Genomic DNA, 58,548 nt, shown 5'->3' with positions numbered 1-58,548 from the left:
TACGAAGGTTCGTTAATCCAAAAATGAAATAAGGTTCCTAATTATTGTATGTGGTATGGGAAGACACACCCACACATGCAGCCAGCGCTAATCGATTATGCATTGTTTGATGCATACCGATTCGCGCCATTACTATAATATATTGAGCGCGCACTGCTAAATTTCGTTTGTCCGAAAATTGAAAAAAAAATTAAAAAAATAAAAAGGTGCGGATACTAACGAACCTTCAGAATTACTAATCTTATTTCTTATTGGGATTAACGATTAGCGATTAGCGGAACAACATACACCTTAATTCATTTTCTGATTTACGAACCTTCGAAATAACGAACCTTCGGAAAAGGGGACTGCAACACTCGCCTGATAAAGGCATATCTATAAAAGATAGTGATCCACACTACAGAGCAGGGGATGTGTTCCCTCTGCCTTTTGATTTTCATAACTTGCTAATTCTTATTTTTCTATTTTAAAGCATTTTGATAGATCCTGGATCTGCGAACCTGTTCAAAAGCCATAATAATGATGATGATGATATTAAGTGGCTATAGCGCACACAGGTCCACCTTTCAGTGCTCATTGCGCTTCAAAAATGTAAAGATATAAAATGCATGCATAATACACATGTTCGAACATGACATAAGAGAAGAAAATGGCAAAACAAACAAACATTATTATATACCAATTGTTCCGAACATAATGACAGCAATTATAGTCCTCAGTGTGAGAGGAACAGATACGTTTTAAGTTTGGATGTGAATGTTTCTGCAGATGACAGTTGCCTTAACTGAATAGGTAACTGAGACCACGATTTTTGTCAATTATGATGGAAATTAATTGTCTTTGTAAATGCGGGAGTGGGAGGTGAAAATTCACACTTTCTTTTGTTTTTGTTTTTTGAACAATATTGGTGACGATAACTTTATACGTTATAGTACATGAACGCCAAGCAGCCATTTTACAGTAGCCCATTTATACATGAGAATCCACGCAGCTATTCCATCATGCATTCTCTTCATTGAAAATCAACAGATATATCGTGTAAAGCACATGCCTGTAAAAATCTATAGGTATAATAGAACCTATGTATTCCCATAGTCACCTTCCGGATATGAAAAAATGATACGCAAAATTCAAGCCCATCTTCTATTCATTAAGGGGAAAGCTAGTAAATCTTCAAGAAAACCTTAATTGTCATTAACAACGCGTATAGTTACTTATAAGACGGAGCATTTGATTACTTGACAGATCTCCAAACAATGAAGTTTAATTCAATGTACCGCACTATATTAAACTTCATGATTTGAGTGGTATTAATCGTGTGATATTTAGATTATATTCGTGAAATCTTGTTCATTTATAGAATTTTCGTTTTTATTTCAGCACTTTATTCTTTATGATTTTTATCATTTCAGTATAATGTTCGACGTATGATGATATTATACTAAAGTTCGGTTTATTTCGAATTAATGCAATTATTTTGAACAATATAGTTTCATAATTGTTATTACAGTAGTTGTATAAGCATTTTTTTTTTTTTGTAATAGATGTACGGTTTGTTTTCATTCAATTTGTGCAACTATAAACATGTGTTAATTGGAAATAAAATTTCATTTGAAATGAAAAATTGAATTGAATTAATGATAATTAATCAAAATGATTCAATTATATCATACTTAATCTTCAAGCGCGAGGAACAATAATTCGCCTTCGGTGATTTCGCCCCTTCCACCCCCCCCCCCCCCCCCCCCGACCAAATCGGTTACAGCTCGTTATTCCGAAGGGTCGTTATTCCGAAGGCTCTTTATTCCTAAGATTCGTTATTCCGAAGGTTCATTGTTCCGAATTTCATTTTCGGATTAACCAATCTTCGGAATAACGAACCTTCGGAATAACGCCACATATTTTCGGATTAACGAACCCTTTTTCATTTTCGGATTAACGAACCTGTAGGTATGGGGAATTTGCGTGTTTCGGATTAACGACCCTTCGGAATAACGAACCTTCGGAATAGCGAACCTTCAGAATAACGAACAGCACCCGACCAGGTTACTGCCACTTAGAGCCTATACTGGACTGCGTGTATTGAATGGAATGGACCATCCCGAAAACCCCAATAATAACCATAATACGCAAAGAAGGTCTAGCCTGTCAAATGAGCTAGTATTCGTCATAATGAATATCGGAACTTGAAAACATATCGTGATGTGCTAATAGCTGTCAAGGGCCTATGTTAATATAGAAGCTTGATCGGGCCCTGGAAATCTTCTGAACCTCGTGTACTTTAGTAACTTACGGCGGATTATCAAATTTGTCTCAAACCTTGATGATTCAGTTAACATGTTTTGTTTTGTTCCTGCATTCAGTGAAGCTACAACTAACTAGTAGCCCCCCCCCCCCCCCCCTCCCATGTAAATTATATATTTGGGAAACTTCAAGAAAGTCCAATCGTCTTTTGCCGCCCTAGTGAGCAAATTAAAACCGAAACTAATAATGTTTAATGCCTACAAGGAAAGTCAAAAAACATTTTTACTAAACCTAGGCCTATGTAAAAGTAGGGCCTAAATGACAAAATGAGATCTAAAGCACTGCTCCTTGTTTTCAAACTTGTAACAACCATTGCAACGTCATGCAATACACTAGAATGTAACATCTTTGTCGGGCGAAAGTCATTACCGTGAGAAGGCCCTAGAATCATATTGTCATTATCATCACGAGGCCTACTTAAAATAATGATAGAGCGCTCATTTACCTTTTTAAAAAGATAGGCCTACATGTACCGGTACATCATCATCATTGTCAGTATTTTAATGATGGTTAGTAGAGGTCTTGTCTCAGTTTTGTTTATCCGTGTAGTTTGTCTTCCAGGAAATGTAAGCCATGGACAAGCAATTTTTAGATGCCAGCCCAAGAGATTTTTCTCCTCCCACTCCTCCTGGCCTCATAATGCACCAGCACTTATTATGAGCCCCCCCCCCCCCCCCCCCACCCTCCCCTTCCACCACCGCGTTTACCACCACCACAGAATTCTACACAAAAGTTCTGTGGTTACCACCACCACTCACACGTACACGTTACACTGATGCTAACCCGCGCCAATTGCAAAATATTCCCGCCACAACAGTCAAGACGTTCGAGACCGAGGAAGGTAAACGACACCACATCAAAGCACTATCAATTCATAAGTAGAAAATAGATTTGCAGGCAATATGCATATATCAGTAAAATGAATGAATCATTTTTTTTTTTTTTTTTAGTTCTACAAACCAGCATTCATTAAGCAGGCTAAATCGATAGCAAGGTGTCCAAGAATCCTTGATACTCTTCTTATAGACTAGTCCCATATATGCTAAATTTTGTTGGCGGAAGTGACAGTGCAGTGGACGTCATTCAGTAGGCGCAATCTAAATTTACATTACTCATTAGGATTACCGGGACCGTGATAATATATATCACAGTAATTTGTTGTGTTGTCACTCTTCTCATTGGCGAATTACGATTGTATTTTCAGTTGTTAGCGATCTCTTGTCGTATTGATTGCTAGGTGCGTACTTGACCGAAAGATCGGTCTGTATCTGTCCGTCGGGGAATGTTCCGCGGAGACTGCGTCTGGCTTCACGGATCCCCTCCGTATACAGACCGAAGTCAATGATGCCAGCTCCTGTGTGGCAGTAGCGCACAGATCAAACGTTACGATAAACCAAATTTCAGGCAGCTTTTTTACATTCAAATAAGTTTGACATGACATGACACATTATGCAGCAACATTTGGGGTTAATTTCTCACATTTTGCAATCGAAATACTCACAGTAACTCGGTTATAACGCAGAAATTTTATCCATATCGCAACATCGCCGTCCGCTAGCCGTAAGTCGCCATTTTGAATCTGTAAGCCAATCACATGTGAGGTACGTGTTTCAGTAAAAAAAACACGTAGAAACTACCTCGCATGTGATTGGCTAATAGATTCGTACTGTATGTTGCTGCAGTTTGAACGTGACGACGCGACGGGCTGGTTGACGTGTGTTTTACGTTGAAAATTCGACCAAAATGTTGGATTATTCATTCATCTGGTGAGTGCAATATACTCTTGAATAGTTGATTCCACTATACAAGCTTAAATTTGCCGACCTAGGGCCGTGAATTAGACGCAATCGAGAAGGGTGAGGTACCTCACCCAATTTTCCATAGAGACAGTGGTTAAGAACATCCACACAGCAATGGGTACTGCAACCTTCCGTCTGTCTACGGAGGACAGCGTTAATGGCAAAATATAAAAGAGTCCTCCGGACAGACGGATCTTTCTGTCTAGGTGCGTACTAGCCTGACCAGACCGCTGTGGCGCTGTCGCGAAGCGACAGCGGCTGCGTACCGTGCGTACTTACATGCGTGTGACCCGCACCTCGTGTGGTCCTCGTCATCTAAAAATAAAATACTGCTACTAACGTTAGACTAACAGTAGGGTGCCTAGATTTAATACTCTTATTTTTCTCTAATAGTTAATGTTTAATACGCATGTGCATGTCATCACCCCACGTCACTGAAATTCTATGAAATACCATGTACATAAAGGAAAAATGCCGGAGATTCCAATGCCAATGGAACTGCAAGTTCGATGATCGATACTGGAAATTTGCAGCTATCATCGTCAAACGCCAATGGAACTGCAAATGCCAATGGAACTGCAAGTTCAATGATCGATACTGGAAATTTGCAGCTATCTATCATCGTCAAACGCCAATGGAACTGCAAATGCCAATGGAACTGCAAGTGCAAGTTCAATGATCGATACTGGAAATTTGCAGCTATCATCGTCAAACGCGAACAATGCAAAATAGATGTGCGCTAAGGAAGGGGCCCGCACCTCACCACCCCGTACTCGCATAGACAAAGGTCAAAGCACGTAAAAGACGTGTGTGGGTGACGATAATGATACTTGATAACACTTAATTATCCCTCATACTTCATACAAATTTAAGATTTTCAAGAAAAACTGTTCCGTTTTTCACCTCAGTCTGCTTGGTTGTGGTACTACTACTGGTAACCCTGCAAAGTTTCAAGTGTACTGAACACAATCCCAGGGGTACATTTTTGTTCAGTGCACTTGTAGCAATTTTACGCAGGGTGACGATATTAGGGCCCCTGACAAAGTGCGGGCACCTCACTATACATGGTGTAGAGCACTATTCATCAGGGACACAGCACAGACATGTAATCACTAATGACATTGTTTGTTTTGAAGTTAGCTGCGACCAGCCCGAACGTGAAGTGTTTGGTTCTGGTTCTGGTTCTGGTTGTATACTGCACACAACGCCCTGGTGGGCTATCACGGTACAGTGTTCGAGGTCATTTGCAGCAGCAACAATTAAATCTTAAGTGTGCTTTTGGGGTTATACTAAACACATATATTTAATAGATCTGCTATGGGGTAGTATTGCCCTTAAAAACTTAAAGACTAAAAATTGCATCAATTTGAATACATACAAATGTAGTCCAATTGTTGACAACAGGAGACATGCAACTTTTGTGTTTCACTTAAACCCTTTCACTCACCGCTACACAGCAAAAGGGCCTTGTCCATAGATTAAAAACATTGCAACACTCCTGCATATTCATATCACCAATGCACAATATGCCACACACAGGTTGTTTTTTAAAAATGAAAGAAGAAATCGTAGAAAAACATGTTTTCAAGACCATGGGATCAATCTGGAAATAGCAAGTGAACAGCGGGTATGAATTATTGTACAGAACGTATGTGTAAAGTATGTAAAATGGGACACTTATAAAGATGCTAAAATTAAAATATGATGCTAAGAGATACAAATGAAACGAATCATCACTTGTTGATTTCCAGGCCACTTCACAGAAACATTGCTGTCATGGTTGAGAGCAAAAGTAAGCATAATTGATGCTGCAGGTGTTTAAAGCATCTTGAGAACTATGAGCAGCAAATGATTGCATGAAGGTAAGCTTAGTGAGAAGACAGTTCACTGCCATGCAAACATTCATGTCATGATGTCATTATGTCTGTACATTTTGATCAGAGGTTTTGTTTTATGTTTCTTTTACTTTGTGTAGAATGGATTCAAATAAACGAAAACCAAGTGGCACCCCAAGGGGGAGTGGTTCTCAGTCAAAGCGAGCTCGCTTGCCTGACTTTGATGATCATGATCCATCAGTCTTTGAAGAAGAACTTGCTCTGATGGAGCAGATTGAGGCAGAGTATGAGTCACAAGAGACCAATGGATCAGCAACTGAGCTAACTCCACCCTCCAGCCAAGGTGATTATATGCATGATCAATGTATTCAGTATCTTGGGTTTCCTTTTTTCTTCAGCACAAGATAACTTTCAGCATAAAAGTACAATACAGTGTAGGAGTGTGATTACAAAAATTAAGATTGTTACTGTAAAAAGAGTTTTTTTTTTCTTTGACTGAACAAAACTTTTCCCTTCCTTCACAGAGGTCCATTTGGAAATAAAAGAAAGAGAAATCCATTTTATATCAAATGAATGCAGCTTTCATCACAAATCTTAATGGTTTACACAAGCCTGAAGACATGTATAACTAAAGTTATTTTGATTTGCCATATATTACAAGTCCACAAAATATATTTAGTGCAGCAATATCACTTGAATCTCAATGTCTTGTACAATGTGTAGGAAGTGAGTTTAAACTGTTATGCAGACAATTGGAGTATAAGTCAGAATTACCAATCTGTAGGCCTAGTCATTATTGAGCACATTTTCCCCCCTTTTTTGTTTCTATGGCATTATGTGATAAATCATAATTTGGTTTATCAACTTGTTGATAATTAAATGTATTCTCTTCATCAGTTCACTTGCTAAGAACTTAGCAAGAAGTGTTAATTTAATGTGATTGTATTTGACCATCTGAACTATGATGTACATACCATAATATTTCCCATGATTTACTGTCTTTCCACCATTTTTCAAAACTTCAGGTTCCTCTCAGAGCAAGCACCCAAAATGGCCCCGCCCACCTCTGCCACCCATAAACCCCAACAAAGATTCAGTCATATTCCAGCAGATTGACCTTGAGCATTACATCGGTGAGCAATTTACATGTATTTCAGTAGGTAGAAATTTTTGCAGATCAAATTTAGTCCCTGTCCTGGTAGTTCTCTCCTTGGTCTTTTAACCAAGGTGTGGTATCCACAACCCTCTCTCTATACCCAATGTGCACGTAGGGACACTATCACAAGATGAACTGTAGTATGGCTTGATGTAGTAAGTGGTCACCCTACAATAGCAGCCTTGTTTCAATGATCTTCAGGAAGTGGAGCACAGTAAGTGAAATACTGGCTTGACCTAAGAATAAGTGACCTGGATAACCAGACCTTTCGAAGCAATTTTAGCCAATCCCCGTGGTTCCAAGCAAACTTATTGTTCACTCAAAGTGGTTTTCTGGTACTAGGGTATACAAGTTTGCTGACTCTTGTTACTGGATTCATGTGCGTCAGTGATTAGGAATGTAGATGAGCGATCTGCATGTATGAGAAGTTTAGTAAATATTTGAGAGACAACCACTTATGCTACAAGGATCGCAGTACCAGATCAAATTCTAGAATGTGTGTCTACCACCTAACAATGTGTTACTTTTAACCCGAACCTGGTTCATTATTGAACATGACCATGTACACATGGAACATAGGTTAGATGTGAGTGGAGGGGGGGGGGGGGAGAAAACTTGCACGTATTAGTGATCAAAGTTGCATATACGGGAAGGCAAATATCCTCTTTATTTTTTTACAATAAAATGGAGATGCTGCTCTTGTAACTTTTTGGAGACATTACAAATGATAATTGATTGATACTGTTTAGTAGTTTCTTAGGCTGTTGATTGCAATATAACCCCATTGAAATGATGTGAGTGATTAAACAATTTTCAAACTTTTCTATTCGAAGTGTAAACCATAATGTGAAGAAAAAAAAAATAGGGAATGCAAAATCATGAAGTGAATTTTCCTATACTAATTCATACATTGTATATCACAACCATCCAGGCTCTCACATCAATGGAATGCCTGGCGCAACCTCAGGTCCAGTTCCCATTGTTCGCATGTTTGGTGTGACAGAAGCAGGAAACAGCGTCATGTGCCACATTCATGGATTCTCGCCGTACTTCTACGTTCCAGCCCCACCCAACTTCAACCCAGAGCACTGCTCAAACTTTCGACGCGGTCTCAATGATGCCATTTTGGCAGACATGCGCTCAAACAAAGACAACATCACTCAGGCTGTGCTTGCCATCGACATGACACAGAAAGAGAGTATGTCCTCTGATTCTGTGGCTCTAATGTCTGCATAGAGAAATATACTAGTAATATCTGTGAAGTATTTGAGAGAACACTAAGATCTGAAACACGATGTATATTTGTAGAATTTCTGAGACTCAATGTGACAAATATAATGAGTCTAGCACATTTGTATCTTTATTTGGTATTGCTGAATTCAGTAACTAACACAACAATTCATCATGAGAAGCATGGAAGAATTGAGATTTGTGCTCAATTAGCATTGTCAGATTGGCAACAAATCATACAGCTGTGCCTTGTAGTATAATCCATTCCTCTTTTAAACTTAATATCAAAACTATCATATGACATGATGCTGTAATCTGTGTTCTTGTCAAAGATATCTATGGTTACCATGGAAACAAAATGATGCCGTTCTTGAAGATTACAGTGGCATACCCCAAACTGATTGCTCCAGCGAGAAGACTCTTAGAGGGCGGTATATCTCTGGCAGGATATGGAAACCGAGGATACCAGACTTTTGAAAGCAACATTGACTTTGAAATCAGGTAAAACATTCAAGGTAGCATTCCTTTCAGTATCTTCCTTGGATTCACTAGATACAGCTTCCGTTATGTTTTTGAAACCACCTAGAATTTCATTGATATAATGACATCACCCCATTATCCCATAATAAAGAGGTATTGACTTCAGTGCGAGTAAATTGCCATAAAAACTATAAATCTCAGTGGTATTAGTGGATGATAATCAATTTCCTTGCAATACTGCAATGCTTTTACTCAATTTAATGTGATGATAAGGTGTGCACAAATTCTTCTTGAACCCAACTTTGTAGAGGTAGACCAAAGATTTGCCTTTATTTTGTCCATACTTGTCTATAGATTTATGGTAGATACTGATGTCGTTGGTTGCAACTGGATAGAAGTGCCTGCGGGGACCTACAAGTTACGGTCCTCCTCCACGAGCCCTGGGTCGGTATCTTCAGCTCAGATTGAGATTGATGTAGCTTGGGACCGTTTCATCAGCCACCCACCAGAGGGATGCTGGGAGAAGGTTGCACCATTCCGCATTCTCAGCTTCGACATTGAGTGTGCAGGTCGCAAAGGTAAGACCACGTCTAATGCATTATTCTGCAAAAGTGTAAAAAATTGCATCTGTTTGAAAAAGAAAGTCATTAAAAATTTTTGTTTTGTAAGTTACAGGAACAGAAATAGAGTAGTTCCATTAACATGAGGGGGTCTCATATTTTCTTATATTTTCATGTAATGGTTACTTGGTTGAATTTTCAGCAATGTGTGCAACAAACTTTCTTCTCCAACTCACCATATTGAAAGATTTTTTCTTTTCTGTCATAAATGATTACTTGTATACCTCTATTGCATATGTCTCTGCTTGAAATGAAAAAGCCATTATGTTGGCATAAGAACATGCTATTCTGTTAATCAAACATACCTCCAAAATGTGAAAATGACAATATATGTAGGTGGAAAAAGTATTGGTTTGTACTCATTTTACCATGATGGTTATGTCATCATGTTCAGGGATATTTCCTGAGCCAGAGAGAGATCCAGTCATCCAGATCGCCAACATGGTGATCAGACAGGGAGAAAAGGACCCGTTTGTAAGGAACATCTTCACCCTCAACACCTGTGCCCCCATCATTGGCTCCCAGGTTCTCTCCTTCAAGACCGAGCATGAGATGTTGCAGGTACTGTTACCATGGATACATATTCTGCAGCATCATATAATTGTAGCCACTGAGTATTCAACCCTCCTCTCAGTAAAAATCAATTGTATTGAGTAGTTACACTGCACACATTAAAAAAGAATACAAGTTTTACAAATCCAAGAATATATTGCACCATTTTTTTATTGCCTTGGGGTCTTGCGAGTGATTTAGAGAAAATCTGCAAAATAGTACATCTGATTCTGCAATTTTGCTTTTGGTTAGGAGATCAACTCCTTTTTTATTGTGTGGATTGAAAAGTCATGACTCACTACAAATGTATATTGTGTCAAAGATTTTTTAGAATTTATATCCGAAATAACTTGAAATGAGTACAATTGTGCAATTTGGAATTTACACTTATTCCTTGTGTGTAAATGAGTGGGAAAAAGCTCCACATGTTTGTTTTGTTTTTGTTTGTATGTGTGTGTGTGTATATGTAATCATTTTCATTGAATTTTTATGTGTATATGCCAGGTTTGTTGTATGCAAGGCATTTTTAAACTTCAATTCCCCTCTTTGATGTAGCCTATAAACCTGGACAACAATCTGACAAGGAACCAATTTTTGAGAGATGGAATGCTTTGATAGGTGGTTTATGCCTGATATCATATGGAGATATTTATCTAAGTCTATCCATCTATCTATCTATCTATCCATTCATCTACCCTGGTATCTACCTGTCTATCTTTCTTTCTATCAATCTATCTATCTATCCATCTATCTATCTATCTATCTATCTATCTATCTATCTATCTATCTATCTATATCTATCTATCTATCTATATATTTATCTTTCTTTCTTTCTATCTCTTTGTCTATGTGTATCTTCAACCACCAGGCCTGGGCAGACTTTGTCAATGAGGTAGACCCCGACATCCTCACTGGTTACAACATCCAAAACTTTGACATGCCATACCTCATCAACCGGGCAGCTGCCTTGCGCATCTCACGATTCCCATTCCTTGGACGCCTGAGGGCAGCAAAGAGCGTCATTAAGGATGCTACATTCCAATCGAAGCAACTTGGCAAGCGAGAGAATAAAGTCGTCAACACAGAAGGTCGAATCCAGTTTGATCTCCTCCAGGTATTTATAAATCGTTATCATTCTGCCCCATAAACAAGGCACAGTACCAGTGCTCTTTTCACTTCCTCTGTGACTAACATTGACTGACTTCATTAAATCAGGGATGAACAATGAACAATGAACAGGTCAAAATTTGTCTTTCGTGATCACTTTTTTTTTTCAGGAGAAACTGCTGGCACTGTACTAAGGTTGCTGATGTCACTGTTACATAATGGCTTTAGGCATTTTTGAGGGTGTGCAAGTGAAGGTGATAAACTAGAGAATATCATAGTAGGAAGTACATTATAAATTCTTCATTTTTTTTTCACTAATGTTATTTATTCATCTCTTCTCCATCAGTGATGTAATGTTTAAATGGAAAAGGTATATCTTTTGTTGATGGTGATTATATATGTGACTTCTCAATGTTGATTGGAATAATAAAAACTCATGAAAGTATTTTGTTTGATATAATGTCACCAAACACTGATGTTGTGTAAAACCATCTTTTGACTGGTGTATGCTCTCATCTTAGGTGCTGATCAGAGATTACAAGCTGCGCTCCTATCGCCTAAATGCTGTCAGCTACCACTTCCTACAGGAACAGAAAGAAGATGTCCAGCATTCAATCATCACAGACCTTCAGGTGAGAGAAAGGACAAGAAGAATGGGACTTTGATTAGCTTCATAAAAAGAATAAAGTTTTTATTCATACTAGACACGACAACAGGAATCATGGGCATCTCCCTGATGCCATAAAATCTAATGTAACAAGTGCATTCATGCTACAATGCACTCCCTTCATAATGAACACGGTTATAATGAAATTCGTGTTACAATAGACTATTAAAGTAAAAATTCAGGTCCAAAAATTATCATCTCTATCTCTTTACATACTTTGCTGTTCAGCTACAACAAAATATCGATTCAAATGGGGGGGGGGGGGGGGGGGGGGGGGAACCTGCCAGTCCGGAGGACTTCATTATGATGGGAGTCACCTGTATAGGGTGTGTCTCCATCTTGTAAGAAAGAAACATTTATAATCCTAGACATATTTGCTGATTGGACTCCAGATGCAGAGTCATGTCTGATCTACAGCTAAGCATCACAATGACTGCATGCAGTAGAGCTGGGTATGCTTAACCTTTGCTGACCCCAGAGTTAGTGTCTGACAGGCTGCAGACAGTCAGTCAGTAGGATAGGTTTCACAAATTCAAGATTTATCTTGAAATGATATGTCATTGTAGACCAAAACTATCTTCATTGCCATCTTTAGATTTTGTCTCAAATGCCACTTTGGATATTTTCACATTAGTGCAATCCGATAAAAAATAAAAAATGATTGCAAGTATAGACCTACTTGGGATGATCTGAACGGGATGATATATTCAATCAGCACACCCCCATTCAATCTGTATTTTCATCCTTAAAACATATCTTGGCTCTCAAGCATTAAACTTTCCAGGTTTTAACAATATTGGTTTCGCTTTCTTTCTCCTGTCCAGAATGGCAATGAGCAGACTCGCAGGAGACTAGCGGTCTACTGTCTGAAGGATGCAATGCTCCCCCTACGTCTCCTGGATAAACTCATGTCTATCATCAACTACATGGAGATGGCCAGAGTGACGGGTGTACCACTCACATATCTCCTCTCCAGAGGGCAGCAGATCAAAGTTGTTTCCCAGCTCTTACGCAAGGTATGTACGATGAATTCAAAATATGTTTATAAGCAGTTGACCGCTGCACTGGATCAGTGCTCTGCTCTTTGCGATGAATGAATAACATTTGATCTTTTACCTGCATGACTCCCCATGCAAAGAGCTTCCATTTATTGTCCTATTCGAGAGACAAAGGCTGTGTTTATCTAAACTTCAGAGAGAGAGAGAGAATCACTTTTCGAAACGTGTTTTTAATGGCGTCTATGAACATGGTGTGAAATGCGATTCTGGGGCCCTGTGATTCTGGGGTCCTGCGTTTATCTAAACATATAATCGCAACTCGAGTGTCGTCACTGCAGAGCTCCTTTTCACCATTAGACCTGGGAAGTAGAGGTCAACTGAGGCCCGCGCTTTTTTGTAACCAGTGGCGTGTACTTAAAGTTAACCTTGGCAGGTAGGAGATGTAAACGCATTTTAAGACATCATTGCACTTATCTACTTGCAGAAATGCGATAGTGGTCTCAAACACATTTTAAATCCACATTTTAATGCCTTTTCAAATTCCCATTTCTAAATGCAGCGGAAAACACAGATGCATTTATCTATCACCCGAAGGTGCCTAAACGTGTCCAGGATTGTTATTCTACCTCAGAAAATTTTTAGATAAACGCACCCAGTGTTTTAAGAAAACAGGCCAATGATGCAGACCCCTTGTGGTTTGCCCAAGGTGACTAGCAATAGTCACAAACAGTATCAGCCAGGCACATTGTGCCATATTAATAAGCAGCTTGATGCATCATCGTTGATATTTTACAGCTGAAGAGATTTTCAGGGGCTGTCCGACAAAGACTTACATTCTTATGATAGAAGACATCCATCTTACACAGATAAGTGTGATTGAGCAAGGCACTATAATTACATGAATATGAAGCAGTACTGTTTATTAGGTGCAAATGTTGGACACACAGTTCATGGCCGGATGGTGTGATGTATACCTAGTCAGTTGGAGCCTATTCCCGTTATACCAATTACACTAATTTATCCCATGTATTTGTATTTTTGTATCAGGAGGGAATGATATTTTATTCGCCCTATGTGATCATACATATCTATGTGAATTTGTCTTTCAGGCCAAAGAGCAAGACCTTGTGATGCCAGCACACAAAGTAGAGACTGGGGATGACTACATTGGTGGATATGTACTGGATCCCATTCGAGGGTAAACATATACCAGGCAGAATATAGAATAAAATCATGAGAATAAATTAAGTATGACTGTTGATTTAGTACCTTTATTGATCTATAACATGGTTTTCTTCATTGATATCTTTTTTTTTTTTTTTTTGGTCACATTTAAGATTTTATTTTTTCTTCTCAGATGGTTCATTTTTCTCTGTTTCCTCAAATTGTTAAGTTTATATGTGTCTGTCTATTTTTGTTTTTGTTGTTCTGTTACCTCAAAAGTGTCTGTCCAGTTTCCATCCTACCTGCTATGAGACCATCAAACCTTTGACTTTGGGGTAAAATTCAACAAAGCCTGTGATTAGAAGCAAGATTATTGTGTAACTATGTACCCAGTATCTCACAAAATCATTTAAGTATTAACCCGTTGAAGATGGACTGATTTTACTGCAACACATATTTCCCATAGACACTTGCCCGAGTATACTTGGGACTCATCCTCAATGGGTTAATAACTACCTTTTCAAACTAGATATGATATAAGACTGAAGTAGGATATGTAGACCAATTTTTCTTGGAGAATTATATGATTATATATTTGATCTACCCTACAGGTACTATGACTGTCCCATTGCCACTCTGGATTTCTCCTCCCTGTACCCTTCTATCATGCAAGCACACAATCTGTGCTACACCTCACTTCTTTCCCCATCCATGAAAGAAAAGTAAGTGAAACTCTGTCTATCCAGACTAGAACTGACAATGAAAACTTCAAAGTTCCCACTGTAGGGGCCAACCCTTGGCAATGTCTCTCTGCATAACTCCATTCAAAGAGAACAACAGACACAAAAGAATGAGTTTGTTACCAATCAAAGATGTTATTAGTATACAGAGAAGGCCATGTTAGTTCTGGAATAACATCATGAGACTAGGTGAGTGACCATCACAAAGACACAGTTCACTTTAAAGTTTAATGTGTATTTCTGAATCCTACTCAGCAAGCAATAGTCTTGAGATAAAACCCATGCAGTCTTTGTTTCTCTTTCTCATGTAACTGAGCTTCAAGTAAACATGGTATGATGTAGATTTTGAGTTTTCATTGCCATACTAGGACTGTTTCAATTATTTCATTCTTACATAAGAACAAAAACAAAGGGAAGCTTTGCATATTGTTAATGGTTTGATTCTTTAATATTAAAATAAAAATAAAAATCTGAATGAGCAAACTGTTTTTAAAAAAAAATCAAATTGTTCTATTTTTGATGTGTGTTTATTCAAAGAAGTTTAGATGTAGATGTGAGGGAATGCTGTAATGCAGGTCTTGGTCTAAGTACATGATATTTTAGTACCTAGTAAGGTAGCTTAGAATGTAGCTAATGTGTCATTGATTACTGTAACAGAAGAAAAGATTTGTATCTCATGTGCCGTGCAAGTATTGCATGGAATGCACTGTAAGGTAAGAGGGGACTGATAACTTAGTTGAGATTATTTTACTCAGGGTAATACAAAAATGGATTCAAAGTTGCTAAACAGGCACTGGTATCTCTTCAAATTGTATGATGACTTTGTAATTTGTCATGGAAAGTTCATTCTGACAAATGTGTAAATCATTTTGCATCCCTCTACCACACTCTACAGCATGTCACCAGACCAGTACATCAAGACACCATCAGGAAACTACTTTGTCAAGAAGTCTGTTAGGAGAGGCATTCTCCCAGAGATTCTGGAGGACCTTCTATCAGCCAGGAAAAGGTTTGTATATGTCTGGTCACCACTTTCTCTCTCACTGTGAACACTTGTGGCAGGGAGTGATAGGAAACCTGTGTTGTTTATCAGTTCAAAACCCATCAAGATCCTTTGTTAAAGTATGTAGACTGTTATCTCTTCTGTATAACAAATGTAATTGTCTGTATTTGAAAAACAAGAAACACTAACTTTATCTGGATTACTTAATTTCCAATATGGTTTTCAAATGTCTATGGTATTTTCTGTATTAGTATGGGACCAAAATTGGTGATAAAATGAATCTGGATAAAACTCTGCATAATGCATACACTTGGACTCCCAGCTTTTTCATTGAATGTTGGCATGAGAAACCAGATTGTAAAAATTGTAATGAAAAGTAGGTGTGTGTGTGTGTGTGTTTCTTGCTCTAAACTTTGGTTGCACCCATATTGTATGATATTCTTTTTCATATCACATATCAGAAAAGAATGAAAACACTTGACACATTTATAATTCTTCCCAAAACCTTACGATTATTCCAAACCCATTTTATAGGTTGAGAATTATGAACTTGTAAGTAATATCTGTGGGACTCATATGAGTCACTGTCCTCATTCATCTTCAGCATAAAATCCGTAGATGAAGATTCTCATCTTTTTTTTTTACACACTTGAGGACAACAAACCACGGCCACCCAGCGAGGGAAATGTTTAAAGTTTTATGTTTTGGACCATGATGTCTTACGGTGAAAAGGCATGATGAAATTTCTCTCAAGATAATGATCAAAAAAGTTTTCTCACACTATAGCTCCTCTGCATGCATCCTCTGTGTTGTTAACATAACAAATATGGAACTTCCTGCTTCCCCTAGGGCTAAGGCAGACCTGAAGAAGGAGGCAGACCCCCTGCGTAGGAAGGTTCTAGATGGTCGTCAGCTGGCTCTAAAGGTCAGTGCCAACTCGGTCTATGGCTTCACCGGGGCACAGGTCGGCAAGCTGCCCTGTCTAGAGATCTCACAGAGTGTGACAACATTCGGTCGCATGATGATTGACAAAACACGGCAGCTGGTTGAAACCAAGTACACTGTGGAGAATGGCTACAAGACCACAGCCAAGGTGAGAGCTTCACGACCTTTGACCTTGCTGTTTTCCCTCCTTTCAGTTTCCCTTTTCTGCTCCTTTTCACATTTGTACATGAAAGCAATGCCAAGGATATATAATAAGTACTCCTGTGATCTCTCTGATCTCTGTCTGGTTAGGTCATCTATGGTGATACTGACTCCGTGATGGTAAAGTTCGGTGTTTCCACAGTAGCAGAGAGCATGGAGCTGGGAAAGGAAGCTGCAAAATGGATCTCAGATGAATTCCCACACCCCATCAAGCTGGAGTTTGAAAAGGTGAACATATCATTTTATAGCTTGTTGGGAGCTCATTTCTAGTAATATCCTAATTGTAGTCATGATAACCTTGATGAGTTTAGTAAAATAGCTATCAAATATTTCATATTATGTAAGATGGTTGTACAAATCTATTGCAAGGAGAAGAGAGACGAAATTGTAATAAAGATGAATATTCTGCACAGTTTCACGGTGAAAAAAATAGATTTTAGCAGGATTTTGATAAACTTCAGTGATGACTGAATATGTCAGGGAGGTATATTTTGTAAGGTAGGCCACTGATGAAAACCCATCCCTGACAATGATGTATGAGTGTGTTTTGGATTAGACCCAAGTACAAGTGAGTTTGGATAGAGGGTCTTGGATTTCACTTAGACTCAGTAGACAGTAGATATAGGAGCTGAATGGTTTCTGATTCTTAGAACAGGAAGATTAATTCTTAATCAGATGCCTGTGATAATGGTAGGCTAATTGAGAGGGGGAAGGATCTGTTCTGTTGAATTTGTGCTCTGAATGTGTGTGAGAGGGCACAGGTGGGAAAAATCTGATTATCTAATGGACTGTGATGATGGTGATGATAATGATAATGATGATAATGAGGACAATGATGTTGATAATAGAAATGATGATAATGAAGCTTTGATGCGAGATTGGGATGGGAGTGATCGTTGTACTAACATCGTCCTCTAATGTACCCACACACTAACCTTATGCTTTGAATGAGTGTGAGAGGGCAGGAGAGGATGATTCTAATTCACCGTATAATCATATCTATTATAGGTGTACTTCCCGTACCTGTTGATCAATAAGAAGCGATACGCAGGCCTGTACTTTACAAGACCAGACACCTACGACAAGATGGACTGTAAAGGAATCGAGACAGTTCGGCGGGACAACTGCCCTCTAGTGGCCAACCTCATGAATGCTGTGCTGCAGAAGATTCTCATAAGCAGGTTTGATAACTCCTTCCTTATATCCCATCCTTTTTGATCTGTTACCTTTTCATTGATGCTTTTCTCAATAATTACTTTAATTTACATTATTCTCTTTGATTTTGCAGTTATCCATTTGTCAATATTATCTGTCTCTATCTCTCTTTTCTGTCTATCTATCTATTTATCTATCTTTATGTCTTGTTCAGTAAATGTAAATACAGTGCACGCCCCTTATTACAAACATAGTTATAACAAAATTGTTGTTACAACAAAGAAAAAATTCAGACCCCTAAATTATCATGTTTATATCTCTATATACTTTTCTGTTCAGTATAATGAAATTTTGATAAAACAAAAGAAAGCCGCTCGTCCCAGGGACATTGTTATAAGAGGAGTCCAGTGTAGTTACAAGTTTGTGCATTGTTCAATTAGTGATAAAGGCCTAGATGATGGTTTTTAGCTCACCTGAGCCAAAGGCTCAAGTGAGCTATTGCGATCGCCCTTCGTCCGGCGTCCGGCGTCCGTCGTGCGTCGTGCGTAAACTTTTTACATTTTCATCTTCTTCTTGAAAACCCCACGACCGATTTTCATCAAACAGGTAGCATCCCTAGGGGATTAGGAACTCAAATTTTTAAATGGGCACCATGCCCCACCCAGGGGGCCCCCAGGGGGCCCAATCCCCTAAAATTAAGGAATCTTTAAAAATCTTCTTCTCTAGAACCAGAAGTGATGGAGCTAAGTTAATACTATGAGTTAGTACATTGATGACTGTAGTTTCAAGTTTGTTCATGGCAGAATCAGGGGTGCCCCCCTTGGGACCCAGGGGAGGGGGGTGAGGAGGGGTCCTAATGGGGCCTAAGTTGTACATTTTTATCTTCTTCTTTAGAACCCCATGACCCATTTTCACCAAACTTGGCAGGTAGCATCCCTAAGGGGTTAGGATCTCAATTTGTTAAAATGGGCACCATGCCCCACCCAGGGGGCCCCCAGGGGGGCCCAAACCCCCCAAATGAAGGAATCTTTAAAAATTTTCTCTAGAATCAGAAGTTATAGAGTAAGATAATACTATGAGTGAGTACAGTAATGACTGTAGTTTCGAGTTTGTTCATAGGAGATCCAGGGGTGCCCCTCTTGGGGGCAGGGGTGGGGGGGTGGGGGTGGTTGGGAAGGTCCAAATGGGGGCCTGAATTGTACATTGTCATCTTTTATTGTACATTTTCATCTTCTACTTGAGAATGCTGGTCAAATTTTGGTAGAGCTGTGAATAATTTAGATTAGTGACTGCGTGAAAGGTGAACTTGCGATACTCAGGTGAGCGCTAGACCCGCAGGTCTCTTGTTATGACTGGTTTCTACTTTCTGTGTGGATGTATTTACAGGGATCCCCAGGGAGCACTAGAGCATGCCAAGCAGACCATCTCAGACCTGCTGTGTAATCGCATCGATATCTCCCAGCTGGTCATCACCAAGGAGCTGACTAAGACTGGTGAGGAGTACGCTGGCAAGCAGGCACACGTGGAGCTGGCTGCAAGGTGAGAGGTCACAAGGTGAAAGGTCACAAGACTTTGATCAGTGGTTTGATCAGGGAGCACTGCACATTAATGAACAGATACAGAGTAACACAAAAACAGAAACTAACAAATACCTTATCTCTTGCTCTGTCTCTAATGGTAACAATGTGTGTTCTGTCTCTCACAAAGTATTGTGTTGACAGTGAGTACAAGCGTTCTTTTTTTAATTGTATTCTGTCAAAGTGAAGTCTTTCAGATCACAAACTGTGTTTAAACCAGGATGTTGCCAGACTTTTGAGAGAAAATATCTGAATAGATTGCATGTCTTGTAAATTTGCAAATTCCAGAGTACCAAATATTTGAGAGAATTACTGAAAGTAGAAAGTTTATTCTGAAAGCTTTCAAATGAGAATATCTTATTGATAACTACACAGCAGTAACACGTTACTGGACAGTAAAAAATAAATGAATTAATTAAAAATAAGAAAAATACTTTGTGACTGCCTGATTTGCAAGGGGCCAAACTCGACTAGCATTCATGCTATTTCTGGTTCCTATCGCTTTTTCTGTGTGTGCATATCTGTAAACTTTTACTATGGTGGTTATTGCATTGGATAATGAATTCATTCATTCATATCTTGAATAATCCTTCATGACACAGTTTTGTCAGTCAGTACAGTGTCAAAATATTGTTGCAGACAATTTTCTTGTCCATTCCTTCCTCATGCATTGGTTAGCTGATGCCACCAACATAAGAAATGAGAGAGGAAAAAAATAAGTATAATTGTAATATTTCCTGATGATTTTCTGTAAGTTTTCTAATGAATTCTAGTTAAGAGATCTCTTTCATTGACAATTTTCTAGGATGAGGAAGAGAGACCCAGGGAGTGCACCAGCTTTAGGTGACCGAGTGCCATACGTCATCATCGCTAAGGGCAAGGGAGCAGCAGCCTATGAGAAGTCAGAGGTGGGGTGTGCCAGGCACTTTACAATGTGCGAGATAGTGACAGTCATCATGACAAATATGATGTATGATGATGGAAGATGATGGGGATGATGGTGAAGATGGTGATGATGATGACAATGATGAAGATGATAATGACAGTGATGATGATAACGATAATGATGACGGTGATGATAGAAAAGATAGTAATGAAACTTTGATGTGAGAGTGGGAGTGTCCACACGCTAAGTTATAACTTGCTGTTGGAGCTACAGGGTTTTGTCATTATTTAGAGACTGAGCCTTCTGAGCTGTTGCACAATTTTGGGGGAATCAGTTGCCTGTTCATATCTGTTCTTTGCAAACAATCATTTATTTCAAAGCTAACCTGAAAAATAGTCCTTTTACACAAAAGCATACAGTACATAGCTGACATGATTGTCTGTAGCATATTGTATTTCTTCTTCTCTTCTAGCTTCACGTTGTGCCTCTGAATAGTTTTACTACATAGATGGCTCAATACGAATGTGCTGTATTATCATTATTATTATTATGATCTAGGATAACCCAGACCTACAATCTGAATTGGAAAAAGAGATTCCTCATTTTGTTTTGATTCCGTTTTCTTTCATGAAGAAAATCACTGCACTTCAGTGCATAATGTTGTATTATGCAAATTTTCAACAAAGTGTCTACTGAGTTCTAACCATATGGGTTTAAGCTGTTATAACCTAGTGGGATATCAAAAATGTGATAATCTGCCACGATACCTGTGAGAACTTCTACTTCAAAATGCAGTTTTTGTGTGTGTGTTTGTGCTTTCTCTGTGGCACTGATGTTACAATGTAGCCTGTCGAGTACAAAATTGGATGTCATTCCATGTCTTGTCTTTCAGGATCCCATCTATGTTTTGGAGAACAACATTCCCATTGACACAACCTACTACCTGGAGAACCAGCTGAAAGGACCACTGCTCAGAATCTTTGAACCTGTGGTAGGAGAGAACAAAGTGGAGTCTGTTCTACTCAGTAAGTGATACCACTGCTTCACTCAAGTGATCACTGATGATAGTCAACGTGCAGTGAGGATGAGGATTATGTCAGTCATAACTTCAGTGATGACATTATTTTTTCAGGGATAAATCTTACATAGATCATATCTGTGACAGTGATACTAACAATGATAATGAATATGATGGTATTGAAGTTTACTTGGAGGAACAAGTGAAGAATTTGATGGCAATGATAATTGTGATGCGCACAGTAATTAATTGTAACCATGGTGATGATAGTGATGGCATGATGCTGGTGTTGGTAGTGGTTGTGTTTGTGCTGATAATGATTATTATAATACATTTGATAATGATTGCAACAGGAGCATTGATGATAAGATTTCGGGGGTCATGAACCAAGGTATGTTAACTTCTAAAGAGTTATAATGAAGGCCAAATATATGCTAGCAGGATGTCATAAACAACAGCAGCACTGAAAAAGTTTCTTGATTGTTAGGGTACCTGTAGAGGAAAATAAATGTTTCTCTATTTTGCCATTGGCTAATATAGCAATTCTGACTCTTGTCTGCTGTGATTTAAAATATTGATTTAGCTTATGTGAATGCAGATTTATGACACTAAATCAATTTGAATTGAACCATTGAATTGTTTGGATTTTGCAAATGTTACATTTTACATTGCATTTAAGACAGGCTGAGCACTGATATGAACAGGGCATCTCTTGCTAGTTTTTGAATGGCAAGTGCTGTAACACTCATGAGGTGCATTTGCTGCAAATTCTCTTTGAGTGCTGTCAGAGGGAACAGAGTTTTAGATAACTTGACTCGCTTCATATGAATTTAATTTGCAGAGGGAGAACACACAATGACAGTGACAAAGGTCACATCAAAGGTCGGAGGTCTGATGGCATTCACCAAGAAGCGCAGCAAATGTCTAGGATGTAAGATGGGAATGGACAAGGAGGGTGTGGCTGTCTGCAAGTTCTGCAAGCCAAATGAGTCAGCCATCTACCAGAAGGAGGTATGTCTCCTGATTACAGAATTTTAACACAGAGAAAAATCATATATCATCATAGGAAAGCATTTTTCCTACCTCCTCACTCAAAAAAAAAAAAAAAATTCAAGGTCTTTCCCGAACTTTCAGTCACATGAGTCTTAGCTTGCTGATCCACTGGCATGGGTTATCCCTATCTTTGAAGCTATTCTTCTGTTTTTATGATAGTTCAATGTAAATTCTATCTTCCTGCAAGAATAGTTTACCAGATATCATCAAATCTACATTTTTTTTTCATAATAAATTTCATTCTCCAATACTGATTAAAAAACCCAATTCATCTTGTTTCTTAGATTCTTAGATTCCACTCTATTTTCCAATTTTCAATAAAATTTATTCTTGAGATTACATGTCAAATCTCACCTCAAAGCTTCTTGAGTTTTGATGTAATGTATGATGTAATATTTGTTAATGTAAATATATTTTCTTTGAATAATAACAGCATCTACTTATTATTATGAAAGTAGTTTTAATCTTTAGGTACATGCTTACGTTTGATGAAAGATGGGATGTATGTGAGGTCACTTGTTGTCTTGTGTTGTAAGCCTCATTTCAAGACTCCAAACCATCATTTTGGAAAATAAAGAGCAACTGCTTTTTATGCCTCCGCCAACGAAGTGGCAGGAGGCATTATGTTTTCGGGTCGTCCGTCCGTCCGTACGTCCGTCCGTACGTCCGTCCGTACGTCCGTCTGTACGTCCGTCCGTCTGTACGTCCGTCCGTCCCGTTTTGTTTTTGTCGATATCTCAAGAACCATGTGGTGGTTTTACATCAAACTTGGTATGAGGGTATAACCTTGGGGGATGATACTTTGTTTAGATTTTAGGGTCACGGGGTCAAAGGTCAAAGGTCACAGGTTATTTTGTGAAAAAAGTTTGAAATTTCATGTTTTTCTCCATATCTCGCAAATGGTTCAAGGTATCTTCATGGAACTTAGTGTGTATGCCACCGATGGGCAGTGATTATCTAGGGAAGTTGGGGGTCATGGGTCAAAGGTCAGGGGTCAAAGATCAAGGTCAACTCCTCAAAATATCACTACTTTCCTTATATTTATGCAATGCCGAAGTATTTTTTTTTTAACTTGATGTATGCATGTATAACCCAATATATATTCTGTGGGAAGTTTCTTGCCAAAAGGTCAAAGGTCAAGTGAAAGTGCTAAATTGCACTTCTTCCTCCATATCTCAAAAGTAACTCAAGGTATTATCATGAAACTTACATATTTATGCATGTTCTACCCAACAGTGATTCTCTTTGGAACTGTGAGATCAAAGGTCAAAGGCCAGGTTTAGATAATACTATTTTACCATTTGATACTGAAATTATACTTTTTCTCAATACCTTGAAAATTACTCAATGCATAAACTTATAAAAGGGTCAAAAGTCAAGTAAAAATCATCAGTTCCCCCAAATACCTGCACTCTGACGTTTTAATCATTCATCCAATTGAACCTAGTTCTAGGAAAGTGAACATTCAGCACATTTGTGGGAAACCTGTCATTTTAATATTTTGCCAATTGTGTGAAACTGTCATCACACATTGTCAAGACATTGTACTATAGACCTATTAGGAGAACCATGCATTATTGTGGAGGCATACACCAGTCGCCGTAGCGACATTTCTAGTTCTATGATAATTCTTTTCTGTTATACATATCTGACGTACATGTATATATGCCTAATTATTTTATATGTAATGTTATGAATTGCTTCCTTTTTCAACAATAATAATTTAGATCATCCAGCTTGCTGCTTTGGAGGAGAAATTTGGTCGTCTCTGGACACAGTGTCAGCGTTGCCAAGGGAGTTTGCATGAGGACATTCTTTGCACCAGGTGAGAACCAACTTGTATTTTATTCCATCCATCATAGCCCAAATTCTCTGCTGGTGAATTTGGAAAGACCAAGCATTGAGAAGATTTTTGCTATGCATTTCTAGCTATCAAAACATTATATTTGGATCTCTTCAATTGAAAGCAGTTTTCATATCCCTTTTTGGAGAAATTACAATCCTCAAATTATAGTCTTCATGGCATTGACAAGTCTATTTTTCTTCTAATTTTCTCTTTTTATATGTCTCCTTCTCAGTCTTTTTCTTCACTTTATCTTTCTCTCTTTTTACAAATTCAAAGTTTGACATGTTTGTTCATTAACATCAATAAACAAGAGGCATCAATATGGCATTTCAGTTATATGGGCTAGATTTTCAAGGCAAAATTTCAATTCCTAAAACTTTTTCATGGTTGCCGTGCACATGTAGAGAATAAATAATATGCAGTTATCATAATTATTACATTTCTTTTACCTCTGTCAATCGAAGGCAATAGTTCTGATAATGTCTTCGATTTTTTGTGCAGCTTTCATCATGAAAAAGGAGTATCAAATGTCAATTCAATCATAAATGTTACTGTACAAAACATGCACTGAGTCATTTCTTCTCAAATTTTGTTTGCTCTGAATTAAAAATACCTATGATCTGTTCTTTGATTCAACAGCTCCTGGAACTTATTTTCTATAGCTTTGATATTTCATGCAGCATAGCTCACACTGAGGAATATGCTGTGCATACACCCAGAACACAGAGACTAATACTAACCATATCTGTTTTCTTCCATATTGTTTATAATTTGTCTCACTGCTCAGTCGAGACTGCCCAATCTTTTACATGCGCAAGAAAGTCCAGAAGGATCTCGCAGACCAAGACAACCTCATAAAGCGATTCGGCAATCCCTGCTGGTGAAGGGTATCGAGATACCCGTAACTCAAGAGGTCAAGAGTTCATAAATGGACAATGTACTTCTGAATCAAGGGTGAACTGAGGCTAGGATGGTCAGACTGGTGCCAACCCAATTTGCATAAATGCTGGATATGGAGAGAAAGACTTTCCAAGTGGACTTTCTTTTCGCCACCACTTTCTAGAATCTTTGAGGAGTTTAACCCTCTCCTGGATTTTGAACTGGGTGGCTCAAGGTCAGATGTCAAGTTTACTCTGTCCTTCATTTCTGTGGAGAAAGATTCATTCACAAATTGCCTTTGTTGCAGTGTATAAAGGGAGTGGAATTTACACTCCTGATGTGATAGAATGTGTGTATATCCCATTGTCTCCATTGATAAGGCTGTTCATTGTTAAATGTAATATGTAATTTGCAAATGGTCTTATCAAAACCTTGGACAGTAGACAAAAATAGACTGAAGAATAAGTGCCTTCCTGAGTCAGTTTGTATAGACAACATAGTACTTTAAATGATTTATGGTTTACACACCTATGTGAAGCGAAGGAAACTATGGATGCAAAATATCTCAGAGATGTGCAAAAGAAAAGAAGTATGCCTATTTGAGGAGAGTATATTTTCTGTTTATTCATATTTCACACAATATCTGTTTATCACTGTTTTGTCCTTCAGTTCAGTTATGGATGAACTTAAAAGTACATGTTATGAAATTGATTTTGTGTCACCTCAGATTAGCAAGGTACAAAGAGTGAATTGAGATGTATGCTCATTGCCAAAATACAGTATATCACCTATCAGACCAAAGTATATTTAAGAATGAACATTCAAGTTTGTTGGAAGTAGACTCAAAAAGCAAGAAAGCATTGCATTTTGAACATTTGCCACTAACTGTAAGACAAAATCCACTGTGACTAACTGATGGACCGTACATGGCAGACAACCTTCATTCTTTCCTTGTGAACATGACTGTAGTACTATCTGTAAAGTCAATGAAATGTTTGCAAAAGGTGCAGATTATGGTGTGCACGTGAGTCTTGAGGGATTTACAAACCTTGATGACCAAATTGGTTTCAGGGTTATTTCATCACAATCTTTTAATTTGTAGACATTTATTGTCCACCACTGTGCATTTCCAGCTTGTGGATGACAAGCCATGGCTTTGGATTCCAAGCCCTTGGCCAAAAATAATCACCAGTGTGAAGTGGAATGATTGGAACAAACAGACTATGCCACCAAAAAAAAAAAAAAAAAAAAAAAAAAAAATGTGAAGTATATCAAGCATGTGAAGATGCATTGCTGGCAGCAGTGTCGTGAAGGTTTAACCTGTGACAATTACCTCCGCCAAGGAGGTAATTTTTTGCTGGTGTCAGTTTATTTGTCTGTGTGTCTCTCTGCTTTCAAAATTACTCAAAAAAGGATTTGAATGAAATTTGCAGGAAATACTGAAAGTGGCACAAGGAACAGATAATTTAATTTTTGTACATGTAATGATGTAGATTACCATCTTGATTACCATCTGCATCCAGGAATTTCTTTTTAATTTTTTTGAAGGATTCTTTATCAGAGGCAAAAAGGGCCAACAGAAGAGAGAATTCAAGCTGTGCATATTTGATGTGCACAATCAAAGCGCATCAGAATTTAAGGTAGAGACACTAGAAAGGATTCTCTGTTATTTGGAAATGGGGCCATTTTAAACATATTATGTGTATATGAGTTAAAATGAGCTGCCTATCTGAGGTCTTCACTCTCAGAGTACTTTTGTGGTTAAGACCTTGTGCATAACACACTGACACTGGTCCAATGGTCCAGATCAGTAAAAATCAGTGTCAGACCAGTAACTATTCAGGAATGTACCAGTACAAAAATGGAAAAACTGGGTAGAAACTAGAAAAAAAAAATGGGTTAGTTTGCAGTCCTGTGTGATGAACTGTAATGCATATGAACTGTAAAACTCAGGGTATGGAGTTGTTTAGAACAGTTTCTCCATTCTCATGTAGTCAGTCAGTAAAATCTTTTGAGTGATTTGTATTTTTAGGTATAAGGAGGCAGTTAGCACACTGAACCTTCCTTTAAATTGTGTATTCATATGCACAGTCACTCTAGCTGATAATTCAATCTTGTATTTTGTATTTTCATGCTTTTGACAATGTCATTAATTTTATCACAAAAAATTCAGAGTAACACCCAAGATCCATCTATAAGCAGTGTATATTTGTGCTCATACTTCTACTTTTCAGGATTTGGTCGGCAACAATGGCAACAGCTAGAAAACAATAAATAAGCTGTGAGCATTGTGGAATTTACTTTGACATTTGTAACAATTAAAGCCGAGAAAACTGCAAACTCTTCAAACGTCTGTGTTGTGCATGTGAAATTGCTGAGTTGTAGATTCCAAGTATGGTTTGGAGAACCTTTATGGCAATACAGTGCACTCCCGTTACAACGAACACGGTTAAATCAAAATTCATTATAATGAAGTAAAACTTCTGGTCCCAAAATTATCGGCATTAAGGTCTATGATACAAAATTTGCTTATAACGAACACGGTCATAGCGAAATTTCGTTATAACGGAGTCTTCTCAGAGCACCACTGACAAAGAAAAACAAAAGAAATGTGCTCTGTTATAACAAAATGCGGATCGCTTCCGAAAATACGTAGCGGAACAAGCATTATAGCGTCTCTGCATGGGCGAACGCTTTACATCATTGAGTGTTCGCTCCATGTGTCAAGCACAGTTTCTGAGGGGAACTTGCGTTATTGTAATACAATAATCTGAAATTAAATAAGGTTCGCTTTATTGTTCCAAAGGTTCTTTTTTACAAAACACACAGATTCTAATTGACTTAAATGTCTGTTAGTTCGGAAATGAAATAGGGTTCGTTATCAATAAGGTTTGTTAATCCGACAGAGAAATATGGTTCTTATTACGATGGTTCATTAGTCCGAAAATGATAGGAATTTCAAACATTCATTAATCGCAACATTAAAAAAACGTTTTGTTAATCCAAAAGTGAAAAAGGTAAGTCCACTAACAAAACTGAGGAATTGCAAACCTTATAATCATCTTAAGTTAACTGAACCTTCTAAATAACTAACCTTTCTCATTTTCTTTTTTATTATCACACCTTCGGAGTAACAACGAACCTTAAGAATAGTGATCCTTTCTCATTTCTTGATTTACTAACCTTCAGAATGACGAACCTCATTTCATTGTCTGATCAACGAATCTTCGGAAAACGAATAACATTATATTTATATCTAAATTATGAACTTTCGGAATAACGATCGAATCTTTGAAAGAGTGAAGCTTCAAATGAACAAACCTTCGGAATCCCGGGAATGGCGAAACTGCGGAATAAGGAGCCTTCGGAGTAACGAACTTTAGTAAGAAATGAACCTTTGGAATTATAGCAAACTGTAACTGAATCCTAAACCGTCATTTTCTATACATGTGTGACAATACAAACAACTTTATGCTTTCTTGTAAATGTAACATTCAAACAGAATTAAAATGGTGCCATCCCATTTCACATAGCTTTCGAGTGTATGATGAGTATTCAACAAACAAAATATGATATATGCGTGTTTGTTTTTTTGGTGTTTTTTTTTTTGTTATATGTAGTATTTATTTGATTATAACAAAATTTCGTTATAATGAAAGAAAACTGCCGGTCCCAAGCATTTCGTTATAACGGGAGTGCACTGTAACAAACAAAATGTTAATGTGAATTCCTCATTCTACAAAGAAGGACAGGAAATCTTGATGAGCACGTAATAAGACCAACAATCACATGTAGGCCAAATTTTATGATATTGCGTGGACATTAGCTTTTTTCTAACTAATATCCTTGTGGGTATTTCAGGATTTATAACCTGCAGTACAATTTACATTTTGTAAACTTGCTGTACCGTTTCTTCATGCCCATTAAAGCTATTGTGCCTGTTAAATTCCATTGATAAAGGATGTCATTTAGAACAATTTTCTAAACTTCTGATTCTTTTGAATCTTCCACAACCTCGATATATCCAGCATGATTTCAGAACTGCTGACATAAAGATTGCGCAAATCAATGTATTTTGTAAAGGTGAGAAATTAAAACTAAGTTGTGCTTCTTTTATTTAGTGCAATTCTTGTTTTTTCCTCCAACCTTCATAGAATATGATATGATGACATGAGGTTCAAAATTTGTATATACCCATCTCTTCCATTTCTGCAAGTGCTTGTGACTCATTTCATGTAAATACACAGTGTATTTGCCCATCTGCACATATCCTGTACATATATCTATGAAAATAGACTGCTGATTACTGGTGATTACAAGTAATGCCACTTAAGCTTATGGAGAAAATGGCTGATTAAAATGGTGAACAGTGTGCCACAACAAACACTGAATTGATAGCCTTGGACTGAGGCAGAGATAACATTACATTATGATGCCCATGGTCTTGTTTGTCAGACAAAATGGTATTGCAAGTCTAAATTAAAAGAGTGCAGTGTGAATGATTGTACAATTGTATTGGTAAAATTGTATGAGTATGCAGTATGTGATTTGTATGAATGCAGAAATATCAATAGAACATATCTGTGAAGTCTGAGGAAATTCGGACAATCTGTGCAAAAGTTTCTAAGTCATCGGCACCCCCATTGTTGGATATTAAGAAGACTACAAAATTGTACAATTAGCGATGTCACAGTTGTATGAGAAGGAAAATTTTGTTTTTTATGAGAATCACACATTCTTTACAATATTGTTACTGGGGGAAAAAAATTTAAGGGTAATATCCCCCCCCCCCCCCCTTTTTTTTTTTTTTTTTTTTTTTGGAAGAGGTAAGCCAAGGGGGCCATCATCTTGTCAGGAAAGTGAAAATATGATGAACTCTCAGTAATACATGTACAGTACTCTCCGCATAATCGGGTAGGCTCGGGCAGAGCGTTTCTTACCCCATTAAGCGGAGTACCCGATTAACAGAAGAACATGTCTCATTCACATTTGACACACACAATGTGTATGTACATGAATTGTACACTGCACCGAACACCTACACTGTATGCTTAACACGCGTGCTTGCACGGCACATTGTACATACCTTACACTTGCTCAGTCAGGAGCATTAATTTACACTCTTTTTATGGACAAATATGCCTTCATAAAACTTTGTGGTTTGACTAAGACTCCTCGCTAACGTGGAAAATTTGACATTCATTATTTCTTAAAGTGTTATATCTGTGATAAAATGCGGGTAGAAAGTAGATTAGAAGAAAATTATTTACCCATTTATGCGGAGAGGCAACCCGATTATCAGGTGATTTTAATGTGCATTGGAACTGATTTTGACTTTTCTACCCAATTAAACGGAGTACCCGTATAAGCGATACCCGATTACGCGGAGAGTACTGTATTTGGTTTTGTAGAACAGATGACAAGCTAGAATGAGGGCTGGGATGACAAGATCAGAGATGGGGGAGAGTTTTAAGAAATGGTGACAGATGATGACATACTGAAGTTAAGTGATCTGTGGGGTGAGGAAATAAGATGCAGTGAGAGATAGTGAAATGTGAGCAGAAATTATGAGAGGTAGTAGACAATTAGAGACAAGAAATTATTGTGAATTAAAAGAAATAATGGTCAGCGATGATTTGTGATATTAAGACATTTTGGGAAAGTATATAGAGATTGCTAGGCAGTGAAAGATGATGAGAAATTGTAAGTGATGATATAAGAGATAAAAAGAAATGGGAGAGATATAAGATTTTAAGAGATACATGTATAAGATGTTGAGAGATTATGAGAGAGAAATGATGTTATGGGATGGGGAGAGATGAGGAGATATAAGAGATATTGAGAGATGAGTAGAGATACAAAGATGTTGAAAGATGGGGAGGGAGATGGTGAGAGAGATATCAAGGTATGTTGAGAGATGGGAGAGACATTAAAAGATGTTGAGAGATATAAGAGATGTTGAGATATAAGAGATCTTGAGATGGGGAGCGATACAAAGATGTTAAGATGGGGAGAGATGGTGAGATATACAGTTTAACATGGGGAGAGATGGTGAGATATAATTATAAGAGATGTTGAAAGATATCAAGGGATATCGAGAGATGAGGAGAAATACATTGTACTTTGTATTTAGATGTAGGGAGAGTAATAAGAGATATTGAGATGTGGAGAGATGGTGAGATATATAAGAAATGTTGAGAGATATCAAGGGATGTTAAGAGATGAGGAGAAATATTAAGACGTAGGGAAAGATTTGAGAGATGTTAAGAGATGGGAGATTATTAAAAGATGTCAAGAGATGGGAGAGGTATTAAAAGATGTTGAAAGACAGGAGAGATATGAGATGGGGAGAGATAAAAGAGATGTTGAGAGATGTGAGAGATATTAGATGGGGAGAGATGGGTAAGAGATTGTAATGTGATGGTGAGAGATGACGATGTTGATCGAGGTAAAGATGGAAATTAATTCTTGAAGTTGAGTGAGCCTGTATGGAATGGTACGAGATAGTGACATGTAGTTATAGACCATGGGGGTGATACTGGCTATAGATAATGATTGAGGGCTGGGGCAATCGAGGTGAATAATCAGTGGTTTAGACAGACATTTAGAGATAGAGAGGGGTGGTAAGTGCGGAATATAGCTCTAAATGATTCTCTATAAGCTTAGTTTTTAATCAGTTTTTGATAGAAAATAATATTGATTCTAAGTGTAGATATATGATAAAAATACAGTGTCAATTTCGATGCATTTTATACTTTAGTACAGCAACAAAATGAGAACCAGAACCATGTGTGTAAGATTACAAGAGTGTGCAAAAGTTCTCCTTTCTCGCTTAGCAACAGCAATAAATGAGATCACGTTCAAGAAATAAAAGAGAAAGATAAGAAGGTAAAATGAGAATGGCAAGCAGAATTTTAATCACAGGTAAAATCAGCATAACCTTAAAATCAGCATAACCTCAGGGGAAAAAAAGAAGAAGAAGAAAGTAGACATTTTTTTTTTCGAGGTTATACTTTTCATAGAAGATTTTAATGAAAATCAGTGAATCATATACCATATTGAAGGTTATTTAATTGGCTATCTACCTTAGGTCAATTTTAAGGGAAACTTTACGCATGAGTGAACACATTCGTTTTTATTTTTCAAGTCATAAAAGTAAAAATTGCAAAAATTTACATGTTGACGTTCCTTTGCCAATGCTCTTCAAGATAACAGTGATAACAAAAGACCAATTTAACACAATGAGAGACTTGAATGAAATAGCAAAATAATTGTTCGTTCTCTTTATCTCTTTCTAACCTTAAACAAAAGCAAAGTGGGAAACTAAAGGGGAAAATAAGAATTTTCTGTCAACTCAATCTTCTAATGACATAGGGAGTAAGGCACAGAGACTTTATATGAAAAAAAAAAATTCTTAATTGCATTCTTTTAATTTAGTAATCTAAGAATTCATGAGACATATTCAAGAACCAAAAATTACTTACAATTTTCCTGATTTGAAAAATCAATAGAGGTCAAAAGAGTTTAGATCCGATCAGTGGGCTGGTGCAAGTTGACGCACACTACGCATCACTGATATTACATGTATGTACAATAAGTGTTTTGACACCGGAAACTCTTGACGTCAGGGTGGATTCGCTGAACCTGAACTGCGACACGTCTAATTACACGTTGGAACCTGAGTCTCGTTGCGTTGTAATTGTTCAGAGAATCAAGCCATCGTAGCATAGAAGTGTTCAAAGGTAAGTTTTTACAGTTTATTCACTCTCATCTGAATTTGCTACAGTTTAACAGCAAACAGGTTAAAGACAGAGTCATAAAGCAGCTGGTCATCTTGTCATGAGAAGTATACCAATACTAATAGCTCGTCTTCCGCAAAGTTAGTCCCATTCGTAATCGAATATGTCGGAGATAGCAAGAGACTACGAATGCAAGTGAAAAGAGTGGTTAAACCTAGATGTATTAAAGAAAAATCTGGAGCTGCCTACCTAACGTGAACCCTACATTGCCCATCATATGTATAATGTGAGGCTCTCTTTAGGAAGCTTATATTAGGCAGACTGTTACAATACATCATTCATCAACTAGAAATTTTTATGTTCTCAAAAACTGGTTAGGAATATCTAGTTCACGATTGATTTAAATATGAAGGTCATTAGACCTAGATATAATTCCTCAGAACTAGAAGTCTAACGTTAGGTAAGTGGGTTTTGACTGATGAAAAGCTATATTTCATTGTATAAACAGTGCTCACCCGTTGGGGAACTGCTTTAGCGGGAACCCTGCTTCAACAAAAACTTGGTGTAACAAATTAGTCACATGTTTTTTCCACTGCTTAATCGGAACCACAAACTGCTTTTAGGACAAATCTGGCTGAAACACTTCCATTGTCTTTGTATTAATGTCTAAAAATGTACTGTAAGTAAATCCATAGAAAAAAAAAATTGCAGGGATTTCATTTCCTTACCAGATTACCCCAGAAGGATTATTTTCTAATCAGTTCCCGATAAATTATGCTGACTGCAGTCTAAACATTCATGACATTTGCCGTTAGACAGTGAGACATAGCGCAAAGAAGGTCTTATCGAGTGTCACCTTATCGTGTGTTGTCAGCTTCTAATCATGCACTGCACTTACACTGTACCACCCCTTCAGTGCGATACAGAGAGTCATCTTCCTCGCGTGCGGCCCATTTAATCTTCCTGTTCATGCATTAATTGTGTGTGTTTGTCAGTTCGGGAAACCCACTCAAAAGGGGGGCCCCTCCTTATAAGTAACCTGTCCCCCTTATAAGTAACCCCGTCCCCTTTATAAGTAACCCCCGGGGCACCCCTTATAAGGAGTATCCACGCTTTTTTGCAATGCAACGCGAAAATGAAAGGACTGCGGCAATTCGCTTGATTATTTCCATAAAGCTTCACAAGTTTCCTAGTTACTCACGAAATTTGAGCAAAATCGGTTTGAGGCATCATATCTAAAATCATGGATTTAAATGCGATGTCAAACGACCCATGCGAATGCTGAAATGCGAGCGATTACTGGCGTGAGTGTCGCCAGGCGCGGCGGGCCGGCAATGCTTGAGTGCAGACGTGGCGACTGAGTACGGAGACTTTCGTACTCAGTCGCCACGTCTGCACTCAAGCATTGCCGCGCCGCCGCGCCTGGCGACACTCACGCCAGTAATCGCTCGCATTTCAGCATTCGCATGGGTCGTTTGACATCGCATTTAAATCCATGATTTTAGATATGATGCCTCAAACCGATTTTGCTCAAATTTCGTGAGTAACTAGGAAACTTGTGAAGCTTTATGGACATAATCAAGCGAATTGCAGCAGTCCTTTCATTTTCGCGTTGCATTGCAAAAAAGCGTGGAGACTCCTTATAAGGGGTGCCCCGGGGGTTACTTATAAGGGGGACGGGGTTACTTATAAGGGGACGGGTTACTTATAAGGAGGGGCCCCCCTTGTGAGTGGGTTTCCCGAACTGTTGTGTGTGACAGCAGAACATGAACGGGGCAGGGGCCATGGATATGAGACAAATGTGTTTGTACAATTGTCACAATCAGTGTCATCGTAATATGTTGCATGTTAAACAGGGTGTCGAAGTTTATAGCATAGCTGCCTCTTTCTCTGCATCAAAGCCTTACAATCGTGGCGAGTGGTTTGTGCGGCACGGAGACGAACGCAACACGCTGCCTCCCCCATTCTGTACCAAATGCAGTGACGCCGAATGAGAATAGCGCTGGCTGGCTTAATGGGTCAGCGAACAACACTTTAGACTACAAATCTCCTGACCCAAAATGACTGCCCGAGCCACGAGAGCTTCTGAATGGACGCACACTCACAGTGTGCATGCGCATGAAGAGAGGCCAAAAGAGCCACGCGTCTTCTGGCCTCTCTCCTCCAATCACCACAGCTCGCGGTCACAATGTTTGTGTATGATGCGTACACACATGCACACACACACACACGTGTCTCAGTGGCAGCATTGTCCTACACATTTATGGATATAGCACCGAGTCTGGCATTGCGCAATTGCATGCACAAACTTCGGTTGTTCGGGAGATTACGAAATAACGCACCATTAGGGGTGACGATCGTCCGACTTTAATAGGGTGTGCATCTTGACTTGTTTGGTAACCTTTGAACTCCAAAAGAGGGTTATTATGTGGATCAAATGAATGAAGGTTTGTTCCGATGATGCATTTACCAAAATTATGAGACTGCTGTGTCTTTTCTTATCGCCATTTGGTGTCTGTGTGTTATAGCGTACGTGCATTTGTTGCTGTGGTTATCAGCGGATTTGATAACTGCATGGTTTAGTGAACGTAATGCCCACATACTGGGCTTCATGTTGTGTAGTTTGCACGGGCCAATACCAGCCACCGCCTAAGCAGGAGCACCACTTAAACGAGAGAAAAGCATGTCTCCCGACCCTTCCCGAGCAGTGAGCACTGTATCAGCAAAACAAGGGGCAAGGGTTTAGGGGCAGGGGTCATGCTTAGTGTTGACCTCTAAACATGGTGCTACATCAACCGAAAGATCGGTCAGTATCTGGTCGTCGGGGATATGTTCTGCAGAGACTGCGTCTGGCTTCAGAATCCCCTACTATACAGCTATACAAAGAAGAGACGATAAAGTCAAAAAATGATGAAAGACTCCTCCGGACAGACAGATTTTTCTGTCTAGGTACTATGTTCATACAATACCTCTTCAATGTTGACCACTTGCCCAGGCCCAGCAGTCAGGCAAGCAGATTTTCAAATTGTTGCAGAACACTTGCCCAAACGTCAACTTTACTTGCCCATAAGGAAGTCCAAAAATATAAGAAACTGATAGGGTTCTAGGAAATCACGTATACAGTACGTCAAGGGCTCAATAAAACACAATCATTTGAATAAACATGCACATCGATTTGCACGCTTGAATACATTGGAGTAACAAACTTGGTTTGATCAAGTTTTGACATTGCATTGCAATGGGGTTCTTCTTGTAAGTGTTGGAAAGTTGCTGAAATGAAACTAAAGTGTGTTGCATTGACATTAAACAGTCATTATGTTTGGGCCTTTGTATGGTTGATTTTGTGGGTTTTTACATGTACATTTGTATGGGGGAAAAATGAAAGAAAGGTGGCTAACGTGTGGCTTCAGAACTTTTTTTCTTATTGCTCCAAAGCACTTGCCCAGCTTTGATTTTTCACTTGCCCCGGGCAATCAGGCAATTGCTTAAAGATAATAAAAAGTTTTGGTACCTCAAAAGTTTCCCTGAATTTCCTTGTCTTGGTTTGTGTTTCACGTTAAAGTACGTTGTCTGTAAGAATTACTTGCCCCAAAGTGCTCTCATGTCTTAGTAATCATGCAATAATGGTTTCGTACCAGAGCCGTCACCGTACAGCGTCGATAAATATTATACGAAACCACTGACTGCGACTAGCAGCGTGCAGCCCATTGTACGCATAGCTAACTGAGACCAGCAGCCCCATACGCATACATTGTAGCGTAATGGGGCTTCGCATTGTAGCATTCAGGATCATGACAGAATTAGTATCGCGGGTAAATGGCAACTTAAAATCCAAAAATTTCTTCGATTTGAAGACTTACCGTACCAATTAAGTTGAAGTATTGAAAACAGGCTTCGAACAACGTTTGGTTCTGCCAATAGTCCCTTTCTTTTCGAATTGATGACTGAATGTGACTCGGTCGAGAGGACCTTGGGAGAGCTACATACACTGACTACTACGGTCAACGCATGCGCACACAAACATCTTATCCGTTGATGGCTTTGAAATTTGTGCGCATGTGATGTGTTCGCATGCACTGGCTGTAGTATTCAGTGTATGTAGCTCTCCCAAGGTCCTCTCGGCCAAGTCACATTCAGTCATCAATTCAATCAGAAAGGGACTATAGGCAGAACCAAACGTTGCCCGAAGCCTGTTTTCAATACTGCACCTTAATTGGCAAGTCTTCAAATTGAAGAATTTTTGGGATTTTAAGTTAACATGTATCCTGCGATACTACAAATCTGTCATGATCCTGAATGATACAATGCGAAGCCCGATTACGCTACGCGTATGGGACTGCTGGTCGCTATGCGTATGGGGCTGCTGGTCGCAGTTAATTGCATGATTACTATTAAAGACATGAGAGCACTTTGGGGCGAGTAAGTCTCACAGTGTTAGTTATATGAAAGGTAATTTAACCTGAAACACAAACTAAGACAAGGAAATTCAAGGAAACTTTTGAGGTACCAAAACTTTTTATTATCTTTGAATGTAGCACCTTGCCTCAAAACAATATTAATTTAGGTGATATTTTAGATTACAGAATTGTATTCTCACATGTTTCACCTTCTCTACAATGTCATTGCAATGCAACATTGTCTTTGGCCATAAATAATGCAATCATTGCAATTCATTTTTTTCGAAATGCATGTAGAAAGTAGTATTATTATGTATACGTATGTATGCCTGGCTTACACTGTACATACATGTTTTGTTGAAGCTAGCCAGCAAGTGTGATGAATTGTCTGGGTATTGTACCATGGTGGCTCTTGTAACACTCCTCATGCCTCATGGTACATCTATACTTCTTTATGAGGGTATCGATTTGACCCCCCAAATGGTATTTTTGTGGGGCTGTATTACAGTGAGTTCTTTGTTTTGGAACTATCTGGTATCTAAGCTTGTTTTGGAACTTTCTTCAAAACTGGAATGAGAAAGAAAAATATATATAGAAAACAATATTACCTAGATTTGGATCTTGGAAACAGAAAGCAGGTAAACTTAAAGCATTGGGTTTATTTTCTCGTGAAATTGCCTGATAATCATTGTAAAATTTGATATTCTGGTAACTGTTTTACTATGACAATTTTGCATGTTTTTAATTCCATTTACACATAAAATCATTACCACATACTTATTTAGTGTAATAACCTGTGTACTTTATAGCATACTTGTACGTAATACCATAAGTTAGTGTTGATAAAGCTGAGGACCGGTAAACAATATTTGCATTTTTTTATTTTAGTACTGGTATCACAGAGCATTGATACCGTACATGAAACTTTTTACTCAGATAATTAACACTTCACACTTTAGTATTAAAACCTTGTAGTGGTCGACTTCCCAGAAGCTTTTGCAGATAAACTTTATTTGTTACTGGTTGGGATGCATGTACCACCTGTCATAACCCATAGGGTATAATGTTTTTTATTGTAAAATTTTTCTGCACTGAAGGAAGAACTATGGCTACATCACAGTTGAAGCTGGCATTACTGCTACTGGTCATTGTCCAGCTGGCCCACCTGGCACCTCTTGACCCCAAACCTGCAGAGGAGAAGCAGGAGGAGCCTAAAGTTGAGGGGGTAGCTGGAGAGGGTGACAACAAAGAGGCAGAGGTATGTTATCCTTGAGCTGGCTGGTAAGGTTGGTAGATGAACCGGAAGCATCATGCCCTTCTGTCTTGAACTGTTTAATCTCTTTCAGCATGAGATTTCTGCGGATTTTGAAATTGTGGGGGAGTAATACACCATCTGGAAAAATTTCCACAATTTTTCTTCTTTCCCCCCCCCCCCTTTTTCCCCCCTTATTTTGCAGCCACCATATCCCGCCGTACTACTTGAATATTACTTGTACTACAGAAATTGATGGATGCTGTGTGTGTGATGCCTGATACACTGGTCGTTCTGCTCCCTCGCAGAATCGCTCCTCTCATGTCTGTTCTTTTGGCTCTATAGAGATGAGATGCTAAATTCTAAAATGGCACTTCTTGAGAAGAACATGGGATTACTCCCTTATATGAGGTGTGGGGGCAAGTACCTTAAGGGTGTAAAGTTTTCTTTCCAATTTGATGAATACTTTGGCTGATGACTGATATCATCTAATTACATGTGGAGCGTATACCATGTGTAGATGTCTACAGGTAGTTTTGAATGAAGGAGTGTATAACATGCAGACTGTGCAATCACTGTCTCTGTACAATTTCTGATATACATGAAACTTTTGTTTCTACATTTCTCCCATCCTTTGATGTGATCACTGTAAAAAAAGAACAACAACCTGAAAATAGAAACTTTGTAAATCACATACGTATGTAAAAAGTCACTCTGTAATGATTTTAATTTTCTGACATAAGAAAGTCACTAAGCTGTCTAATGCAAATTACATTTTATGGCCAGTGGTGAAAGTGTATAGTTTGAACTATGACCTGTACCCTTTTGTTTGTGACGTTAGCCCCTGGGCCTAGAGTATGAGCGCTATTTACGAGAGGTCATCCAGGTGTTGGAGGCTGACCCAGAGATGAAGGCTAAGATGGATGAGATGGACACTGATGACCTCCTTGTGAGTAAATTTGCCTTTCATCAAGACTGCTAACTTCTTTTTTTTTGGTGCCCCAATATAGTGTTATGACATAAATCTATTTTGAGAGAAACTGGCATCTGCATTAGAATGAATTGGCAAATTTTCAATCCTTTGGATTGTGAGTATAAAACAGAAACATGAAAGCACAGAGATGTGTAAGACTTTTGAGAATGAGACTGGTTTGCATGGTGAATATTACACATGTCAAGAAAAATTTGCTTGTATATGGGTTTAGGAATGGCCGCTGTATGACAAAATCAATTATCATCAAAATTTAGGCCTTCAAGAAATTGTATTTGTTAACATTACATATAAATTTGTTGTGTTATGCAGTTATATTTGGTCACTGAAAAACACAATTCCTGAATTTTACACTGCACTGATGTAAGTATTACATTTTATACATTTTCTTGGCTAAAACCATGGACAAAGTTGTGGAAAAAAAATGTGTAAATTCTATTAGCCTAGCATGATCAGATTGTAAAAGCCACTACTTAGTAGTTATGCAAAGTTCCACTGATTGTTGATGGTAATTTGTCTTTTGGCACATGTATCAGAGTGGGAAGTTCGGGAAGCAGCTCAACAATGTGGGGAACCACATTCGCAGTCAACTTGATGACCTGAAACGTAAAGAGATCCAGCGACTGCGCATTGTTGCCCGTAAGAAGATGGAGGAGCATGCAGGTAGGTGATGATTTACCTTGTCAAGCCATTAGTCTTCCCTTGACAACTTGGACTAAGTTCATGTACAGGCATGTATTTATTTTATGTTCCATTGATGAGAGTGGTTATTTCAGCTGCCATGAAATAATCAGCTGTGAGTCATTAAGTTGTCACTGCCTTAACTTCAGTTATTCCACTATTCTATATTGATTGCAAACTTGAAATGGGTGCCATCACTTTGTGTTATCCAAAGCCTTACTACTGTTGTATAAAAGTCTCAAAGACTGCACCTACATTTGAGATTAGCTATAAAGATTAATATTGTTTAGTTATTTCAGGCCTGACTGTGTGATAACTGCACATATATGCTACAGCAGTTTTGAGTCTTTGTGAAATGGGCCTTGTTGGTGGCATTTAGCATCAGGAAAACTTAAACATGTCTGAAGTGGGATCAACCGGACTTCTGCTGGCCACTCAAGAAGAGTATTGTTTAAAATCACAAAATAATGATACAAGTTTCTCATGGCTTACATTGACTCTTTCCAATGTCTATTGTCCAATTTAGATTTTTGTATCTTAACCTCAGTCACTTCTTGTAATAGTAGATTCATGAACAAGCAATATTAGCCTTTCAGCCAATTTTTCTTGAAATGTATGTTTAAATTAAGTAACTGTATGTGTGTTTGACTCAAGGAATTAATTGATTCTGCAGATCAATGTCTATTTTGCCTGTTTGAAAACAGGGATTTAGTTTCAGTACATGCAAACAGGAGACTGATGTGTAAAGCTGAGTCAATTCATGAAGCTTTTAACATTGAGATATTGCAAATACTGGCATACCAACATCTGGACTTGCAATTTATTGCAAACACAAAATTTTCCCATTGTACATGTATGTAGAATATCATACCTAAGGCTGTACAGTAAGGATGCATTATACCTCAGCTGGCATATTTTACTTAACAAGAATAGAAGACTCAGAGGGAAGAACAAATTGCAAGCCGGGCATCCAAACACCACTTCTGAAATAGAAATTTGTTCAACACCACTGATGATAGTACTGGAAATATAACTTCTTGTATTATGTCTAAAAGTGAAAATGCATGAAGTTGAAGCCTGTAGAATAAAAAGTATTTGCTGTGGCATCAGACATCTGTGGCTACACATCAATGATTTCAAAGTGTTTAGGTTTGGAGAATTCAAAAGCCACTTTGTTCAATCCCAGCAGCAGTTGTTACTAGAGACTTTAAAGCAAATCTCATAGTTAGTTTTGTAGCATTTAGAAGTGTCTGCCCATTTGCTCTCCTTCATGTCTTTGATTATTTGAATTACATAAATTGTATGTTTTATGCAAAGAATATTACATATCACATTTCCCTTTCATCATTTATTAACTTGAAATTCAATTTTTGTTGCAGGGGTGTGATGTGTTGCTGCAATAATCCCAGCTTGTGCATGTATTTTGTGATTACTTTTTTTTTCCTTGCCCCTTCTTTGCACTTCCGTGATATTACTTCATAAAAAAGCCAAAGGTAATCGAGTTCCAGACCAGTCGTATTTGGACAACCTCATTGGCCATCTGGATGCATCTTCAATTAGCAGTTTCAGCCCTGATGATATAACTAAATTATTGCAAAAGGTACACCCTCTTCCCTCTTCACCAACACATGAATGTTTGGTGTTGTAGTACTTAGCAATCAACTCGGCCAGTGCTCATCACAGCTTGAAGTAAATTTGTGTTATGGTGCTGTGCTTGGCAGACTGACACTCAGTTCACAGTTACTTGGTGCAAATGATGCCCTAACATTTCCTGGAATGCCGCGAATATCACACTTTTTGCATTTTCGTAGCAAATGCATCCATCTCTGTTTGTGTGCGCTTGTGTAAACTGTGTTTATGCATGTTTCTTATGTTTCCTTTGTGTTTCTTGTGTTGTTAGATAAGACTTTATTATGTGTTCTGCACTTGTGGATTTGTGTCTTTCTGTTGTTTTCTTAACATAGCATTTGTGCATTTTCACTAAAATCACCAATGCAGGAACAAACCTATTTAATTGAGAAATACTATGTAGTCTCAAACTACTGTGATAAGGCTTATCTACAATTGTATGCTGTATGCATTGTATCTTTTCATTGGATTTCTTTGACAGTATATTCATTGTCAAATTGCATATAAAATACTATACATCAGAAGCATCATAAAATCATCTATTTCAATTTTAGACTGTCAAATATAGTTGTGGTGGAAGGGTTTCCTCTCTCTCTCTCTCTCTCTCTAGCTCTCTTTCACATTTGAGCAGTAATGTAATGTTGTCTGTGAGAATTCTGACCAACTTTCCACTATCATAGAACCCTAAATCTAAAGTTTAATTCCATAACCAGTGGTAAATCAGCTCATATGTAAATTCTACTCACATTAAAAAACAATTCAGTGACAATTTAGTGATTGATTTTCCATAAATCTGTTGTCAAAATATATCAGAATATAATTATGATTCATCTCTTGTATTAGAATTAGATTAATGAAAAAAGAAATGGTTTTGGACTCCTTTTTGCTCTCCTGCATGTCTCAAATTTTATATATCCACCTTCAATGCAGCCCCAAATTTATTATTTTGTAAGGTCTGGACCAGATGAAGTTGCACATAGGTTATGACCATATAGGATGCAAATCCCGCTAGGAATGTTTTGGGTACTTCTTAAACAACTTTGTATCAAGCTTTGTATCAAAGCCTGTCTCAAATAACTCACTGGTTGTCATTGTGGAAACCTAATCCTGAATTTATATAGAGTATGGTACTCGTACTGATTATTGCAGTTTTCATGTCCCATTGTTCGTACATTTATATCACTAACTGATGATTGTGATTATCACTTCCTTTTGATCATAATCTTCTTTTGCTGTCGACTTCTACTATGATGATTATATGCACTATTTTCTCCCATGCTTTACAGGAGCTTTCACAAAATGTTTGACATTTGAAGTTCTTTGTCTGCAGGCAATTTTTCAGAGACTTGGGACAGGTTTTGAGAAGTTTCAGAAGTTTGGTTTCTTTCATCCTCAAAGAAAATGTTCCACATTTGATCACCAAATTGTATTGTAATCTTTGAATTTATTGGGTTCTCATCTCACAGTGGTAGTAGCAAGCCAAATCAGGTGAAATTATGCAGTTCATTGAGAGACAAATTAAAAGTTAATAGATGTAAACTCTGGTAAAACCATAGAGCACACACAGATATGCATTGGTTGGACAGCTTAAAACTAAATAGTACAATTCCTTCTTTAACAAAATAGATTAAAACAAAAATAAAAATCTTAGAACCTCCCTCTCCCTTCCATTTAAATCTATGCAAGAATGGCATGTACAGTAATTGAAATCATCTGAAATTATTCTGAGGCAAGGAATTTATCCTTTCTTGGTTCAATGCTACACATGTGCATACTGAGTTGAGAATCCATTGAATTCAGGGAGCTATATTTTTTTCTTGTTGCTCTCCTTCCACTTGTACATGAATTTGATGTATTTGCTGTGTTATGATGTGCACAGTTAGTCACTCTGTCAAATTTGACCATCACCTAGCAGAATGAAGTCCTTTTCAGTAGGAGCAATGAAGTATCATAAAAAAGCAATGCATTCATAAAACCTCAAGTTGCAAATTGACTCTTTTTAAAACATGAGAATGTTAGTAATGAAAGCTTCCTGATGTAGTGTTATGCACATTGACACTCCAAACTTAGTCACTATGGTTAGGTCACTTCATAATTCAAGCATTGCATTGCTTTTATTGAAAACAGCTCCTACTGTTTGGAAAATTCTTCAAGCTTGTAATATCTAATAACACATGCTTTACTTGGCAGTTTGCCAAGCTCTTTATCTTAACTTTTCTATATGATGCTTCTGTTTTCCTAATAATTTCTCTCTGTATACAATTAATCTTGACTCTGACGCCCTGTTTCTCTCTACTCTTTTTCCTTCAATGCATTTTCTCTTTTTTTTACAAATACTTTGAAATGTACAGAGTCCCTATTATTATGGCAGTCACCATCAATCAAGTGATGTCTCCTTCAGCCCAGGTTGCACACTGTTTCATTTTCAGGATATTTTTTATCTTCAAAATTCTGAGAAATGTTTTTGTCCTCAGTGGGAGTCTACAAGATTATCAAGTCTACTGCCATCCTGTGTCTTGTATCCATCCATCTTGCTGTCTGCCCACAACCTAACTTCTTTTTTTTTCTCTCTCTCTTTCATCTGGAGGACTGCACATCATTCAACATGTTATGTGAAACGTTAAAAGCACAAGTCTTTTTAACAATTAATGTATATTTCTTTACGTCTAGCTTTACAGATATAGCACTGACTGTCGAGTGCACAGTGACCTGTAAACTAGACCTCATCCCTATGATTATGTATGTGTGTGTATATGTAGTATGTATTTAGAAATTAATGTTGTATCATGTGTGTGTGTGTATTATGTATGTTAGTATGAAACTACTTGCACGTGAGTATGTACACCTATTGTAATCACTTCATCTTTATCTATCTACCTTTCCTCATGCAATATCTATAGGCTTATAATTGTTCACTCAATAGCCTTGCCTGTTGAAATGGCTCCCATCCCCTCTAAAAGCTTTCACGTCCCTTATTTGCAATGTGTAGGTGCGGATACACAGACAAACCTCCTTGATTTCATCGCCCATGTTGATTTTCGAAATGAACACACGTTTGAAGAGGCGGACCTAAATAATTTGCTGCAGAAGGTACTTCAGTGTTTTCCCCCTCTTTCCCCAAAAATAAAGCAGTCTGACAGAGTTTGTATTGACACAAATGCATGTTGTTGGCATGAAAAGAATTGTTAAACTGTAATTTTGTGGTTTCCTTTAAGTTTTGTGTGTATCATACCATAATGTATATAGTGTAGTGCAGTTTGATGTTATACCTTGGTGTTTAGGTGATCATTTGTGTTGGCAACTGGTGTCATTTGTTTTAGAGTAAGTTGTAGGTGCCTCTTGCATGTATGTACAACAATTTTGCCAACACCATCTTGTGAGAGAATTCCATGAAGTGTAATGGAGACTGGAATGTGTTGTTCTATTTGAAGGTGTGTACAAGTTACACATAATTGTATTCCAGTGTGATTCAAGGACAAAGGACTGATCTATTTAACAATGTTATCAATCAACAGAGCTATAAACACAACTACTTTTACATTAAAGGGCAAAGGGCAAATGATGGCATCCTGTGATTAGCTATCACTGTTAAAGCCGTATACATTTAAAGAAAAAAAAATATATATATATGGATGAACTAAATTTGATTTTTAAAAAGTAGATAACTTCATGGGTTGAAATTTGCTAAAAATCTCTGAGTGGCCCGTAACATCATATGAGCAAGCAACTTAATTATCAAATGATTGGTTGAAAATTACAATAATTTCACTCAAATTACATTGCCTTTATTATGTTGAAACTTGTATTAGGATGTACATCAAATGTAAGTTCTCACTTTTTGTAGCATTTTTGACTCTCCCTTTAATTTATACCCTGATCTGGTTCCCTCATCTGTAAGTTTCCAAGTGACCTATTAAGGATTCTGTGGTGCATGTTGGCATGGGTTGTCCAGCCTATGTCTTTCTTACTCATAATATGGCATTCCCTTCTTTCTCTTGTAGATTATGTCCTCTATTAAGGCCAATTATAGATTTTTATCTGGTTCCCTTCCTAATGACTATAAAATGATAGAGAACATTGTTCTCAGCAGTGTAATACAGCCTGTATTTCAGTGGCAGATCTACCTAGCACTCATGTTTTAACACGAATCAGTATTCTTAGCAAGCAGTTGTCAGTTTCTTTTCTAATACATCTGTGTTAACATATATTCATGGCCTGCATTCTTGTACTTGTTAAGGTATGATGCCCATTTCTGACAAAAAAGAAAGAAAGAAGTTTGAAGATAGATTTGTGATATGTTATGTGAAATTTCAATGTATTATTAGACAATCATAAATGCATGTCACTCATATGAGTAAACAGGAAATTTGAAATCCTAAAGCTTCCAGGCAGGGAGCCCCAAATGAGTTTGTATCAGTTAATTACCATAATGTTATATCTAGCAAAATTTCATGCATATACTGTCACTCTAACTCAAGGCCTTTTGTACTAATTTGGGTCTGTGTGGTTTGGAGACACTAACTTGTCAGCATGTGCATTTCAGCAACTAATGACTAACGCCCTTCTCTCAGTCCAAGATATCAGACACACCATGAACTGAGAACAACCAGTGTTAACACTTTACATAGTCTATGCAGATCACTGGTTCTTAATCAGTGTATTATGGCCAAGTATTTCCCTCAGTAGCCTTTCATGTAGGTAACAAAATTGTGTCCAATTGTGTTTTTGTTTTGTTTTAGGGTTTTGTTTTTTTTTGGGGGGGGGAGGGGAGGGGAGGTTATGCAACACAAGGGAAAATAATTGGGAGATTCAAATACATGTATATTGTAATATGTTGCTTGAATATGTTGCATATATCGGAATTACAACATGTAATAGAGATCACTGAACTTTGATTTTCTAATTGTTGTATTCATTTTCCATAATCCAAGCTTTCCGATGACAATTTGACACACAGTATTTCATGAAACTTGCTGCAGAATGATAAGAAAGCCAGCCAGCAGTAACACACACTTTTGAGAAAATTGGCTGTGAAGTTTATTCGTAATTCAAGCAAGCAGGATATTACTGAACTTGATGGATCCATTCAAAAGGGAAATTTGGTTCTCCGCCAGAGTACAATTCAAAAGCTGATTATCAACTTTTGTTACGTGAAGAAAATAAGTGTTTGAGTGAAGCAGGGGTAAAATCCCTGGTGATACACCCACAAACTTGTTGCAATAGCGTACTTATGCATGTAGTCAATTATAATCATGCATCTTACAGACTTGACTCATTCTTTATGTTGTCATCACTTTATTGTTTTTTTTTTCATCCTGCGTGCCCTGAATATGGTCAGTAAAACAGTTTTCCAATTTTGCTTTGTGTGAAGTTGACAAACTACCACATGTTATAGTGCAAAGACATTACAATATTTTATTACAATAATTGCATTTATTTTATTAAAATTGTCTTTAAGAATGCCACTTGCTCAAGGTAGGTCAGCGTGTCATCTTTAATATGCACATTGTTCTGTCAACAGGCCACCAAAGATCTGGAGGAGAATGACCGGCAGCGGCGACAGGAGTTCAAGCGCTATGAGATGGAGAAGGAGTTGAAGCGTCGGACCGAGTTGAAGCACATGGAGGCCAAGGAGCGAGCAGAGGCAGAGAGGCAGTATAGAGAGGAGAGAGAGCAGCTCAGACACCACTCTAAGGTCAACCACCCTGTGAGTTCTCAGTATATTTCTCACTCTTTGAATGAAGGTCTTTCAGTGGTTAATTGCCCGGGCATGGGGAAGGGGGGGGGGGGGGAGGGAGGCTTTAATAATAGCTGAGAGAAACCCTGGTAAATGAAGTCATCAATATATTTTCCTGGCATCATTACCACTACATATTGCTTTATGATAGTGTGAGCTGATTCTGCACACAGTCCATTTATGTGTTAGTGTATGAAATCTGAAATAAGTGAAATCTTGGTAATTGCAGTAATTGGAAAAAGTACTTTTATATCTGTCTATAAAACAAATACTGACTGATTAGTAAAACAAAACAAAAAACATACAAACAAAATAACAACAAACAAGCAATAGCAGTAACTGGCTTTACAATTGGATTCAATTTGCTTTATTTTCTGTAGTTGGAGTTGATTTCCTTTGAATGTTACAATATATGAAAATGATGATCTTCCATTGAAAGGGAAGTAAGAAGCAGCTGGAGGAAGTGTGGGAGAAAACCGATCACCTGGAGAAAGGGGACTTCAACCCCAAGACATTCTTCTTCCTCCATGATGCTAACAGTGATGGGTTCCTCGATGCCTTCGAGCTGGAAGCTCTCTTCATCAAGGAGGTATGTCATCTCACATCTACAAAAACTACCACTAGCTGCCAATTTACATCAGCACATTTATTGTGCTATAAATGTTGAATGACATGATATAGTTATGATATAATCAATAGTGCAACATTTAAATGGTGAGGATTAGGAGGTCTTGATACAGGATATGATCAGGTCTCTTAGTATCTTTTTGACTGCATTCAACTTGATGTAGAAATAAATGGAATTTGTGGACATGATATATTTCATTTCAGGTGTGTCAAATTAAAAAAAAACTGCACTCTTTCTCTCAGTTTTGATGTTGTGAAGCATGAGATTATTCAAGTGAAAGACCAGCCTCATCATCGATTGTTGTCTTACCTTCAAATGATTGAAGGAAACGCAAAGGCTATCCCTTGCATCAACACTCTAGATAATAATCATCATCTATACTTATCTTCTTTTGAAAATGATATAACATCCAAACGACATAAACTGATATAGTTATGTCAATTCCATAGAGAGCTAGGGCTCATGAGTAAAGAAAGTATAGTTATGTCAATTCCATAGAGAGCTAGGGCTCATGAGTAAGAAAGTATAGTCATGTCAATTCCATAGAGAGCTACAGTGTAGGGCTGATGAGTAGGAAAGTGAAGAAATGATTAATCAGTTTAATTCACTGTGTTTGGATGTGCATTTGTAACCATGACAACTCCTCTACATGAATGATGCATTCTGTTGCCAATGGCAACAGGCAGCCAAAATTTATGGGGATGACCCCGCCAATGCTGCTGAACTGGATGAGGAGATTGCTCGCATGCGAGAGCATTTGATGGATGAGGTAGGCAGGGCTTGTATGTAACGTAGAACTTCCGTAATGGATATAGTCATGCAGCATGTTGGTCGCAAACAGGAGAAAGCCCCTGAAATGTACGCTACACTAGTGTTTGCTACTTAAAATTTGGCTCTTGCATCACATTTCATTATTCTTTGGCGGGTAGAATGCGCTGATAGAGCTGAATGTGGATAGTTTCATGGATGTTTTTAAATCTATATGTATTCATTTTGTATGACATGGCTTTGCAGTACTGAGGTCTCAGTCTGTATGATAGTTTGCAGCAAACTATGAAGACTATTGCTCTAACTCCTGAAACGCCCCTCCGTAAATGAATGGCTGAGAGGACACAACTTAAAAAAAAAAAAACATTTTATTGTTTCTGTCTTCAGAGGAACACTCTTCACCTGTCCTCCTTTTTGGCTTGGATGTTGCTCATAGATACAATGTGTATCAATCAAAGGCCAGGTTCAACCCAAGTTGAAGTTTTGATATCCCTTTGAAATCATTAAAAGATCTCCTCTGTTCTGAGGAAATTAAGATACATTTTATGTCCCTTTTGTTATCTGTATCTGTCAATGAGTTAAATATCTGCAGCAAGTATCATCAGAACTGAGGCCTCTTATAGTTTGTATAATCATGAGTGTCATTTTTTTCTCTCTCTCTCTCATTTCCATCTATCTTTGTCTTCTCTTTCTCTGTCTATCTGTCTTTCCGTCCCCATTTTCCTTACTTTTCTCTATCTGCTGCTTTAAATATTGTTTGTGTGGTGAATGTGTATTACTTCAACCCCATTACCCGCTCTGATTTTTATTTCTTTTATCTCTTTATCATCAATGATGACCTGTAATGCTGTCTCCTGCCGTTGCTTTCTCTTTCTTTCTTCTCATGACATGGTACAATATATATGTTCATTTACCATTTTCTGCATTTTTATCTTTTTTTCTCTGTATTCCTCTATCAATTTCTTATTTCTCTCTCTTTCTCTCACCCACACCTTTTACTCTCGAATGCTGTATGTCTGGATTCTTCTTTTATTTTCCTCTTCTTCTATTTATCTTTCTTTCTTATTTCCTTTGCTACATTTCCTGTCTGTCCTTGCTCTCACATTCTTCTTTATTTGATTTTACATTTCTCCATGTCATGATCGTCAATTCATGGTATTTTCAAACTTACGTTTTTTCTTCTCCATGTTTATATCCCCTTCTTGTGATTCTTCTTGCCTCTTTTTGTATTTCTTTGTTTTCTTTACCTTCCACACCTTCTGCTGTTTCCCATCTTTTCTCTGCTGCTTGGCGTGGTCCTACTTCTTTGTCTGTCTCACTTGTCCCAAACCTTTGACTAGGTGGAAAAAATCTACCAAGGCCGCAAAAATGTAGATGTACAGGAAAAGTTTGAAGAGTTGTCCCGCATGAGAGAACATGTAGTAAACCAGGTACTTATCTCAGTTGTCAGTCTGTGTTGAAGTGTTCTTGTGAAAGCCAGTGTTTATATACCATTGTGCCTTGTTCCCTGTGCTGTCACAATATCCATTAATTTGTTTTCTTTTGTGTGCAGGATCATGATGATAGATTATCTCACATCTTCAAGCACATGTGAAATAAAAACTTGGATTGAATATCATTCCATCAACTTTCATCTTCTTGATTAATTCATGGTGCATTGAAGCATTCAAGTGATTGCCCCTAGGGTGCTTTTAAAGAGAAGGTTGCCTCTATTTGGCATTTCTGGCCACTCTGTTTTTCGGTTATCCATAGTTTGACAATTTTCAGATACTCTTATTCTGACAATGGCCAAAAAAAGAAAAAAGACTCAAGTACATTTTGAAATTAGATGCTTTGTTTTGTACAAAATGTGGTAGAGTCTTAAAGTAAGACTAATGGTGTCATGGTAGATTTTTCAGCCTGGAAGGGTAACTAAGGATAATGGCACTTCTGCAGTTACATTCATTCTTTATTCTCAGTGCTTCATGGTGACTTGCCATCTTGCAGTAACATGCGGAATGAAATTTTTTAAATATTATTTGATTAATACTGGATATGGGGAAAAAATGTCATCTTTCTTTGTTTTGTTTTTTTAATTTGATCGTTTGTTTGAGTATTACATGAGACTTGGAATTTCCGTTTGTTGCTAAGTTGTTGCCATTGAGTGTCATTGTTTTGCATAATCATTTTTTTTTTTTTCTTAATCACACTCTGACGGGATTATGCTTTGTCATGAGTATTAGTTGCAGCAACTTTTAGTGCGGCCATGAGTTTATTGCTAGAATTTTTTTTGGTGCAAACATGAATAGAAACAAATAGTGCTGTCAGATTTGATCTGTGTTGATATCGTAGAGGTTTCATCTTTGTGTTATACACAGTCTACTTGATTATTGAAACAAAGTTTTGTTCTTGTTTGAATGAAGTTACATTATTATGGAAATCATATTCATGTGTTTAAGAAATGGGTTTGGGCACTGAATTGTCTTGAAGGAAACGCCATGTAAAATACACAATATTAAAGTTGTACAAAAATGAACGATCTCAATAAATGTTGCTCGAAACTTATTTAAATGGGTATTAGCGTAACGTTAATGGTTACCATCAGAAATGAATCACACTCACAACCCTCAATCCCATCAGTATCTCTTATAGACTCATCTAGAGTACACAACCCGTTTGTAATACTAGTTGTTGAAAGAAAGCTTGCAGTCAACATATTCTGTAGTTGTGTGACATGGCATTCACCGATCAGTTTTTACATCAGTTTCCAGGTTCGAGTGTGCTGTAATTATATCAATTGAATGGAAAAAGTTGACAGTAATTTCTTAAATGTCTTTTTCTTGCAGATTGATGGAAACAAGGACAAGATGGTGAGCTTGGAGGAGTTCATGGAGGCAGCTGCAGCTTCAGACTTTGATGATGAGAGTGAATGGCAGGTAGGTGGTGGGGGGAGGAGGAGGAGGAGGAGGACGAGGACAAGGAGGAGGATTAGGAGGAGGAGGAGGAGAGAAGAATAAGGAACATGATATTAGTTCAGACGGTGGCTGTTGGATGTAGGAAGACTGTGAGAAGGACGAGAAAAATGGAACTGTAAACAAAGTACAGCTTTAGTTTGCTCAAGACTTGTATTTGTATAGGAAAGATATTAAATTTTATTTAGAAACAGAGTGATATGAAGTATTAAACAGTGACTACAATTTTGACACTGAACTACGACAAGAGCATTTATCATTTTCTACCTGAACAGGACTTGAATAAAGAAGATCAGTTTACGGAGGAGGAGTTGAATGCATACCAGGAAGAACTGAGGAGGACTTTGGAGGAAACCAAAGCAAAAATGGCAGAGGCTGGAGACAACTTTGTCAAAGTCAGGCAGCCTCAAAGACAAGAACCAGTCGCTATGGACCAGGTAGAGGAATTGTCAATTTTATTTCGTCTGAGTGATTGAATGAGCTTGAAGTGTGTAGGCAGATTGATGTATAGTTGGTAGGTTTCTTGAGAGCAAATTTATTGGATCACTTGATAAAGTTATTTATATATTCATTGGTTTTTTAACAGAGTAGTTAATCGGCTACATTGTGAATCGAATCATGGATATAAAACAGTTGCTCCTGGTTGTGTTTCACCTATAGATATTTCACTGTCTTCAAAACACAAATTCTTCATTGTGTATGATTATATGTCCAAACGTTTGCCAAGTTTCTTTTGATTTTGAATGATAGCATGGACCATACCGACGTAATTTTTTTATTTATAGCAGCAGCATGTCATGTATTAACACTAACCCTCGTCAACATCAACATATTCTGCATCATAGTTGTTTTGTTCCATCTGACCTTTGTTATCTTCAAGGGACATGCACAACAAATCAAGGATGATTTATCAAAAGGACTCCCTCCTATAGACACAAAAGAAGGAAAGGTAATAAATGACATTTAAGTTTTTTTTTTTCTTTCTAATTCAGAAATGTCTCTGTTCACTTACCACAACCCCTAAGATACCAACTACAGATGTGTATGAGAGTTGTGAGATATACATATCCATTGTATATGGGGATTGAGGTACTAAAAGTGTAAATGCAGCAATATTGGTAGAACACATCATTGAAGTTTGAGGAAGATTGGACTATCTGTTCATCAGATATGAATTTTTAAAGCTTCAGTGCCACCACCACTTGATGAGAAGACTGACAGTTTGTAACATCAGTGCAAGGCAACTGTATGAGAAAACATAAAGAGAATTGAACATATTTTCATTGTTCAAGCATAATGAAAGAACATGTATATATGTGGGTAGCATTCCCCTTTAAACTACAGGAAGACAGTGACAGTTTTGTGACAATCCCTCTTTTTGAAATCTTGAGGAATTCAAGTGTCCATGAATGTGTTGGAAAAGACTTCCTAAATTTAGAGCATCAGTGTACATTTTCAATAAGATTTATGGTGTGGGTTCCCTTTTGCTGTGTGGGCTATTAAGTCTAAAAGAATAAAAGACACTGAATAGTGTATTTTCATAACAGTAAAGAATAATATTCCAGAGATGATCTGAAAGTTTGTCAGAATTGTTCTTTAATTGCAGTGCAGGTTAGACTTGTACATATAGTGTACTTGAATATTTTTCATTTCAGGTAGGACAAATCACATATATCACATGTACACATGTCAAGCATTTTTGTTTGACTTTAAAGTAGTAATTCTCCTGGTCAAAATACAGAGCACATCGTCTGTGTCATATACATATACCTTGCAGATGCCAGGCCAAGAAGTATAGATGTCATTGATGTTAGAAATGTAAAATCAATGTGATATGCTTCAACTTCTAAAGTCACCAACAACTATCCATTTTGCACATATGTTTTACAGTTAAGATATTAATCAAAGCCCCATTCATCAGTAACTGCAACACAAGGTATAGTGACACTTATCACCCATCCCTCTTTGTTCATTTGTTGGTGCATGTGAGTTTCAATACAGACGTTTTCTTCATATGATCTCTTACACTGTATTTTGATTTTGATTTGCTTTTATGTGACCAGTGGGAGAGAAGTTAACCCTTTCTTCTATGAAATAGATTTTTATTTTTATTTTTTGTAAATCAACATGAATTATTCCCTAATTGATTTATATGTGAACATAACCAAAACCATGAAAAAAAAAATCAGAATCAGAGAGCAATTTGTGAGTTGAATATTTTGGTTACAAACTTATTGATGATGGCTTTATCATAACAATTGTAGGTACATGTATCATTGTAATTCATAGCATTTTGTGAAATTTCCCTCTCCCTCTGGTCTTCTCGTTTTACTCACTTGCTTGCAAATGAACAGTTGGAAATGTCTAGTTTGTGATTCTTTGCATGCCCATTCACCTTTAGTTTCTCTGTTCAATACTTAATTTTGTTCAAATTTTGTAAGCTTTTCAACAGAGACAGTAGACATGTCCATGGATGATAGTGGCAGCTACAATCTGCTTACTCATAGTGCCATGACATGATTGTTTGGGGAAATTACAGCCTCTGACTTACAGTCAGACACATGCATTGCACAAAGTTGAAAGCTTGCGTACAGGTGCGTGTACACTCAGAAACTTACATGCGCATCAACACACTTTGACACTGTTTTATTACATTATAAACAAAGAATGCTTTTATGTTACATCAGTATAGTATAGCAAAACAGAAAAGCTAAAGTTGAGTCATAGAAATATCAGAACTAGGCCATTTTTTTTTTTCTGCTGAATATAGTAGTTCACAAAAGACATTCATGATAGTGGAATGTATTGTTTTGTTAATCTTTCATATGATGTTTTATTATTTTATGTCTCATTCATTCATTGTTGCAAAAGATTTATTGCAAATCTAATTGAATGTGTTGTTGTTGTTGTTGTTGTTGTTGTTGTTGTTGTTGTTGTTGTTGTTGTTGTTGTTGTTGTTATTATTACATTCTTGATATTGCATGTAATTTACTTTCTTAAAAAGCTAGACTCGGTGGCAAACCGTTTAATTTGTAAGTCGATTGCATGCCAACCAGATGCCTGATAATATGCTAATCATTATCTTGATATCCCCTATTACTGCATGTTGATTTACCAAGTGAAGATGATGCTTGCTTTATCTGTAATTTGTAAATTTTTCCTGAACACTCCAATGCACTCTGTTGCACAAGATATATCAGTGTAAATTTTACAGCCAGTAAGCCTTGAGGGACTGTGCTCCATGGGATATCTCAAGTACATGTATATATATTTCTGAAGTATGGTGTGTCAGGCAAACTACCTTGTTGCAGGATAAATACTACAAGAAGAAGAAAAAACTTACACAGAGTGCAGGTTAGCAAGCAGTAGATTATTTTTTAGGTCATTATTTTAAAGTGTGACCAGATAGGTACTGATAGAAATACCCATACTGATATACAGATGTATGTGAGCATATGTCAGACTTCTTCATCAGCTATTCACACCAACTCTTTCGGTAGAAGTCTCACTTTCTAAGCCCATGCCAGGCACATTTTCATCACTATTTTGAATCTGTCTTTGTAACAAATGTGAAGTTTAGTGTAATACTGTGAGCTGCATGTAGTTAAGAATCAAAACTAAAGCCTCCATTTTACTTTACCATTTTTTTTTTCAAAACTAAACATCAAATAGCATTTACTTCCAGGGAACAATCAAGGCAAGGAAACATCATCTACACTAAAAAATTTTTACACTACTATTTACTGTCAGTAAAAGCTTTCCCTACACGTGCAGTATTACGAGTCCCACACATCCTTATAATTGTGGTAGTGTTTAGTGAATATAGTCAGCTGCAGACTTTGGTAGTTTTCTGTATTGCTTGTTAGCCCAGTGTTCTACTGCTAAGGAAGTTCCAGTGTTTATCAATCAGATTAAATCAGATTAGAGACATGTGAGATGCAATACATCATATACCAGTAGATTGCTCAGTACTGGTCCTAGATACTTGCCAAGTTTATTAATCTGAAATAGCAAGCTACTACCCAATGCTCTAGAAAAAAAAACAACAATAACAATAACTACCAATCAATACACTGTCAATCTTGTGTGGAATTCAGTTTCACATCTAGGGTCCATCTGCAGTGCACTCCCATTATAAGGAACACGGTTATAATGAAATTCCGGTTTAACCCTAAAGGGGCCGGGTTTTTTTGGCTATGCTCAGACCGAGGGGGGGGGGGGGGGGGGGGGAGGGGGGGATTCCCCCCCCGAGATCTTGGCCATCGGTGGTGCGATCGCGATGAAATTTTGCATGCGTGAGACCCACGTCATAATCTACAAGATTGTGTCATAAGATTTTTTTTGAAACAATCAATTTCTAATTTTGATTAATTAATTATACAAATTAAGCTCAAGATCATATTTTAGCCTAATTAAAAGCATTGAGAGTCTAATTTTTGATCTGTAAATCTGTTTTAGCATATTCAACAATTGTACATCACAAAAACTTCCAAAACTCATTTCAATTCTTAATGTATTTTGTTGTTTTCAGAATATCTTATGTATTTCCTTGTTTTTCAACTTTTGTTTTTTCTTTGTTTTTTCATTGGAAATTGTCACTGACCACTTTTCTACCATAATTAGCACAAAATTAATCAGTGAAAGTGATTAATTGTAAAAATAATCAGGTTTTTATGATTTTCATGACAGAACACTGTTTTCCGTAGGAAATGTACACAAAATCACAAAATTGTGCCCGTTTTGGGGCGACATTCTGTTACAAAAATGGGCGTGGCTTCGCAAAAGTATGCGCGGACGTTGCAAATTTGGTCTCAAAAGTTGCGCGAGACTTGAACGAAGAAAGTCAAGAAGCCTCGCGACGAGGCCTTGTCACGTTACAGATTTATAGCGCGAAACGTCGAGGGGGGCAGATTCCCCCCCCCCCCCCCCCCCCCCGGCCCTTTTAGGGTTAATACAATGAAGTAAAAATTCAGGCCACAACATTATCCGCTGTATGTATTTTTATTGTTTGTTTGTTCGGCTATACCGAAATTTCGATATAACGAAAGAAAACTGTCGGTCTGGAGGACTTCGTAATAATGGGAGTCCAATGTATCAACATTGCTGTGTGGAGAATTCATATGTGACCCTGCACCACAAAACAAACAAAAAGTCGCCTGACATGAATTTTTAGTGAAGACCATATTCTGAAAGAGCAGACGTTAAACTTTAAAATGATGTATAACCCAAATCAAATGGACTCTCCTAACCTATCTAAATATTGGAAAGAAAGCACAAACTCAGGAAAAGTGTGATCTTAGAAAAGAGGCTCTGAAGTACAGCGTCTATTCAAGCGCTGAATCTTTACCAAGCCGTGCTGGCTGTGCGATGAATGGGGCAAAAAACAGGAAGTAAACCACCCGAGTAACAACAATGAAGGGATTATCAGATTAACCTGAAATTAAGCATGCCTCATAAACACATTCTGTCCATAATTAATGCCGACTTTCATAGCAGTAGCACTATCCTTTCAAAAGTTATTAGAGTTGAAAGTGAAGAGTGTGTACAAGGTTTTTCAGAAATGAAAATGGGACTCTAAAGACACACCTAATCACACTATTCTACCAAAAAAATTCAAGATAAACTGCTAAAAAACACACTTTGCCACCCGTTTTATGACCCCAAATTTCAGCATAATGTAAAAGAAGACTTGCTCTTTCAGAAAATATGAAATATTCAAGATCGGCTAGGTTGACCCATTTCACTTATTTTCAGTCCTCATGCAAAATCAGTGTGTGCGACTTTTTGTTCGTTTTGTGATGCACGGTCACATATGGTCATGTGTTTCAGTCAAAATATTTTCTGAACTACATGTGTAGACCAGTTATGTCATTCAAAGTGTGTGTTGTAATTTTCATACGCTGTATCTGTAGTGTCTTGCCTTGAATTAAGTTTAAGAAAAATATGATTTGACTGCCTCAGCCATGTCCTTTCTTCATCTCTTCAGATTAATTTGGGAGTACAGGTCGTACCACAAGCCCCAGGTATTGTACCAAACAGGGAGCAGCAACAAAACTTACAGCATGAAGCCCAACCTCCTGCAATGCAAGTTGTACCACAACAAGGCAATCAAGTGCTGCAAATGCAAAAAGAGCACCAACAACAGCAAAATGTAGCACAAGAACAAGAGCAGCAACCAGCAGAGCAACAACAAGAAGTACAACAGCCATAGAGATCCACAGGAGTGGGTCACAAAGAGCACATTCCTTTGCATGTAATGTAAAACTTGTACAGAGTGGTCACTGAGAGGGGGTATGGAAATTTAGTCATTATAGAAAAAACAAAACTGTATTTTTTCTTTCTTTTTCATGGAATTAACTGATACTAATTTCAGAACAAAGTTTTAGTAGTCTTTAATATGCAATAGGGAAGAGCAATGTGTATGGCATGGCATGTGTGTTAATGTGAGAGGTAGATTGGTGGTTAGATTGAAATTTGAGGAGTGATGCAAGGCTCTCACAGCCCAAGATCTGGGTCTCACTTCATAAAGATGCTTTGATCACAGCAATTTTGCAAATATG

At 37.7% G+C, this 58,548-nt stretch overlaps 2 protein-coding genes across 5 annotated transcripts; both read left to right on the top strand.

The window, feature by feature from the left end:
- Positions 1-6,079: 6,079 nt before the first annotated feature.
- Positions 6,080-25,271, top strand: LOC139714497 (DNA polymerase delta catalytic subunit-like). Its single transcript, XM_071626199.1, has 21 exons — positions 6,080-6,281; positions 6,964-7,071; positions 8,026-8,292; positions 8,657-8,825; positions 9,159-9,382; positions 9,819-9,985; positions 10,845-11,090; positions 11,605-11,715; positions 12,575-12,766; positions 13,858-13,946; positions 14,524-14,634; positions 15,548-15,661; positions 16,505-16,748; positions 16,892-17,029; positions 17,810-17,982; positions 19,343-19,495; positions 20,339-20,441; positions 21,312-21,444; positions 22,279-22,448; positions 24,218-24,315; positions 25,124-25,271. Exons 1-21 carry the CDS (start codon positions 6,080-6,082, stop codon positions 25,218-25,220), a joined length of 3,309 nt encoding a protein of 1,102 aa, XP_071482300.1. The 3' UTR covers positions 25,221-25,271.
- Positions 25,272-32,832: 7,561 nt separating this feature from the next.
- LOC139714498 (nucleobindin-2-like) lies at positions 32,833-58,522 on the top strand. Of its 4 annotated transcripts, XM_071626204.1 has the most exons (13): positions 32,833-32,957; positions 38,449-38,609; positions 39,445-39,552; positions 40,131-40,257; positions 41,763-41,875; positions 47,426-47,611; positions 48,081-48,230; positions 50,378-50,467; positions 51,863-51,952; positions 52,264-52,425; positions 52,869-52,937; positions 53,879-53,924; positions 57,975-58,113. In XM_071626204.1, exons 2-12 carry the CDS (start codon positions 38,457-38,459, stop codon positions 53,888-53,890), a joined length of 1,260 nt encoding a protein of 419 aa, XP_071482305.1. In that variant the 5' UTR covers positions 32,833-32,957; positions 38,449-38,456; the 3' UTR covers positions 53,891-53,924; positions 57,975-58,113. The 4 variants fall into 4 exon arrangements, with proteins under 4 accessions (XP_071482305.1, XP_071482302.1, XP_071482301.1 ...); XM_071626201.1 differs by lacking the exons at positions 41,763-41,875; positions 53,879-53,924 and adding an exon at positions 44,894-44,994 and having other exon boundaries at positions 57,975-58,522; XM_071626200.1 differs by lacking the exon at positions 53,879-53,924 and having other exon boundaries at positions 57,975-58,522.
- Positions 58,523-58,548: the final 26 nt, after the last annotated feature.

The sequence above is a fragment of the Diadema antillarum genome, unplaced genomic scaffold (assembly GCF_040938485.1).
Source record: "Diadema antillarum isolate AM-2024a unplaced genomic scaffold, OU_Dant_1.0 seq00002298_RagTag, whole genome shotgun sequence".
NCBI classification, from domain to species: Eukaryota; Metazoa; Echinodermata; class Echinoidea; order Diadematoida; family Diadematidae; genus Diadema; species Diadema antillarum.
Note: the sequence above shows the minus strand (reverse complement) of the source record. Positions and strands in the feature narration are given on the sequence as shown.

What these genes read in the sequence shown, in the direction of transcription:
- LOC139714497 (XM_071626199.1), top strand. Translation starts at nt 6,080, where the DNA reads ATGGATTCAAATAAACGAAAACCAAGTGGCACCCCAAGGGGGAGTGGT. An exon ending in TGACCTTGAGCATTACATCG is followed by an intron (nt 7,072 to 8,025) that starts GTGAGCAATTTA and finishes ACAACCATCCAG; the next exon opens with GCTCTCACATCAATGGAATG. An exon ending in TGAGTGTGCAGGTCGCAAAG is followed by an intron (nt 9,383 to 9,818) that starts GTAAGACCACGT and finishes CATCATGTTCAG; the next exon opens with GGATATTTCCTGAGCCAGAG.
- LOC139714498 (XM_071626200.1), top strand. Translation starts at nt 38,457, where the DNA reads ATGGCTACATCACAGTTGAAGCTGGCATTACTGCTACTGGTCATTGTC. An exon ending in GTGACAACAAAGAGGCAGAG is followed by an intron (nt 38,610 to 39,444) that starts GTATGTTATCCT and finishes TTGTGACGTTAG; the next exon opens with CCCCTGGGCCTAGAGTATGA. An exon ending in TAGACACAAAAGAAGGAAAG is followed by an intron (nt 52,938 to 57,974) that starts GTAATAAATGAC and finishes TCATCTCTTCAG; the next exon opens with ATTAATTTGGGAGTACAGGT.